The sequence below is a fragment of the Tyto alba genome, unplaced genomic scaffold (genome assembly GCF_018691265.1).
Source record: "Tyto alba isolate M040663 unplaced genomic scaffold, T.alba_DEE_v4.0 Super-Scaffold_26, whole genome shotgun sequence".
In the NCBI taxonomy this organism is placed as follows: Eukaryota; Metazoa; Chordata; class Aves; order Strigiformes; family Tytonidae; genus Tyto; species Tyto alba.
Genome location: NW_024881300.1, coordinates 19,589,741 through 19,661,303, shown reverse-complemented (window position 1 = coordinate 19,661,303; position 71,563 = coordinate 19,589,741). Strand labels below are relative to the sequence as shown.

At 39.1% G+C, this 71,563-nt stretch overlaps 2 protein-coding genes across 2 annotated transcripts in view; both read left to right on the top strand.

Moving 5' to 3' along the window:
• Positions 1-11,293: 11,293 nt before the first annotated feature.
• Positions 11,294-31,056, top strand: KCNG4 (potassium voltage-gated channel modifier subfamily G member 4). The gene is made up of 3 exons (XM_032990709.2): positions 11,294-11,645; positions 12,532-13,331; positions 29,735-31,056. The coding sequence occupies exons 2-3, from the start codon at positions 12,582-12,584 to the stop codon at positions 30,518-30,520; spliced, it is 1,536 nt and encodes a 511-aa protein (XP_032846600.1). The 5' UTR covers positions 11,294-11,645; positions 12,532-12,581; the 3' UTR covers positions 30,521-31,056.
• A 36,277-nt stretch (positions 31,057-67,333) lies between these two features.
• Positions 67,334-71,563, top strand: part of HSBP1 (heat shock factor binding protein 1) — a 5,939-nt gene continuing 1,709 nt past the window's right edge. Inside the window, exons 1-4 of the mRNA XM_032990649.2 lie at positions 67,334-67,450; positions 67,967-68,033; positions 68,222-68,341; positions 69,839-71,563. The exon at positions 69,839-71,563 is cut by the window's right edge and continues 1,709 nt beyond it. Coding sequence (XP_032846540.1) covers positions 67,406-67,450; positions 67,967-68,033; positions 68,222-68,340 — 231 coding nt within the window. The 5' untranslated portion in view covers positions 67,334-67,405 and the 3' untranslated portion in view covers position 68,341; positions 69,839-71,563. The remainder of the gene's footprint in view (positions 67,451-67,966; positions 68,034-68,221; positions 68,342-69,838) is intronic.

The following is a 71,563-nucleotide window of genomic DNA, read 5'->3' as shown; positions in this document are numbered from 1 at the left end:
GAAATCATACAGCCATAATATAGCAAAAACATCACAGAAAGTACATGGCAAAATAGGTGCACTACCGAGGTGGTTGTATTCTAATACCCTGAAATACTTCAAGGTTGGACTATAAATTATGAGAGAATATCAGTTTGCATGAAAGTAATACTTCTGTAACAGTAAGATAATGATGAACACTTCCAGAATGTGAATCCGGAATCTACTAGTCCTTCCCAAGCCCTACAGCCAGACAAAATATGTTGGAATACAAAGCTGTTTCTTAAAATTAAGATCTCATCCTAAAACCAGGAAAATATTATACCACTTCCGTTTTTTCCCCATCAGCTTTAGTTCTTTCCTTCTCATATTATTGGTAAAGAAGAACTTACAGTTCAAACTATGCCCTCTGTGCCCTTGGGTCCTTTTTAGCTCTTGTTCATCATCAAACTCTGCCTGAACTCCATGACTAATTCTGTTGACAATGCACAAAAAGAAAGATGATTTAGCTACTTTTCTGCTAGCAGGATTGCTTCCCCAAAGCTGGAGAAAAGCAGCATTGTCAGTACCAGCAGCAGTTCTGCCTCTGAGTTCAAGGAAGGAATCAGAGGTGCTGAGTAAAACAGCACCATTTTTTCCTTAGTCATTGTTCAGAGTAGATTGTCCTTTCAACTGATGCCCTCTGCTAATCTTGTGTTTAGATCACATCACCTCAAGTACTCTCCTTGGTTTTATCTGCATTTACAGATGAAAGAAGTAAGTATTTGCATTGATTTTACAGGCTTTTGCAGTAGCATCAGCAGTGCTCAGAGGATAATACACTATACTGTCACCTAATGAATAAAAAGATGCAATATATTGTCTGGTTCCATCAACATGGACTGATACACTGAGATGACTCAGAGAGAAAAACAGGCTGGTGAAAGGACAATTACTGCAGTAGTAGCACAAAATGGCAGCACCAACAAACCACAGCAGCAATCAGAGTGTGGAGGATTATGAAAACTCATTAGGTATATTATTAGGAACCAGGGAGTTGAAGAAGAGTATCAAGAATGATATCGGGGAAAGCTTACTGATACTGCTGCTGCCTGTATTATTTACAAGCTGATGACAATTTGGGTTATTTAATTCTAATAAAACTATTTTCCTATTTCTAATCCCTGCAGCAGATTAAATATTGCTAGAAGGATAATTGACATCCATACACAAAGCCTGGACTCATCCATTGAGTTTAGTTACCTATTTGAGATCATTAAGGTTGAAAGGCATTCCTTTTGGCCAGTTATATACCCATTAGAGAAGGACAAGCAACAGGACTCAGCCTTCCTGAGATCTCTATCACTCTCTAAGCAGTTTCTTGTTTTCTGCTATCCAGATAAATAGTCTGGAATTAATACATTTCAAATTGGTCTCCTTTGTTAAGTGAGATGGATCTACACCAGGTGCTGCCATTTACTTAAGGACTTCTACAACACTGTTAAAAAGGGAAGTTCTAAACAGCAACATCTTGGAGACAGAATTTGTCCTGGGCACAGTCTGTGAACAAAATATATGCACTTATGTAAAATTATCGGGGACTGCAGTCCATGTCTAAACCAAGGAATTTTTACTGAGAGTAAAACCACTTCAACTAAATACGATGATAATTTCTGCTTACCTCAAGAAAAGGGGTGCATGGAGCTGTGTTTACTGTGTTTTCCCACGTGAAATGGTTAAAATGAACTACAGGAATTCTGACTTTAATACACGAGGAAATATTACAGCCAGAATGAGCCTTTAAATTCTCTTTTCTCTCTTGCTTGCTCCCATACATTTATATGTAACACAACTGTCTGGTTATTTCCCAAGCAAGCAGTAAGAGACGAAGTGGTAATAAGTTATCTCACTCAAACGTCAGGTGTATTTTGAGCCACAGTAATATCCCAGCATCTCACACACCTTTCATGTCCTGCTGTTTAATTATCAAAGGAGCAATGAAAAGGAGCATGGGAATGAGGTGTAGATGAATATGAATTGCTGAAAGGGACTAGGAAGAAAGTGCTGCAGAAACAGAAGTATCTGTCATTTAAGCTTCACGTAAGAGGTTTTAAAGCACAAATGAGAGCAGTAAATGTGAAAATGTCCTGGACTGGTGTTTGTACTGCTTAATAGAGAGTAGGGGGTGTTTAAGTTCCCACACAGCTTACCTCTCCGCAGCATGGGGAGGTCCAATATTAGAGAAATACCCAACAGTATCCAACGTGCATCCAACTTCTACATGGCTACCTCATCTCGTCACAGCTTCAGGAGGCACCTCAGTGAGGGGCTGGGGAATACTGGCATTTTCCAATGCCTCCTGTCTGTCTGACCAGTCCTTCAGGACCAGTACTATTACAGTTTACAGCAGTGTATCTTGCCTGTACTTGACCCAAGGGTAAAAATCATTCTCAAACAATATTCTCTCCTTATGCCAAGGGCTTACATTCAGCCAGACCAGCTGCTGGATGCTAACACCTGGCAGGACAAAACTTCTGGGTAGAAAAGCAGCTTCACTGGAAAAGCTCCCCTCCCTTTGGGAGCCTAAGTGATCTTTTTATTTAAGACATTTTCTATTGTCTATCCCAAGCATTCAGACTGAAATTTTGTGTCTACCTGAATCATTCAAAGCAGTATTTCTTTCCACTTCACATTATACCTATTCAACAACTTTGGACGGTTGTCACTGATAATCTTTTAAATTCTTATTTTCTTTTTTTTTTTTTTTTTGCCTTTCTTTCATAAGACAAAACTTTCATGTCTTTAAATGACTTAGTCAACCCCACTCCTTTCAAATTCTGCAATTCTTTCTCAAACAATGAAATCCAAAGCCACAGGAACCGAAAACTTAACACTATTTCCATTTAATCCATGATCCGTAGCATCATCTTTTTAAATATCTCTACAACCATCTTTTGATTAGTTTGGTGGATGGACTATATGAATGAAGTAATTTTATGCTTTGCTTTATGCTACCACATTGTATTATAAAACCAAACAGCATTTCTGCTTTCCAGACACTTGCTTTTCATTGCATTCATCTATCTTCCTACTTTATGGCTGTTTTGTTTTAGATTAGTCCCCCATAGTGGACATATTAGTCTGGTTTTCCTCAGATTCAGCCTAATTTTATTAATGCCTACCTTTTTCTCTAATCTCTCCAGCTCTGTCTTTGTCTATTGATCCTGCCAGACATTTCACTTGATTTTATCGTTAATTAATGCATCTTTGTAGTGTTTACAACAAAAGCTAGGTTATAAATGTGAATCACATATCCATTTGTTGTCCAGCCACTCAGAATCACACTTTTGCCAAATCAGTATGCTGATAATTTTAAGACTGTAGTGAATGAATCACTTTCTGATTATTTTTCCCCTCCAGTCTTTCAGCATTTGCAGCTGATAAATCCTCCTGATTTTGTAGGATAGGAGGAGGTATGAAGTATAGATTGAGAACAGAGTGATCAGTTTGCAAAAGGTAATGGCCCAGAATGTCAGCTTTGGGCAGTGAAGCTCACAAGGGGCACTTGTACCTTCCTAATCCTTGTGCCACTGCATGCCAAGCCAGGTCTCTAGTGTACCTTAAAGCAATCCAAAAGTTCCTCTACATGAAGGGCTGATGAAGCAGTCAGAGATCAGGGGAAAGTGGAAAATACTTCCCTACTGACAGCAGAACAGGAGCTTGAGCAATCCTTTAGGTTTTGCAGTACTGAAGCTTTTCACTGCTGAAACCTTGCAGCCCTGTACGCTGAGAGGGGTCTGTCCCTCAGCTGCTAATGCGAACTTCCAAACCAACAGGGAAAGTTTGCAAGGAGGAAAGTGCAAACCAAGGGCTTACTTTTGAAAATTACTCTGCAGCTCTTAGTTCACTTTTGAAATATGAATCTGCAAAGAGTAGGTGTTGTCAGATGGACTGAAAGACGGGTCTGATGAGAGGGGTTGAGGAAAGAGTTTAGTTTCGCATGTGATGGTGGGATATTAAAAAATGTTCAGTGTTGGCCTAATAAAGTTGTCCCCAGAGCAGATGGTGGAACTCCCAGAACCAGCACAAGGAGGAAAAATTCTCTCCTTTTCTTTCGATGGGAAAACTGAATCAGCTATTCAGAGCCCAATGGATGAGGATCTTCCCACAGGTTTGCAGAGACTGCAATGCAAGTACATAGTCTCTTTCTACTAGTTTCATAAAAGTATGATCAGATCATAATATCTTTGTATTTTAACCTGAATGAGGTTAACATTTCATTGATTAAAATAGATACAGATCTCAGTGAGGAGCTAGCTAAGTTTTTAAGAGATCAAGGGTACTTTTTAACAACTGGGTGGTACTCTATGCACAACAATGTCTTTTATGTATATTGCTTTTTAACACGAGGTCTCAAGACTTGGGAAGAAATATAATTGGAATGATTCTTTTTTTTTAACATTTAATGCATCATAAATGGAGAACTGGACTTGTATGGTAATTCGCTTGAACAGTACGGTGTTAGAAAAAACAAGATGAAGTAATCAATCTCACCAGTAACAACTGTAAAAAAAATTCTCAGACCTTCCTTCACTAGTTTTAAATGATTTAAGAAATAAATCCTAACACAAGAGGGTAAAAAAAATCAACAACACTTAGTATTCAAATCCACCTCACCTGCTTAGCAATTCATATTTTAATTTGGCAGTTCGTCACAGTAGCTAATGTAATTTTAACACTGTTTTTATTTGAAAACTGAAAGCATTGCTGTATTTTATTCTTGAGCTACATAACTTGAGTTACAGTAACTAGTAACAGTCTTCTCCAGCATAGTTAGTTGAAGATTGACTTTTTAATACCTCCTTGCCTTCTCTCTGAATGGGAGCTTGATGTCTTAGTATCATAAGCAGTTCTCCTTACAAGACCACAGTAGTTATATTTATTTGATCTATGACTAGGAAATCAAGGTATAGAGATAAAGTGATATGCCTGGTATGACAAAGTAAGAATTTTACAATGGTAAGAGATAAAGAACTTTGTATTGTAACCACAATATTACCTTTTCTCTTTCAAAACTGCATCACCCAATGGCAGACAGTTTAGTGTGCACAGCAGCTACATCAGGTGTGTGTCCATGTATACAGACAGATACCCACTACCCTCTGATCTCCAAAACCAATGGTACTTACAGACATAAGTATCCCTCAAGTGAGCATTGTCCGCAGAATGTAACAGCATTCATGGTACTTGAAACGTCTGGTTAAGTGTTCAGTTTTTCTTCCTAACAAATTTGCAACACCTTTTTCTGCCTATTTCCCTCTTCAAATTCTGAAATGGGTGTTATTTTTCCCTAACACATGGTGGCACAGATACAATTTCTCTGTTACCTATCACTGTGCAGACACCCTTCAGATAGCTTCTCACTGAAGCAAAGCTTTCTCTTTCTTAATCATGTCTCTTGTTACCAACTGTAGAAATGCATGAAAATGGTAAAGAAAACCCAGCCTCAGCACTCAAATGGCAGTCAAATATCATGTTTAGAGGGTCTTCACAAATACTGGAAGTTATATCTGCATAGCTGTACCCAATACTACATATCAGGTATTTGTGGTATTTCAATGATCCTGAGGTGGATTACTGAAATGACTCTTTTAGTATCAGTCATGAAAATTGTGTGATTCATAAATGCTTTGCAATTTTGAAATGAAAAGCACTTAGTAAGAAAAATATTTATATAGCTTCCAATTTTTATCTCACAAAAGGTTTTACATTGTCAAGATGGTTTCAACTATGATAGAAACATCAAAATCACAGTTCAAATCTGCCTGTAAAGTTGGAGAAAAAATGGAAGTTTGTTCTCTTGAAGAAAACTTTCATTTATCAGCAACAGCCTCATGCATATCACCAGGGTCTCTGTTTTAATTCCCTTGGTTGCTAGGCTCTCAGTGAGGTCAAAAATGCAGACCACCTCTTAATGGACCGGTGTTCAGAGATGGTAGAAAATGTTCTTCCTCAAGTGCTCAGGGTGAGACTGAACACCAGAACTGCAATCAGGAGAATAATTCTCCAGATCAGGTTATGAAAGACTTGAGATTGTCTTCCTCTAAAGCACAACTCTCACATTACCCGGGCACATCTCACTTAATCAGTCTCTTGCTATGTGAAGAGATAATAGTGCTCAGCTCTGAGCTGTGGCATTGAGCTCTGTTTCCTCTGCCCATGTCACACAACATTTTAATCCCCTAAAACCTTTTAAACCTAAGTGATTCAGTCCTTATGCAAAATTCATTGGGATCAACATAGAAATGTTTATCCGTTTGAAATTAGTTTCCTTGGGCACTGCCCATTAACAGGTATAATTTTCTACAAAGTCCAGAGGAAATGAGCACAGAAAACTTTGGGAAACTTCTCTGAAGCTAATTCCTAAATTCAGTCTTCATGCCTGGAGAAGAGTAAAAGGACACAGCAATTTCTGCATTACATATCATGAATCTTATTTTACATTTACATAGCAAAGAAATGCTCTGAATAGTTAATATGCTTAATGGTATTTCACCTACTGAGAGGTGGCCCTATTTGGCTTTCATCAAAGTCGACAGAGAAAAAAGAAAAAACTTTTACAGAGACAGGGATGGAAATAAGGAATAAAACACTGGCAAAAATATGTGACTCAGTCTTCTAAGACAGTTTGTGGCATCTCAGGAGCATAGATCATGACTGGGGTTTCTAAGGGCTGGGATGAACCAGCAATATATTATAAAAGTGCTTAACAAATCAAGGGTACCCATTGCCTGATTCACCACATATTCCCGGGCAATTGCAGTATTATTCTACTGGAATCAATAATGCTGCAACTCGGTAAGACTTGAATAATGAAGAGGTGAATCTAGCCCTTTACTGTCAATTTAATTATCCGTACAAACTAGGCATTTGGCAAGAAGGGATATTTCTATTGCTCCATGAAGACAAATTATGAGGAAATAAACAGGAACATGAAGTGAATGTTGTTGGACTGAATAAAATGTTGGCACAAATCCTGAAAGTTTACTTTCTGGACTGAATAAAATGTTGGCATAAATCCTGAGAGTTTACCTTGCAATATATAAAGTAATAAATAAACTAAGAAAAAAAGGCTGTTATTCTTTATGCCCAATGAGTAATATAAGGATCTGAAAAGATGTTGAATTTCCATGGCTATCTAAATCCAATTACTTCCAGAAGTGTTAACCACCTGTGAACACAATGGAAGCATTTAAACTAATTTTTAAGTGTTAAAATGATCCTTTCTATCCCATGTCAATTATTTTGCAAATAAATGAAAAATTATTTTATTTATCGTAAGAGTTCAGATGACACAAACAAAGAACCTGGGAGAGGCCACGGCTATACGTTGGCTGAGGCTTAGAGAAGTAGCACTCACAGACAAAAGGCTGCATACTCAACTGATAAAAGAAATCTCATCCAATAATTTTGGTATGAAATTGCACCAACTGAAGATTCAGCACTGGGCTAATTTATAAGCCAATGAATGAAGACAATACAGGTTTTTAAAATTAATTTATTCCATTTTTACTTTTTCTCCTCTTTTTCAGTGCATTCGTATTTCCTTAAATAATTATTCTGATTTACACTTTTGTTTGTTCTCTGACTGCAAAAGCCTGAAATGTGTCTTCTGTCATAGACGCCAGGCAAAGTAATTACCTTTGTATTGTATATAAGCATTAAAAAACAGTCCAGTTGGGAAGGAAGGAAGATTGACAACAGTGCCTTTATTAAATTACAAGCCTGCTCCCTGCAGAATGATTGGAAGACCTTCAAGCACATACAATTTCAGAGTGTGCAGTCTACTCCTTTGTGAGATTTCCCATTATATACTGACATCACTAGTCTTGAATATATATACATGCACACACATATATAATCAGAGTTTTGTCTTCAGCTTTCTTTTTGCTGTTCTGACAGAGAAATACTGGCAGGTAAGTAGTGCATGATCAACCCAGAAATGCATGACCAAACTATTAGAGCCTAGGCCACCCTCCCCAGGGTTCTCAGCATAAGAATATCTCCACAGTGTCACACCAGGGTCTGTGCAGCCCCCATGTACATCATCTATCAAAAATCTAGGAAAAAAACAGAACAGGGAAAGCATATACATCGTGGTATTTCCACTAAAATATCTCCCTGCTGCAGAGAAATATGTGGGCTACTGACTTTTCGTGCCAGACATGGGATCTATCTGGTGGACCTTCCTTGCATAAATTTGCTCAGTCCTTTTCTGAATACTTTACACTTTTGGCCAACACAACATAATGTGCCAATAAATTCTACAGTTTTATTATGTGCTTGGTGAAAAAGTGCTTGCTGCTTCTGTGTATCTATATGCTGTATGTATCTGCTGCTTGATACAGGATTCTGGCATAATCACAGAGAACAAAACACAGGAGATTAAATCACAGGTAAGCAAGTTATTAAAGCCAGTGACATTCACTGACTTTCCATTTCTACAGCATTTAACTATCATCAATATCTAAATATTAGCCCTGCAAATTATTTCATTATCGAACTACCTAAGAAAAATCTGCTCACCCACCGTAAGAGATGTCTCTTACCAGATTCTCCCCTGCATGTCACAGGGACATGATGACAACTGCACCACCACACCCCCAAGGTTTCAGGCCAGCCTAGGAGATCTCTCCTATGTGTGTTTGAATTTGAATTCAGTAACAGTGACACCATCCATTACCACACAGCCTAGATTGAGGCTTTAACTTTGGTTTACATGGGGCTAGGCTTAGTTCAGCTGAGAGAGCTGTACAACAGTGTGCAATTGCTTTGTCCCTAAGGCCATCTTGGTAGGAACTGCCTCTCTCTTCTGCTCAGCTTTCTTCTCAGCAGTAGCACATTGCACTTGTTGTACAAATGGGATGTGAGAGGCAGGTCTAAAACTAATTACAGTAGAATGGCAAAACAACAAAAGGGGGGAAGCAACAGGGAGGAGACAGGAATGTAATTCATGTCAATGTGTAAATGAAGCAGATGGAAACTGCATTTAAGGCATAAAGGCCATGTACAAGAAGTTGATATAACCATATGGCTAAGGAGCAAGGAGACAGCAATTCCAGAAACTGCAAAGGAAATAGAGAACAAGAAAAGGGAACAAAGATCATGAACTTCATACTGAATAGGGCAAATCCAAAGGGAGTTTAACAGGAAGACTACAGCAGTAGTTGGAGGGGAAAAAAAAAAAAAAAAACAAAACAAAAAAACCAAAAAAAAAGGCGAAAAAAACAAGCGAGCAGAAGTTCAAATTGAGCCAGGAAATATGCCTTCCCCACCTAGGGAGAGATCTCAATTTGTGATGTCAGCATTATTAGTTTTAGATACTCTACTACTAAGGAGGATCTCATACAGACATGGTAGCAGAGTCCAGAAGGCAGAGACTGGCCAGAGTGGAAGGACAGCTCTGGGGACAAGTTACATGTTTAAAGATCTTCAGAGCTGGGTTCATGGCCTGTCTTCCTCAGACACCAAATAAATCAGTTCTCTTTTCTGTACCTTTGTATCCTGTTAATAAAGTTAAGATTAAAATATTTCTATCCTTTCTCTGTCTCATTTATGAAGACAGATGACTCTTAAGGACTGACTGATAGATACTTGTATGGTTTTAGCTGGCAATGAGGTCCTGGATCTAGCTACAGACACTGCTGCAGATCCCAATAAAGCAAATATCAGGGTGCTTAATATTGGAAGCAAAGTCTTAAACATTAGAATATATGCATTTCTTGATAAATAATACTCAAATCACTCAATTATGTACAATATTTACACATTGTTTTGGATTTATTCAACTTCTCATCAGCTAGTTTCAGAAATATAACCTTCAACAACACCACACAAGGGCTTCACAAGGTAAGAAGGAAATGCTAATTGGTTTTATCCTTTTGTAAAACAATCCATCCAAAGTTAATTAGAATAGGTTTGCTTTTTCTTTGCAAAAAAAATCCACAAGACAGATTGATAGGCAGAACAAACTGCATCTTGCACAAAGGTGGTAGGATTTAAGTGATTTTGAGCTATGCTCCCAGAACTCAGTTGCCTTCAGGCATCTATCTGGTCTTTCTCTGTGGATGGCATAATTAGGACTTGAGTGAAAACCCCAGTGGTGAAGCCTGATAAGAAGTTAATCTTCTGGGCACCATGTAGGCCAAGAGAGATGTGCCAAAAAGTCCAATTAGCAAAAGCTTCCCTCCCTAGGTTGTGCCACAGCATTACTCAGTGCTGATAAACAGCTGCAGCATCCGCTTCTGAGGAGCATCTGCACAAGTCCCACATCCCTTACGAGGGTAAGTAGCACGGTGCAAGCAAAGGGCACCACCTGCACCTTATACCCACTGTGCAAAAAGCAGAAAAGCAGCTCTGCGATTCAAGCTCATAACACTTCTCTCCGCGACCTTAATACTCACAGCGAGACATGTAAATCCTACAGATTCACACACCTTTCTAGTAATAGGATTGAGCTTCAGTGCTTTCAGCCACACTGGGTATACACATAAGCTAAGGCATCTCTTTCTGCATTTGGGAGTACCACAGAGGCTAATTGTCAACAGGATTTGATTATAAGTTTCTTGAACCCTCTGACTGAGGCCAAGCAAGCAGAATATGGGTCAAATCCATGTCATTTCAATTTTAGACCGAGGCAGCCCAAGACCTACTGGCAGTACAGAACCCAAAAGCATTATGGCAAGCTCACCCCCCCCACGCAGCCATGTATAAGAAAAATGAGAAAAGGATTGTGTTTGATTTCCCGTCATCTGTAAAGAAGAAAGGAAAAAGTTTTGGCTGTTGGAAAGTCACTGCAGATCTGGAAAAGAGAGTGCTCAGCACCTATTCTTTGCAAGCCAGAGACTTTTATTTCTATGGGAGGAAAGCACTCCCATAATAGCCAAAGGAATGCTGAGGACCAACAACCGTGTACCCAACAAACTTCCTTCTCCATCTAGGGATATTTAAAAGCAAATCCCAGTGTCAAGAGGGATGCAGGACATGGAAACTTCTCCTGAGGAATATGACTGGTGTCTCCAGAGCAAGCAACTGTGGTATGACTACAACGGAATGAGTTAATAGACATTGAAATTTTTTTATTAAGTAGGTTTGCCAGAATTTACTTATTAAACCTCATTAGTTGGAGACTGTCCTTGTACTCCATGTTCTTACCCAGTTTCTGCCTGCTGCCTGCTGAATAGACAGAGGGATGCTAGAGAGATTATTTCTAAGCCCTTCCCCCTTCCCTCTCCCCTCCTCTTCCAGGACCACACTGACAGTCCCAAGGGAAACAGAGGAGAGAGAGGGAGAGGGCAGGATCCACCAGCTCTCACTCAGCATATTTCACCAGGAACGCTCAGGAGAAGAGCTGCCACTTAGGACACCGTCTCTTTTGCAACAGATCTATTAATACAACATCTATTATATGAACACATATGAATATTTTCCCCTTCCAGGAAAGGAGAGAAAGAAGAAAGAGACTGCAATCTCCAGAGTGCTATAGTGATTTTTCATGTAATCAATACTGTAAAATATCCCCAGGTCCTTCTCCTGGACTGTAACTCAGAGGACAGCTGATCAGTTTGCGGCATGTGTACTTCACCTGCGGGGAAGCCAGGCACCGGGCAGCAGCCCGTGGCGCGGTGGTAAGTAACTTTGGGGAAGTTTCCTTGCAATTTTTGCAGTTCACTGGCTTAGGGTAATGAATGCCTTTGTATCTTTAGAGATTATGAACAAAACCAGGGGGTTGTTCCTGAAAGGGGGAACTGAAGGGTGGGCATCTTTCAGTTGTTTTCCCCTCCCCCCCTCCCCCCCCAAGATGATAAAATGCTTTGCTTTCTGTCCATGTAACAAAGTTTTCTCCAAGGTGGGCAAATGTTCTCTACATCTTCTTGGTAATTTGCAATGACATGAGACTGAGTTGATAAGAATAGTCATCATTTATACAGCACTTTACCTCTTAAGGCATTTTACAAACATCTACTAGCTAATCCTTGCAATACTCCTGAGAGGCAGGCAAAAAAGGCATGTATTGAAAGGCAGAGGAATTGCAATCTGAGTATTCAAGTTAAAGCAATTAGGAACTTTGCATCCAGCTGAGGGTGGGTAATTGACCACTCTAATAAACTATTAAGCAGCTTAGTTGAGTTAGAATGTATTTAAGGGTTTATAGAAATAAGAAAGCAAAGTGACAACCACTGGAAAATACAACAATCTAACAATGACCAAGGTATGCTCAGAGAAGAGACCGATCTGTTCGCATTTGGATTTGCAGGCATCCAATCCTTCCTGATAATTATGAATGAGGCTTTAGCTCTCCTCTGTGTCTGTGTGTTGCCAGACAACCAATGAGGCTGCAAAGCAAATCGCATTCACAAGCTGCAGATTTCAGGAAGAAGCATAGAGGTGACTTTTACTTACAAAACAGGCACTCATTAATTTTGTGATTCAGGTCAGTAGCCTGAAGCACCTTTCCTCTTACAATAACCTCTACTATGTTTTCTCCTCCTTCCTGTATCTTTTGGCTGACAGATAACCCTGCTCTGATGCCATTTCGGATGTCCCAGTGAGAACTCTTAGAGATGCCTATTCTCTCCAGAGGCAGTGACCAAGACTATAGTAATATTAGCTACGCTTCTTGTAATTCCTTGAGCCAATTACTTCCTGTCACCGTTGAAACCCCTTCTGTCAAAGGGGTCCATTACCAAAGAGCCAGGAGGATTTACCATCCTGATCAAGTCTCTACAGTCGACCTAAAGACAGAGATCATGATAAATGTTGGAGGCATCAAGTACCTGCTACCTTGGAGTACTTTAGATGAATTTCCCCTGACCAGACTGAGCAAACTTAAGTTTTGCAGCAGTTATGAAGAAATAATACAGCTGTGTGACGATTACGATGAAGACACCCACGAGTTCTTCTTTGACAGGAACCCCAGTGCTTTTGGGATGATTGTCAGCTTTCTAGCAGCGGGGAAGCTGATGCTCATAAGCGACATGTGTGCCTTGTCTTTTCAGGAGGAGCTGAGATACTGGGGGATTGAGGAATCCAACCTGGAGAACTGCTGCTTTCGAAAACTATTCCAAAAACTGCAGGAGTTGGCCGAGGTACGCAAAGAAGAAGAGCTTCGGAGGAGCAAAGAAGCTACATGTGTCTTGGATGAGAAAACCAAATTTGGACAGTTTATGAACAGACTCAGAGATATGGTAGAAAATCCCCAGTCGGGACTCCCAGGCAAAGTCTTTGCTTGTCTCTCCATTCTCTTTGTGGCCACCACAGCTATAAGCCTTTGTGTTAGCACAATGCCAGACTTAAGAGCTGAAGAAGACAGGGTAAGTCAGTCCTTTTTAACTGGTCTAACTACAGAATTAAAAGAAATTTGTTTGTCTTGCTAGGCATACATCATTAAGAAGATAAAAAAGACACAAAAAATCCATAGCGATGAGGTTCAAAACTGTCAGTGGTAACGAAATGGTCTATAACAGAAAATGAACAATGGCTTATATTAGTTCTATAATTTTCAAAGTGATATTCAATTAAGAATCATGTATATTTTACTAATTGTTAGCTAAAATACAGGAAAGAGCTTCTGGACAGAATAGATACTACAGGTCTCTGGTACAGCATTGTGTTTCCTTCTTAAGAGGCAGTTGCTAGTGTAAGTTATATTAACTTGTTAGCATTGAGACTCTCAAACTGACATTGTGGAGTTTTCAGCATGCTTCACTCTGAAGTTATGAGCAATCTCTCATTTGGACACATCAGCTAAAGAAATATTTTCCTTTGACATCTTTACTTTTAAAATGGCCAAGTATCTTCCCTTGTGATAATACAGTCAAATCTTTCAAGAGGATGAAATATTCCTTAATTTTATAATGTTACATTTCATTAGTTGCAAAAAAAGATTAAAGGACAAGAGACAAATGAAATATTTTCAAAGATACTGATACTTAAAAGCTGTGCCTCCAAAAATAGTAATTCTGTGCTAATAGAATTTTGTATATGCCCACATATATACATACCTATCGTAGGAATAATGCCAAATACTAGCTGAACTGCTAAATGCATTTAAAACCTTTTCAAGTAAGTCATCCACATTAATTCAGGGAAAATAAATCAAGCCTATATCATACACGCAGGATCTTCTCTATAACATTGTTGTGAATATTTCAGCATTTTAAAGATTTGTTATTCCGATAATAAACCAGAGGAAAGTGACAATCCAATGTTATTTCAGATAAAGTAATGCCCAAGTTCATCAAATAACCTTGACTAAACTCCTTAATGAATCCTGCACTTCATTTGCAAACTGCCCTTCCAAAAGTGTTGAGGAAATCCAGGGCAAATAAACTCCCTGCCCCAACCACTGCTATCCGATAAGACACTCCTCGGAGGATTGTATATTGATGAATAAAGTAATTTTTATGTTTACAGTACAGCATACACAATACAAAAATATGTATATATTTTATTGCTCAAGCAGTAAGTCAAAGCAGCATAGTCATGGTGAAGGCATGTCATGATATTTTATATCTTTGAATAAAACTAAGGACTGCACAGAAGGCTGAAATTTAAGATCATTCCCTGTTCCATTTAACCCTTTGAATATTAACTTACATTTGCATAAGAAGACTATTACCTTTCAGTAGTAGGGTCTGGTGCTCTTGCAGCCTTCCACAGCTATCACTTGGCAGGAAAACTGTAAAACTGTTCCAATGCTTCTTCCAATGAGGTGATTTAAATATAGAACATCCTTCTTACAGCTAGATGCAAAAACATTACAAAGTCTGCTCTAGCAAGTCCTTCCTACTAACTTTTTTAATGGAAGTAGCTCGATGCATTTTATCTTAATTTCCCAACCACTGCAGAAAAAGCTTTTATAAATACTTTTTATGTAAAAGAACAGGCACATAATGTTTCAGAGCTCAGCTATATAATATGTTATGTGCTTTAAAAATAATTAGCCGTATGTTAGAAAGGGAAGTATGTTGAGGGTTATAAGTATATGTGATAGCTGCAGTGTAGCTGCTGTTCCTGGATTTCCTATAAAACACAGATGACATTACTACTTAGAAATTTGCATATATATCACTACTTTAAAAACAAGCAAACTGGATTGAAACAAGCTCGAAGATGCAATGTTTAAAGTGTAGAGGAGAGGATGAAGGATGAACTTGAACAAAGGACCACATTTTTCCATATATTTGGAAACATTACATAATTTAAACTAACAGCACTAGTCTAGTGCATTTTGTCACTGTGTCCCAGAAGCACTGAACAGAGTATTAAAAGTCTTATTATTTGAATCATATAAAATTATGCCAGAGAAAACATAGGGGAACATACAAGACCAAATATGCCTTGTGGAAAAGCAGAGAATATGAACACTAAATAGTAGTTTTTCCACCCCTAGGGATGGAAATTTAGTTAATTTTCCATTTCTTAGCCTGTAACACCTAATATTTTCTTACTGGTATCTCAAAAGAGCACTTTAGCTATAACTGGACAAATAACTCGGAGAACTTAATTGACTAAAAATACTAGTTCTTGGTTACAGCTGAGTCACGCCCAGGCAAATTGCAACTCTACGTTGATTTGTCCCACAGAATTGTTAACTGGCTGACCTCTGAAAGTGATTCCAAGATGAGACCACATTTACCAGCAACCTGGGACAGCATGCAGAATCTGAAATGTTGGCTTTTGGGGCTGAACATAAAGATCACATGATATCTGTTTGCTCAGTGACAAAAAAACAGTCAAATTCCTTCAATAAAGTTTCTAAACAACCTCTATTGTGCACCTGAATTCTAAAATGCCCTATCCTGAGGTTTACTCATTTCTGAGTTAAATCTTGGCAAAGCCTCTATGGTAAATGTGCTTACAAGTACTGCAAGAATCCATTTTCTAATGTCACTAGCACTGAAAATTGAATTTATCCATTCTGAAATACAAAGAAAAAAGGTTTTACCTCTGCTGCATATGTACCACTCTAGGGTCCTTTTTCTCATCATCACAGCCACATTAAGAGAGTGAGAACTGGCTGAACTCCAGTGCAAGGAGAAGGATCAGAAAGGAGAAAAAAAAAAAAAAAAAAAAAAAAAAAAAGGGGGAAAATAATACAAGGTGACTTCCACTTCACTCAGAGGCTTGGCTGATTGCAGCCTGCAGGCACATGAAATCACTGCTCCTTCTAGCAGTTGCTAAACCAGGTCTGCCTAGAAGGGAGAATAGCTGCCTGGGCAGGCAGAAGAGCAAACAGGAGTCCTCATCATCCGAAGGAAAGTGAAAACTCCAGTCTCCGGGAGAGGGATGGCAAGGAGCCAAGTCAAGAGCATCCACATCAGGGAAGCCCGGTCACCCTGGCAACCAGAGGGGAGGGAAAGAGCCATCTCATGGGCAGCAGAAAAAGGAGGGGAAGGTTAGCTTAAACATAGGAATACACCTGAAAGCGCAATAAAGAATAAGTTATTATAATTGATACTCTGCACACACTCTAGAATATATCAAATGACATTTAGCAACCTTCTCATTAGAGATATGAAAGAAAAACACAGGTAGAGGGGCAAACAATTCTCTAAGTATATATCATATAAGCACCTGCCAAGAATCCCAACCCAGAGCAAACAGCCCTGGGCAAAGGAGGCCAAAAGTTCAGGAAAACCCTCAAGCAGTAAATCTATAGCTCTAGTGATCTCAAGTTTAAGTCTAACTGTGAAACAGATTTTCAGGAAGATTTATCATACATGATGCTAAGGAAAGAGGACTCATTAGTAACAAATGATATTATTTGGGCATACACCAACTGAAATCTCACATCCTCCAGTGGCAATACATCCTTATCTAGGATATTTGCATCTGTTCTTTATGGAGACCAAACTGTCTGCAGTAAGGAAGCAAATGTAGTATCACCAGCATTTAGTAATCAAGGCACATGCATATGTAGAGATAGGAAAAAAAGGTGTATTTAGAGGTGAGGAACTCTGTTTATCAGCGATCTGAACAGGTAGCCTGAGACAACTGCAAATCTGAATCAGGGACGATGCATATAGCCTAAGAAAGCTGAAGCTACAAAATCTACCAGTATTTCCCTCAAACAAGGGAGCTAGAGACAAGGCAAAAGTCCCATCAAAGTCCCCCAAATGTCCCAGTCCCACATAAGAGTTACAATAAGGATCCAAGAGGTGTAACTGAAATAGCCACTGCTCAGCACACCTAACCCAAAGGAAAAAAACATCATTACAGCAGAGAGCTACAGAATAAAACCACTGCAGAAGAGCTTGGACAGGGAGACTGATTTGAAGCTTTGACTGCTTTGAGATTTTCTTTAGGAAGGAGATATTTCCTTTAATGAGTCCCTAAAATTGGCATCCTCTAGAGAAATGACTCAGCAGAAAGGATACATCAAGGTCTTTTCTTCAGGAAGGCAAGCAAATTCAGGTCAGAGTGGAAAAAGTAGAAAAAGACCTTTCCATCTCCTGTCCCTCAGCATCGGTAAAAACCAAACCATTTTCTCCCAGTGTAGAAAACTCCCAGCAAATCATACTTACATGATGTTGTATGTAAGTGTGGTTTAAGAGAGAAGGAAATATCTGTTCTCCCTCTTTTCTCTGGTGATCAGTGAGTGGTCAGACCTTGTTACCACTAATTTTTGTATTTGCTCTCAAGTGACCTTGAGAACCTTGTAATTGTTTTATGTATTGTAACCTAATGAAACATACCTGACATAAACTGCAACCAGTATTCTCAGATCTAATGATTTTATCTGGAAATTTAAAATATTCTTTTTTTTTTTTTTTTTTTGAAGCTCCCATTCCTGGGGTTGTTTGAATATGTAAAAATCTAATTCCTCTTAAAAGAGTAAGCTTTTAGTCTCTGGTTGCACTGAGAATCCAAAAAATATGAACAGAGGAAAAGAACCATTTAAAAATTAATTTTTAATTCTACACCATTAGTCTGGAGGCCCTGACCTATGTTTTTCACTGTTTGATGTTGCTGATGTTGTCCATGTTAGAGTAAAACCAGCATGTTTGGCTTGTACTCTAGAGGAAACTGTCAAGAAACACATTTTCTTTAAAAGTGGAGTAATTTTACTTCATAGGGTAAAAAACAATTTATTGGTCTTACTGTGAAGAGAAAAAAAATCAGACAAGATATTTGTTTCATCAGGGTTGCCACTGCCACAGCTAAATGCCTGAATTATAAAAATTCACATTGACTTGCTTCTAGCCAGTTCAGTATGTGAAAATACGCTTGCAAGAGATATATCCTCAGTATTGAAGCTATTAAATCCATCACAAAAGCATTAGAATGTAAAGCTCCAACCCTGCCCATAACCTGCAGATAACATTAAATCTCTCCAGTGAACTTACTAAAGGAAAACCCAAGAACGTGGGAGTGACTGGAGGAGATAATAATCCGTATGGAGAGTGTCAATGAGAGGAGTGTAAACCTAGTCCTGCTGCTCATGTACTCTGCAAAGATAAGACTCTTCATCAAAGTGTAATTTGGCCAACTGTTAGAAGCAATTACCTTTGGTAAATTGACTACGACAGCCAGATTTTGACAGATACTGCTGACTACCATTTTTATGGCTTTTAAATAAGGGGGTCTAAATATTGATCATAAAATAATTTTATAGCTGATTAGCCAGGGCAAAATGATTCTTACTAAAAAATATCTTTTCCAATGACTAGTACAGAATACCACTAATGAAGTGGGACACTATTCAGAAGATACCAGAAAAGCAGGAATACTTCACAGTAACTTGGTGTTTAAATTTATCTTCTAACACAAGCATACATCACACAAAGCATGGCCCAGAATGACTTGCTCTCTTGCAAAGAGATTAATGAAATCCTGGCTTTCAGAAGCACTTCTAATGCTCATTCAAAAGTGTAACACTATAAAGGCGTATGTGTACATAACTATCTATAAATATATTGGTATATACGTATGACTCGATATTACTTGGAACAAAATAAAGCTGGATGTGCTTTGGTTTTATTGCATCTGCTCAGTACATTTTTCTGGGTTCTTATCAGGATGCTTATTGTGGACGCTCACTCTTCTAAATTATCTAGTTATCTAGTACAATTCTGAAGACTTCTAACCATTTTGGTCAGCAATTAAAGTATTGTAGCATTTGGAAGTAGGAAAATGTGCTTCACTGAAACATCAAAAACTCCCAGTCTACTAGGTGTACTTGGCACAGTAGGATCCAGCAAACTTATTTGCTTCATGAATTTAATTAGTTAAATTAATAACAGTTGAAGAAAGATATGAAATAAGAAGCCATGAAACAACAGAAATCGGAATATTCAAGCATGGGACTTTGATATATATAGAAGTTATTGCTTTATGGGATCTGCCTTTTTTTGAGGTTTGCATATCCATTCAGTAACATCAAAAGCTTCGACCTTGAAATTGCAACATTATGTTAAGACTCTGATTTCCTAGTTCCACATTATAAGTAACTGCTTTACAAGTATCCACAAACAGAATTGCATATTTCAGCCTCAAATCTCATACAACACTGATTAAGTTCCTATTACTTAAGCCCTGCTGTACATAACCAAAGAGGGGGTAGATGCTGCTGAACATCTGTGTCTCAGCTTACCCTCATTGCCACAGAAAACAATTTTCTTTAGAAAGCTTGGACGCTCTGGTGAGTAAATGGATTCTGCATCGTTTTCAGAAGCTGGCTCTGACAGTACAAGGTCCAGTGTTCAGAAAGCACAATTAGACATTATTAGTTTGCCTTATGTTCATCCAGTTTTGGCTGTATCCCAACAGCACTAAGTCTCCCGGCTTTGCACGCTACCCCGGGGAATCACCCAGCTGCTCTGCAACGGGCAGCCGGTCAGCTGCTACTCCGAGTGCCAGCACATGGGCTCCTCGCTGGGAATCATGCTTTCTTCTCCCTCTTACTGCTTTCAAGTTTGAAATATTTATGATAGGAAAAAATCCACTTCACTTTCCTCACTTGACTCATCTCAAGGGGTTCGGCACAGATGATTACTCACTGAATGCCTTCTTTGGGAAGATGGGTATTTCCTCTGACGGAGGCACTCTATCTTTGAAAAACGCTAATTGAAATCAATGCATCCTCCAAGTTCGTAGCCATAATGCAACAATTATTAAAAATAAACAAACACTCAAATTTGTATGTGCTTTAGAAATTCCTCTTTGAATATGATGGAAATCTTTGAGGACTCTTCAGTCTACTGCTGCAGACAAAATTCACAAAATCTGGTATTTTAATTTCGAGCAAACCTAATTGCTAATTTCATTGCAGCATCAGGACTATGAACTGCATATGTTGTACTTATTCCCATAGTGTCAGGAGCTCCTATTAGCACTAGTATTCTCCCTTATAACAGATTCAACCATATCTGAGACCCTGCTGTATGTCTTGTACTACACAGGTACAAGAACAAGTAGTTTCTGTTCCAAAGAACTTACAGTACAGTAAGGAAAGAAGCAGAGAAGAAACGGTAATGGGACAAATGATATGGCCAGCAGCAAAACTGGAAATTGAAGGTCATCCCCCTAAGTCCCAGATAAATACTTCGTCATTTTGACTATATTGCTCTTCACAGTTACAAAATTAAGTCTGTTAAATTTCCTACTAGAAAAACAAGAAAAAGATAATACTTCTACAACTTTCTCTTAACACAAACACTCTGGGGTCACCAACTGGTTTAATTCAAATTCAAATTCTTCAGACTGATTTTCATGGTGTTTGCAGAATAAGTACCCAAGCTTAAAAGTTAATTGAAATATTTTATTTTAGTTATACTTCTGCCCCAGAGGACATAATTATGTGTTGGATAGAGAGATAATTATTTCCTTCTATGTTCTTTCAAATGTCCACATTAACATAATCCCAATATTAGTTTAGCTTCCTCAGATGTACTAGTTGTAATTGTTTTTGTAAATCCAGGCTTTGGTCCCATAAAGCAAAGGGAGTGGGAAATCATTCTCTGATCAGAATATGCAGCACTCCTTTAACAAGCTCATCTTTCTGTAAGTCAGGTTAGTCTCTTTCTCAGCAGTCTGTAAACCTTTTGATTTTATTGCATCAGTCTGTAACCATAAATCCAAGTACCAAAGTGATCCATAACATAGGGATTTCTAGTTCTCCCTAACCATTGTTTGATTCAGCAGAGGATGGTTCAATTATTCAAATAATAGCAGCAATGCGGTCGCAGTGATTCAGCAGTACCTGCAGCACTGCAGCTGGATCCACCAGCTCCAGGTACACAGGGAACACAGACTGGCACAACACTTCCTAACTGTCATCGTTTTATAGCCAAAAGGGATTTCTCCCCTGCATCTCTTCTTTTCCTGGTGTGGACTGGGCCAAGAAGAGCCAGGAGCTGGTGAGGCATCTTGGTTCCCTACACTGAGGTCCTGGTCTGCCTCTGCTCCTGCCTAACCACTCTCCAGACTTACAGCCTCACCCTGTAAACCCACCACCTTGGATTTGCAGGCAGGCAAGAGCAAGAATCAAAGCTTGTTTTTTCACTATTACATTAGCTCATATTTTTTTCCCACAAAGGGCCCAGGGAGAAGCTGTAGACCAGGGTACGTTGTCCATGTATAACACTGAGAAGTGCTAAAGGCTGGAAAACTGCACCCTGACCAGGAAATGTCAACCTTGGGCTTAGAGAGGGAAATTCCTGCAAGTTTTGCTTCTAAATCCTCCACATAGAGAACAAAATGGTTTTTTTTCTCTGACTAGGCCAAAAGGCCAGACAGCAAGAGCAGCAGCCTTGCTGAGATAAGCCTCTCAACTAAGTGTTGGATAGCACAAGCAGGCAGAAGGCAGGTCAACAGCCACAATACAGTCTGATCCCATCTGCTACCGCTTCAGTGGACACTGGCCTCTGTCCACAAAACAGTGTGTGGATCAGATGGCAGGATCTGAGCAGCAACTGCCTGTACGTGAATGTGTCAAAATCTGGAGCTGCCAAGGTAGGTTTAGCAGATGTGAACTGTGACTTAGCGTCAGCCCTGGAGCCAGGCACGTTTCTGCTGTGAAAGATGATGTTTTGGCAGCCTATCCTTTGACTGCAGAGTGCTAAGCTGGTCCAGGTCCTACATTTAAGGAAACTCTCCTCTAGAACTCCAATAGGAGCCTGAATCAAGAAGAGTCAAGCATACTGCTTTAGGAGTTTCTTCCCTGCTTTGTTTTGAGGCTGTTTACTATGGGTGGCTGAACACCAGAACAGCCTTTACTCAGAAGCAATCACTACTGCATCTAGGGTGGATGGAGCTGGGAGAAGGTTTCACATCCTTTCTGCCCATCGCTCATTTGCCTTATGATGAGCCAACTGGTTTCCATAAACATACCCTGGGAATAACAGTGTTTGCACACAGTGGTTCAATCATGACTTCTAGCTGGGTTCAAGGACTTTTATCAACTTGGCTTCATAAGTAATATTAGTTGCCTTTCTCACAAGGATAACGTATAAGCAACATATATACACACTGCTGAGGTATATGGCAATTTCCACTCTAAAGCTCTGAAAGTATTAATTTCTGTAGGGATGATGTGATTCTGAAATAATTAATATACTGTTCTAGCAGCGCTTGTTAGCAAAACAAAAAGCGTGGGTGCAACTTTCACCATTTAAATAGGAAATAGATTATTTGACACAAGAAACACTTAAAATCACTAATGTTGTCATGAACAGTGTTACCTGGCAAGCACAGACAGGAGATCAGGAGAAATGCAGCAGGTTTGCCTGTCTTACATCTCAGATTTCACCCTATTTATAGACGGTGTGAAATCCCAAATTACACACCACAGAAAAGAGGTTCAGATTGCTGCCAATGAACTTCCACTTAGAGTCAGTCACACCAAGGGCAGAAAGTTGGTACCTACCCAATTGTTATCCCAGTACAACTGCAGCACTGCACTTCCAGTATAATTGGAATAACAGTATTTCTTTCCCCATTTTTCCTCAGATTAAGAGAAACTTTGCATGCCCCCCTCTGCTGTTTTCAGATAGCTTCAGTTACGTTTTTTACACTCTAGAAATTGCTTAAAAATTATTTGTTTGTGTTTTTTTGTTTAAGAATCAGTAACAAAATATGAAGAGTCTGTGGCCACGATACAGAGTAGGTGGGGATATAACAACCCTTTTCAGAAAAGTGCCCAAGTTTGCTAGCCCACTCCTACCTTCTCATCAAAACTGTGCCACTGATCTCCACGGTGCTCTGCAGAGTTAGAGAGAACAGATCTGTGCCAGCAGATGCTAGTGAGGGGACCAGAGATAAAACCTGACACCCTTTCTATCAGTGTGCAACACAGCCTTCAGCTGCTAATGGGCCAGACAGAGGCTTGGATGCTCAGAACCCTCAAACAGTTGTATAAGAGGAACATACCAAAGCGTGCAATTTGCAAAATATAAATTATCACTGTTTTGTGCTTGCTTCAGCATTTATGGAAAAACACATTACAGTGGATTAAAGGGTAAATATTCACTGCAAAAGGTATTGGGGTAAACCCTTGTCAGTAGGAAATTAATTGGCAGATCAGGTAATGATTCAGAACAAGTTTTCCAGAGCATATTTTAATTACAAAGTATCTTTAAGTGCAACCAAATGGGACACAAATGGTCAGCACAGAGCTGACCCCAAAGGCATAAGGACAGTTCCTTGGTGTTCTCATCCAGTTATCTATAAATAATTTTTTTCCTTGTCTAGAAAATATAAAGTGAGTTGCATCTGAAAACCAAGATGGATAAACAAGATATATATTCCGCAGGGGAAATTCTGATTCAGTCTTCCTGGTCATTGCTACAATTATTGATGCACATGAAGATACTATTTTCACTAGATGAGATTTATATCTCTTGTAAGATAAGTTAGTGCAGCATAACTCTGAGATCTGATTTTGTTTATTATCCTAGATGTCATTACACTTTAATGTTTCCTGGTAAACTAAGGCACTTGGTCAGGAAATTTATCTTATTTATCTTGTGAGTGGCACATATCTCAAGTTCTTGAATTCAGTTAGTGAATAAATTTATTTTCTGTAAACTCACTTGTGCAACTGAGGTCTGAGATTTAGCCACCACACATTACCCTGGCCAGTTCTGGCCTCAGAGGTGCTGAATTCCTGAATGTCAGATCCTTTTGAGAAAAGGTACTCCAAGAGAGCTGCAGTGACACTTAGCAGAGTCACCCAATTTCTCACTATTAGAAATATTACATTGTAGGCATTGTCCCTCCATAGACCCAGCTTGCTTAAATCTTTTTAAAGAGGGCACAATAAAAAAAGCAAAATGTATTGAACTCTTGGTCATAAACCAGATATAAATTTGACTATACAACCTACAGCTCACCCTCACCTTAAAACTGCAGTCTCAATCCCTTCCACCACAAAAAGGAAAAGGGTCAGAGAAAGGCAACAAGGATGGCATGACTTCACGCAAGGACTAAGTCAGGTGGAATTCCTCAGAATGGGAACGAGCTACAACAGTGGCTGCTACAGAGGTTTACAAACTCAGAAATGGCAGGAAACAAATAAATGTCAACCAAGTAGCCAGCGTCCCTTCCAGTGACAGAGCTTGGGGGCATCAGGTAAAACTAAAGGGGACTTTGTTCAAAGCAAGAGGCGAGTCTCCATGCAATAGGCAGCAGATAAAAGAATGGCCAACTTTATAGGAGAGCAAGTCAGTTTACTTACACAAACACCACCTCCAGCTCGGGAAGCTCTGGAGTGGAAAATAGAAGCTGGGAGATTTGCCTTGGGCATCTGTTTTCTCAGGCTGTTGGAACAGGGTACTGGGATAACTGGACTCAGTACTGCCTTTCTTATATTTTATTATGAGCCTATTTTTTCATATCTAAATGGAAGTTAATAGAAGTATCCTAAAATGAGCAATGTTACTATAACACTGTAACCATTCGACCGCATAAGAAAACCCAGAAAATGAGCCATTGCCTTATACAGCAGAAGGCAATAATGAAAAGGAAGCATGAATTGCTTATTATCTCTGGTAGTACAGAAATTTGAAACAGCCACTTTGCTTCTTTGAGGTGGTTTATAAATTTAAGAAATCACTCGATAGGCATCAAGCTCAGTATATATCTTTTTACATACAAAATATTGTTTCCTTCACTGTTGAGCCAAATGTTCTTTTCATACACAAGATCAATAACAGACACTCATTTTATTATATTTACATCATACACCGTAGAATTTCAGCTAGAGACAAGTTCCATCAATCCTGATAAATTCTCGCGTTGTTCAAAAGTAAACGTGCAGGATGAATAAAGTATAAAGAATTAGATACTCACTCACCACTGGCTTTGTGGTAACTGTGCTCCCATCAGAGTCGATGATAGGTTGAGTACTGATTGATGCTACAGTAGTGTAAGACATGTCAGAGGGTTTTGCTGAAACAGCCCACCCAAAATCTGTTGTGGTCAGTTATAAATAAAACCTCATCTCCCCCGCATGTTCACAGTCAACACCATACTGGCTTTGAGCTTTTAGAGGTTCCACTACACCATGGTACTTTGGGTGCAAAAATGCAGACAGGAGAAGGAAATCAGTAACAAATTTAAGTCAAAGGTCTGAAAATAAAAGCTCAGAATTCTGTTCTTGTTAATGGTGAGGTCAAGAGACAGAGTTGTTTGCTGTGTTTTGTGTTGGCAGACACTGATCACTAGAATTTTCTAGATGTGTTTGCTTTATTCAGAAAGAGGAAGTCATCGTGGCACAGAAATTCCTTTTTTTGGCCATTTATGCAAAAAAATCCTTTCACAGATCAGCTTATTTGGGACATAATTTGACAGTTCACTGAAAGTAACCAACATCTAATGGAAATTTGGTGACAACAGCAAATTTGATACCTACCGCTGACAGAAGTATCTGTATTTTGGTAAGAACATCGGATTTGAAGTCGTTATGTTATGCTGCTTGCTCTTTGATTAACAATTGTAAATGGATTTTAAAACACTGAGGTCTAAAAATCATCAAAAATACCAGGAGAAACGGAAATTGGCTTTGGTGCTTATATTTTCCTTTTCCTTCTTATTCCAATATTCGCAGGATGAACGATATCAAAGCAGAGACTGACATTAGAGAGGGGTATTCTATATAAACTATATCACATACATTACATAATATATACAAATATTCCTAATATATAAAACATTCAGATACAAACTCACTGGATGAAATCTATCTCCCAATGGGAAATCAATGAGCATGTTCACATTAAATACCACAGATCCAGGGTCTTCCGCTGTCTTTCCAGACACTGGTGACAGAGAAATAAAGACAGGCAGAGAAAGAGGCTTGGAAGTTTCTGGCAGATGTTGTATACGGACTGACTAAATCATGGTATGTCTACACCATGTAATGGATTGAAATGGCTCTGCTGTGAGATGGTAGCCCGGCTGCAACATTTCTAGGGCTCGAGTTAGTCACCTCCATACAAAACTACTGTGCTGCATGGACAGATCAGTTCCAGCTAAGGGAAACACGGCTGGTTTTGCTGCATGCCTTCACATAGTTTTGTCTCTTCCAAAAAAAATGAAGCACAGAATTCTCTGCATTCATCACAGTGTCAGAGACTGCGACATTGTCTTTCTTGTTTGTTGCAGCAGAAAAAGGGACTGTGGTTTGAATCATATGCAAACACTTCTGAAATGTATTTTGCAAAGTACATAAAAAAGACAAAGTGTACTAACAGGGGAGAACTCACCGTCCTTTACATCCACAACAACACACAAAGGAAAAGTAAAATGCACAGTAACGTTCCTGAAGAGTTTGATTTGAAAGATGCTGTTCTGAAAAACGAAATACGCATTTAGGAAGCTGGCTGCACGAATTGCTTTCTCTAAACATATATAACTTTCCATGGGGAATACTGAGGCAACGAAGGATGGTAAGAAGAAAAAAAAAAAAATCTCAAAATCTCACAACTAGTCCTTATAATGCTACACCTTGAAATTTCACGCTCAATTCAAAAAACACCCTAGATCTTAAACAAAATTTATTTTCTTGTATTTTCCAAGGAAGGAATAGTGAAAGCTACGTGCAATCTGAGTGCAATATCACCTGTAAATGTATAAAGATAAATAAATAACAGATGTACTGGAAATTCAGCCCGGTTAACAAAAAATAAAATAAATCTTGATGGGAACAATGAATAATTCACAGGCCACATCACTCGAGCGACCACAGGCAGGTCTGTGCAGAGTCCGGGCTGCATTGTACAAATAATTTACAACTGAACACTCCATAACACAACTGCTGATTGCAAGCAATCTCATCAAGCCAAGTCAGCAGCTCTGCAAACATCAGTGCACTCTAAGCACTGCCATGGCAATGACTTCAAATGGAGCTATAACCTGATCCTGGGCGCGTAACTCTAGCAGGGCCAAGTCTTCACTACCTTTTGTGATATTTAAGAGATAACTTAATATTTTGACAGTCTACTGTGCAGAAAGAGGGAAAAATCCCCAAATGGTGATACAGAGCTAAACTGTTCAGAGCATTATACAGGGTAAAACATATATGTAAGGGAGATGTTACTGTTTTACCTGGGGAACCTCTGATAGACAATGACGCAAATGCTGCCTGAACAAAAAAAGACTTGTTACTCCCAAGAACAACAGTCATTCTATCACAAGGGACACTGAAATAAACAACATCACGTTGAAATGAAGAAGGTAATTTTAAATGGGTAGTAAATTTAGTGTTTTCCATTGTGTTTTTAATCAATGTTGCTCACAAAACCTGGCTGAGAATGGGTAAGATGGTATGAGAAACTGTTTGCCTAAATTGCTTAATTTCAGAGACAGGCTAGCAGGAAGGAAGCACACAGCAGCCTTAACTTCATTCTACAGAGGTTACAAAAAAGCCTTTCACGAACCAAGGCTCTGCAGTTATTCCTGAATAACACATGGCCACTATTCCCCCAAAAGGAGGTTCTTTCTTTGCACAGATCCTCCTTTATCATCCCTGATTCTGATTGATCTTCCAGCAGTTGTGCAAGTCCCTCCTCAGCAGGAATACAAGATCAACTCTTTAACCTTGTTAAGCCTTCTGCCACCAAAATAGTAACTGGAAAGAGCTATTTGCTGAATGTTATTTTTCAAGTAGCTTAGAAATCTAAAATTAAATTACTGCCTTTTACATATAGGTTTTCTGGAACATTCCAAGACAACCCATATTCTGAGTCCACCCTGCAATTTTGAAAAGTTGCAATACTAGTCAATCTCTTTCTCTGGTTCTCAGTTATAGTTGAGGTTTCTCATCTTCACCAAACATTCAAACCCCCGAACGCTTCATACACCAGTGTTTCAGTAACGTGCTTAAAGAAAAGCACACAAGGCTGCTTCAAAGTCAGCCAAAGTCCATGAAAAACTCCAGTTCACTTGAATGGGTTTTTGATTAGAATGGTAATCCAAATATTTGCACTGATGCAAGCACTTAATGTATATAGCATCATGCCACTGTGAAGATATCATACAAGCACCTGGTGGGTAGAATTCTTCAATAAACTTATTCACAATGTTTAAAAGCAAAAAAACAGCATTAGTCCAATCACAAAACCAGTTTTCTTAACATATTAACTCTCTGCATAGGTACAGGAATGTATTTATCCATAGGATAGACAGGGTGTGTAAGAAAGCAGTGACTCCACTATCTAAAAACAATGTGTTCCTTTCAGGGGGAGGTGGCCAGCTGCTAGGCAGTGTACACTGCTTTCATTGCTATTTCTTAACTTCTGTAAGGCAAAAAATGGTGGCAGGACCTGTTTTGTTTTCTGCCAGTTGGAATACAGCAAGCAGACACTTGTGCACATGAAGGAGGCAGTATGTACAGCTCAGTGCCCGTAACTGATGTGTCCATCTGTTAGCGCACTATTTGGATGGATGTAAACCAGTGGCTGTCCATTATTAAAGGACAAAGCTCAATGTAGTCTCCTGCTTACCCAAATAATTACAAATTAATTTACATTTGCCTCTTTGTTTCACTGGAATAGGCCAAAAGTAGTTTCATTTTTTAAGCTCAGCTCAGGCAAATAAAAAATGTGAATCCAAGGTAATGCAACTAAAGCAATTCCTTTGATAACAAAACTGAAAAAATGTTTGTAGCACATGGCCTAAATAGTGGGAGAGGATTCTTCAAGGCAAATATCCATCCAGTAGGTGAAATTTATTTTCCTCTAGATTAAAACATTTGCATGTACAAAAAGAAACAAGATTTTTATATGGCATAACCGAGTCAATGAATATATCTGAACCACTTCTGATTGCACGAGAATACACAGCATTTGTGAAAGCACCATGCACTGAACTGCTCCAGAAGCTTACAGAGACATTCAAACATTAATCTTCCTTCTGAAGAAAGTGATTTTTGTACAGGCTTATTATCCAGCCAAATTTAAATTAATTTATGTTTGAGAGCAAAAAGTGGGACTTGGGACTTACAGGCTGCATGCCAACACTTTACACAGAGACTAGTTTCATTCATTCAGACTGGAAGATGCAACATAAAAATAAGCAGGCAGATATATCTCACATGCTTCTTATTGTCTACACACCATCAAAAGGTGGCTGCCATATGACTACCTGTGAGCTGTGATTTGTTTATTTCTGATACCAGTGACTCAAGCTGATACATACTGCTCCTTCCTTAGTGTTTTTGGATGCTGGTTCACAGACTGTTCTTTTATTTAATTCTCTTTTTGTTTTGTGTCAGGGCGAGTGCTCCCAGAAATGCTATTACATCTTCGTCATAGAGACCATCTGTGTGGCTTGGTTTTCCCTGGAGTTCTGCCTCCGATTCATTCAGGCAAGGAGCAAGTGTCAGTTCTTCAAAGGACCGCTAAATATAATTGACTTCTTGGCTATTTCACCCTATTACGTTTCCCTCATCTTCTCAGAGGATGACTCAAATGAGGACGATGACAGGCCAAGCAGCAACACGTATTTGGAGAAGGTTGGTTTGGTGCTACGGGTTTTACGTGCCTTGAGGATCTTGTATGTCATGCGCCTTGCCCGACACTCCTTGGGCTTGCAGACTTTGGGCCTCACAGTTCGGAGATGCACACGGGAATTTGGCCTGCTTTTACTCTTCTTATGTGTGGCTGTCACTCTCTTTTCTCCTTTGGTCTATCTTGCCGAGAATGAATCTGGGAAGGTGCTTGAATTTACAAGCATACCTGCATCTTACTGGTGGGCTATCATTTCAATGACCACTGTGGGGTATGGAGACATGGTACCACGGAGTGTCCCAGGCCAGATGGTGGCTCTCAGCAGCATCCTCAGCGGGATTCTCATCATGTCTTTTCCTGCAACATCAATATTCCACACTTTCTCCCATTCCTACTCAGAGCTGAGAAAGGAACATGAACGACTGCAGTCTCGGCTAAACAGAGTAAAAAATGGCAATAACTCTGATGAAAGCGACACCTTCAATGAGACAGACAGTTTGATCCTGGAGGATCAAATGTCACCAATCAAATACATTTACACAGGGAACTAAGCCTGGTTGCAAAGCATTCCCAAGAACAGGAGTAGAAATATACACAAATGTACATCAACATAATACACAAAGCAAAGCAACAACATCGGTTACAATGCTATTCTTCTCTGCCAGCATAGGTATAATATGCAGTCAAGCCAACACATCATTATGGAGCTGGAGGTTTTGAGAATGTCAAAAGTCAGAGTTTATTCAATAATAAATATTAATTCTTCTCTATGACTAATAAGAATAAACTTTATCTCTGACAGTCATGTATCTTGCTGAATACCTAATATTGAAAGAGTAACAAAAGACTCAGCTTCTGTTGGCACAAATACAGTCGTTGTTTTACTTGCCTTTGAGTTTCCAATGTTCTTGCAATTAACATCTTAAGCCAAACATTAGAAAGCTTTCTTTCAGGGCTATGCACCAGTGTTGTTTATACAATGCTCATCCACCAGGCATACAGAAGAAGCCTCAATACAAATCTGAATTCTGTATCTAAAACCACTAATAAGCTCAAAATAAAAGCACTGTATGTGAAAGCTTTCAAAGTTTGCCTGTAGCCAGACGATCAATCTATAAATGACAAATTGCACTGCTACTGTATAAAATACATAGTGTTTGCAGGAGAATTTGCTTGAACTACAGTTGCAGTCTGCAAACTGTAAACATTTCATACTAGACAGCAAAAGTTTTCAAACTTCTTTTCATATAATTATTTAAAATAATAATGAGGAATAAAAAACCCCAGGCTTGACCACACTAAAAAGAGTTGGTGTTATCTTTTTCACTGAATGGTGATGGCTTCTCTGGAAGAAACATAAAAAATAGAGTTATTGAAAATGAGAAGATAGCTCCAAAGTATCCAAAGGGATAAATAGTAAAGAATGAGGCAAATGACTGCCAGAGAGGCAGTGGGAGTGATTTCCTAATGCAAATGGAATATGTCCATTTTGGGATAGCCAAGTATAGCCAGCAGAAAGAGATAGGACTACACAGAGGTCAACAACACTACTTCATGGGATAGTCTAGATGACCTTCTACAATTTGACCTTTTAGATGCTGTGAATGCAGTTAGTGAAAACCGATACCAAGACACGAAGGCCGGGTCTGCGCAAACACCCGTGTATTCAGGGCCTGTGCCAGCTCACAGGCCCCCAGTTTGCAAGTGGTACCTGTAGGACTTTGACATGCTGAATACTGGGCATAGATTTAAGTACTGAGATGAATCAAGACCTAAATTATTTTGTAATCAGATTTTCAGATTTCATTATTCAATTTTTAAAATCTTACCAGGGTCCCCAAGACCCTGTGATGGGGCAAAGCTCAGAGAAATGACCATTCAGTTCCAGTTTTCAGCAGGCACCACTGTTGCCCAGTACGGTGCAGTCTGAAACCCAAGGGGTACTTCCAGGCGTTGTGACCCATCTCCCACGTGGACACACACACACAGTCACCTGCAGTTACACAACTTCAGGCAGGCATTTGGGAATTGTGGCTTTTAGATACTATCCTCAATGCGTTGCACAGCTTAAGTACAGAAAAGCACAGTTGCTGGCACAATTTGGATCACGTGACTCAAATTAATCTCTTGGGTTTATCTTGCTATTGACCCTGTGATGTAAACCAGAGTAACTGTAATGGATTATAGATGGGATGTCCCAACACAACTGGAACAAGTCGACACTAGATGACAAGCATTTGTATTTGCCACATAGAGGGTGGCATTCCTGCTGGCTTATGCATAGGTACATCTGATTTTTATTATTTCATTTTTTCCACAATTAGCATTTATTTTTTGCCAGCAATTCTCTAACAGTAGGACTACTTAGATAGTAAACCAGACAAAATCCAACCTCGACTCAGACCCCTCCAGGGTCTTCCTATGCATGGTGATGCCACCTGCATTTCTCTGGGAGAGTCTGTATTTCTTCACAGTTATTCCAGTTTCTTACAAAACAATTGTACACTGCCACAATACCCAGCACAGTCTACTTCTGCCTCTCTGGTCTGTCAAAGCCAAACACAGTTCTTGCTCCCTGTTGACTGATGCCTGCTAGAGCATGCATCCTGATGCAGATTAGCCATGTTTCAAAAGACATTTCTCCCCACCCAACACACACTTTGGAAATATAAACAATTAGGTAGTGCAACTGATTTGCTTTTTCTAATTAACAGTTTTCTTGCTAGTTCAGGAGTTAGTTCAACACGGTTCCACAGAACATTAGCCCAGTCCCCTTGTTCTAATCGTGTAGATAGCTAGAAAAATATTGGGGCTTTTACTATCCAAGTACTTATAACAGCTTAATCTCCAACAGGTTCTGTGATGTAGGTGAGGTTGTGGACATAACATACGTCCAAATTCACAGCAATCCAAACCTTGACTCAGTCAAGCATCTAAGTTGGATTGTGTTTTGGAAGAATTTACACAAAGAGTCTTCTGAAACATGGAGATAAACCAAACAAAAGCATCACCAATGTTTAACAGTGAAGTAAGTGCTTCTACTTCCAGCAGAATCAGGACCATAACATATATTTCTGTTTCCAACTTAATCTCTTCTTATAGCCGGCTCTCGGCTGCACCAGCTTTCATAGAAAATGTCCTTCGTGATTCATTTGTTACTAGGGAGGGAAAAAAATATGCTGGAAGGAACATTTAGTTCCTGTGTAACTCAACTGAGTAACAAACTCAGAACAAGCAGTTACAATTAGCAGATATTGTTGTTGCCAAGATCGTATCATTTCATAACCAGACTTAATTAAAAGAGCAGTTTAGGTGCCTGGCATCTAGCTTCTCTCAGTACAAAGCCTTTTCCCTAAATCTAAATCCTAAAAGCAGCAGAGAAACAGCACCCATTATCCAGGGAAAGTCACGTTGCTCAGCTTTCACCAATGCATTACATCCCTTTTTAAGCTTCTAACTGCTACTCTGACATAGTAACAACTCCTACTGTATAATGAAGGGAGCCACAAAACTCCCCACCATTCTGCTTTGTTTGGGGAAGATAATAGATACCTTGCTCTGCAAACCAGCTACGGACAGACAGTGTGGCAGAGACCCTTCCAACTGCTGGTCTGACTTGGAACCAAAACACAGTGAATGGGTTTTGATCATGGACTAAATGCAAATTTTCTACAATGTTGAAGTTGCACTGAGGGCTAAGACCTTTGCTTTGACATAACTCTTGTTGCTTCAGGGATTCTGCAGATTGTTTTTAATTCTCACTGCAGTCCTTCTACCTCAGCTATTGTCCAGCTGTTTCTCCTCTTTGACTTTCATCATTTCCTCTGGTAGAGAAGCATTACATGAGATGGACATATTTCAGTAATGAACTCCCATTAGTTTCATAGACTCAGCATTTTATTATTTCCACCTACTGTTAGATCTCCCGAAATTTGCTTTTCATCTGTCTTTGTCAACCTGAAGTTTGCATCCAGTCACTAATATTCATAACATAACAAAAAGTTACCAGGTTTATTATTTAAGTCACATAAATTCATTGGCAGGAATAGTACATTATTTTAGGGGTAAATTACAAAAGAATTCAAAGTGTACTGCAGATCCATAAATTGTAGCAGAACTAGTCAAAACTTGTATCAGTCAATATTTTTATTTCAAACATACCCAGAGAGTATTCTGCAGTTATTTTGCACAATTAAGCATATCTGTTGACAGAAATTACACTCAGCATGCCCCCTCTGATTTTTATTCATAATTAAAGACTTTTTCCCCCCCTTTTTTTGTTCAGAAAATTGTTTTAATACATTGCAGTAATCCATAAATAATGATGAAAACCTAGAGGGTCAAGGAAATTGAAAGCACAGCATATTCCCTGAAGGACCATTAGAAAGTTTTTACTTCTACAATAAATAAATAATTAGCCACATGTTAAAACTGATAAAAGGCTAATAATACTCATGTTTCATAAATGGAATATGGTTTATGCATGGTAAAATGCTACATATTCTAGCACCCTTTACTGAAAGTATTAGATTTGTTCCTGTGAACTCTTTTGCTTCTGTAGCAATGGCTTATCTGAGCTAAATGGGGCTTTCACTACTTCTGAGTCCTAACCATGGCACACCACCTGGCAAAGTCTTAAGAAACAGGATAAGGTTGTGAATATATCAGGTACACAATATGCACAGTGGATTCTCTACTGGCCTCTGACGTGGGGCATTAAACTGAATTTTTCCAGCAGACAAAGCACAGACTGAGCTGAATACTCCACTTTCCTTAAAGGACACCAACATTCAGCTCAGACAAAGCCTGCAGAACTCCTCAACTAGTTTGGGAAAACTGATTGTTGCATATGGGATGCAGATCTTGTTAGGAACGTGAAGTTCTTGATACGCAATATCAGGATGAAACCCAGTACTCTAGGTTACTCTAATTGTGTTTTCTGGATGACTAAAAATATGTTAACAAGGAAAAGATGAAGAAGAGAATTAACTAAAGTGTTTCCCTTCCCCCTGTGCTCCTGTCTTTACCATTTTAAGCTAGTTCTCAAAAAAACTTGTTTTCCCCAAAGCTTAGTGTTCCACTAGTTCCCTTATGCCCGTATCTGATCACCATGAAAAGTTCACACAGAGGTGAAAAGAATCCATCTCAAAGCAACTTTACTATAAGAGAGATCTGCATTCAGAATAGTACCAAGGAAACAACTAATGTAAAAATTGTAGGCTTGGATCATCACCACCGAGTTTTTAAGGAGCACTTTTGACAGAATATTACAGTAGATTCAGCAAGAGGGATAAAAATCCATCTTGGATTTCATTATTTCCATACTTGATACCTGCCATAACTACACCAGTTGTAAAAATCAAGCATATGTCTAAAAGTGCTGTAGAACCACCTTTGGGCGTTTCTCTTCTGAAAGTTAGTCTGTTATATCACCAGTAATAAGATTCATAACTAAGTAATAAAACTTAATCACCCTGAAACAACACTTAAAATTTTAAATCTTAAATGAAAAGGTCTACTGCTTGATATCTGAAAATTCTGTTTAAAAAAAATCCTTTAGGACTTAATGTATTACCATAGAATTCCATACATGCATATAATAAAGTCATAATATCTTCCAAAACTTCATGATTGCCAGTTCTAGCATTCAGCCAAATATTAGTCAGTTAGACACTAACTACAAATCAACAGGGTTTTGTCTCAGCTTGTTCAAAATAATTTCCTTTCATTAGCTTTCAAGAAACTGCGACTGTTCTCGGTAAGAACAAATGGAGTGATACAGAATTTTTCTTCCACCTAAAGTAAAAGCAGATGAGGTACAATTTATCTTGACCTTGCAGGGCAATGAAGCCCTCACAATGCCTCTGTGAGAATCCAATGAGGTCTCACTTTCAGACAAACAGCATGATCATTTGCTGATGTTCCACCATTTGCCTTTAACTCCACATGCAGGCCCCCATCGCTTCCCACACAGACAGGACACAGATCAAGTACCTTCCTAGTTCCAGGGCTTCTTTTGTTTTCGCCTGCCCCTTCTGTAAGCCCACATCAGGAATTACTCCTTTGCTATACAAAAAGCCCTCTCATTAAAGAATTTTCTTATTAAAATTTCATAAACTTAAAGGTACCACGTGACAAATGCTAAAGATAATTGCATTGCACTTAAACAGAGAATACTAATAAAACAAAGTGATATTATATCCTTCAAATAGGTCTTATACCACCCTTTAAGTGTCTTACACTGTCCTTTAAGAAAATATCCATTAAAACTTTGAGATATCACTTGCAAATCTTTGAAATACCTTCACCGGAACAACAAAGCAGGTAACAACCATAAAACATTATGAGGATCTACTTCTCTAAATTATCTAAGTTTTCATTAGTCTGATGTTTTACCTAGCTATTCTGAAACTTTCCTAATTGCCTAGTTCCACACCAAATTAGTTAGAGCTGTTCTAATTTTGAGAGACTTCTATATGAGAATTTCACAAAAATCATCTCAGCTCAAAGACAACAAGCTCCAGGAAATTTCAAAGCTTCAGAGAGACAAAAAGATCTATGAGCTACTTGTGATTAAAAAAAATATTACACAGTCCAGCAAAGACAGATGAATAGACTCATATGGCACAATTACTATGTTTTTTTACAGGATATTTTTAGGAAAGAGAGACTGAAACCACATAGGTTGAAGCCAGCTCTACTTGTAATTCAAAGTCTGAGACACAAGTTCATACCTTGAATGGCACTTGCAGGATTTAGTACAGTCATTTCCAGAGTTGATAAAGATAATGTTATCAGCTCATTAAGGTGTAAGCCCACATGCTAAAACAAATTAATCTAATTTCATAATGATACAAAGATACCTAAGGAAAATTGAAGGTCAAATAGATTTATGTCATAAGTGATTCAGAGACTGTGAAATGCTCTAACAGAATTTAAAACTGCATTTTGTCTACAGAATTTCAAGAGCAAGAATATTGGAGGGAACAGCACACAGAACAAAAGATAAATCAATTTCAAATTATCTCCCAAAAGAGCAAAATATGTCATCAGCATAGGTTTGCTGGTCTTTAATCTCTGTCTGTTGAAATAACAGCAAATTAGAGGCCCATTTCTGCAGATTGTTGGATAACTCCTGCGAGCTGCTGAGTGCCTGTGGCTTTGTGAAAGTCTAGAGAATTTGAATCACTCAGTACACTGAAAACTAGGAAGTGCAACTGAACAGTAACTTAACTAAAGGTAGTTAAATTTTATAGTTGACTATATTTTACTTCATTGAAATAACACAGATTCTGACTGGTTTCAGAAAAGATCATTATGTTTCACACTGCCTGCTTCTGTATCTTAGCTTGGGATAACCAAAGAAAAAAAGAAAAGCAGCCTAGTACCACTCTTAAAACCCATAGACTTATTCCAACTTACCACAGCAGAGAATAAGGCTGTAAGCACTTCTACATTGCTGCAGTATGTTCACTGTCATTCTCTCCCTTCATCAAGTGATTCTGCAATGTAAAGAGAGTCAATCAGAAAGCTGAAGAAAAAGATCAAACTTCCTTTTACCACCAACCATGATCAACACCTCAGGCTTCACAAGTTTTGTTGGACTGTGATCCCTGCAACCTGCTGACAACTGCAAACCCAGTCACAAACACAAGCCTTTTATTTTCATTCTTATCTGTACTCCTACCACTGTGTGCTGTAGTTTTATGTATAACTTGATCTTCCTAAAAACCCTGACCATGCACTCTGAAATGGCTACACTGAACTCTCCTCAACACTCACATTTCCAAAAGGAAGGGAGTTTCATAAGGCCTTCAAAAATTTCCAGCGTGGCTGAATCTGGGTGGGAAACTGAAAGAAAAGGGATGCAATTCTTGATTCATCCCCTTTCCAACAGAGAGAAGAGGGTTCACCAAAGGGTTTCTAATGGCAAAGAATATCCCAACCTGTAAACCACTGTTAGACACTTGTGTTCCTGTGCGTGGGAGAGAATACACTCCAATTATAACTACAAGGGGGTGCTGAACCTGCTCCTTAAGGGCATGCTCATTTGAGAGAGAAGCTGGCACAGTCATAGCTGTTTGCTTGCCCAACTTTGGCTAAAAAGCAGCAGTGAGGACTGACAATATTTATGTGATTCTTTCCTTTGATGCAGAGAGTAAGGACAACTAGCCAAAAAGTCTTGGAGCACCCTAAGCACAGTAAGACAGCAATAGCACTCGTTTCTCCTAACTGCTTTTCTGCTGAATAATCAAGCTTATATTAATTTTGGAAGTTTACCTACCACATCTTGGGAGAGGAAAGTCAAGTGGCTTCTAAGCTGAAGACTGTGTTTAACCCTGCCAAAATTTATGCATGGGAATTGTCCCAAGTAGCTGTATTTGCATGACTGGGTCTCATGAGATAGCAGGGACATAGGTCTAGGGGAACAAGTACCAATGGAGATTTTTCCTCTGGAAGCCTGTGCACTTGCCTGTAAGTAATGACTCCAATTTCCATAGCTCACTGGTTGACACAGATCTAGTTTCCTCTGTCTTTCTTTCCATTCATGCCTTTTGTGCTGCACGAACACAATCCATTTTTTATTCATAAGCTTTAGGAGGATCAGTAAATACATCGTGCCACAGCAGACAGTTTTTAAGCTAACATCTCCCCCAGCTGTGACTTGCAGTTGCACATCTGAGGAGTTAAATGTATCTCCATAACATTGCATTGGCCTCCCTCCCAATACAGTCACTTGCTGTATTTTTTCTGGCTGAAGAAAATTATTGAGGAAGTGTCATATCAACATATGCACCAAGTGTCCAGATGAGTGTAATAAATCTGCAAGAACACCACTTTGGTGTCAAGCCAATATTAAGACATCAGTGTTCAGAATTTTCTCCCACTCTTCCAGTTCATCAAGGAAGTGAAGCACACAGACAGATGATGTGCTCACTCTTCAGGGGGCTGCGTTCCAGCCAGATCTGAGCCTCAGATTAAGAGACAAACAAGACCCCCACAGACAACTCACTGTCCTGGTCCCCTTCTTATTTAACATCATCTCTATTTTGTTACTGCCTTCTGAGACAAACACTTTGTATTATCACAAAGCAGCTTTAAGATACACTTCTAACGCTGTTATACAAATTACAACTCTAAGTTGAAAAAAGGAAAATGCTCCAGTGATTTGGCTCTTTTTGTCTCTGGTATCTCTCTCCAACATGTGAACTACCAAACCAGATTTCACCTAACCTGACACTGGTGGCTCAGCGATGCCTCCAGCCTACGAAACCCCACAGCAGATGACGAGCCCCCCACCTCTCAACGTTGCTCTCCAAGACAAAACACCAGTCCATTAACAGTGATCACTTGAATCATACAAAGACAATTCACCATGATTAAGTTTTTCTCTTCCCCCCTCAAAAAACTGTCTGATCCTTATGACCCCACCTCAAAAACACTTCGTAAAGGCCCTGCAGTGAATCCTGGTCTGCCCTTGACGCTCTCCCAAGGGTCTCACACCTTCTGTCTGACAGCCATCTAGTGGCACCTGCACTACTTAGCAAGGTAAAGGAGCAGCTAACTCAGTGCTCAGACAGATGGGTCCTCTCCTGTCAGGGCTAGATGGTGTTCTGGGAGGATGGAATATACACTTTATACTTATGTCACTTTATTTATTTGCCATTATCTTATAAAAATTACTATGTATTTCTATACATTAAACACATCACCACAATGGTGTTCATGGCTGACAACTTTTCATGGTTGACAAATGCACTCTCCAACACATCCTGCCTCTGAAGTGATAACTGATAACAGGGCTAGTACTGCTTCTTCCTTCAAACAAATGTTGGTGCAAGACCTCCCTCCTTCTCTAGAGGGAAGCTAAGCATGGGGTATGCCTGCTTTCTTCCTGCACTGCTGCCCAATAGATGATTGCTCCAGGACATATATAAGTGGTTCAACCACAGACACTGAAGATACCACTCTAGCCCCTCTAAAAGTCTTGCCAAAAGGTTTTCATTAGGAAATTCACATATCAGTGATACTTACAGCTACCTGTAGCTGCTGTATACTCCTCCTTGGCACCCCTCTTATCCCTCCCCTGCTTTCAAGCATGCATATTCTGTAACTCCATTAAAAGTTGTCTGGTTCCATCTGCAGACTAAGCTCCTTACTACAGTAATTTCCAGAAAACCCAAAGGACTTTCTTCCCACTGTATCAAATACAACTTGAGCTTTTCTAGTTTCTTCCTCAGTTACCAACTGCATCCTTATGTATTCTAAATGCTCAGATTTACACTATCTGCCCAGAATCACCTAGAGATCTTTGTCACGCTTTTGTCTTCACATAACCCCTTCTGTAATCTCCTTTTGCTTGAGCCTTGGTCTGCATTGTCCCCAGCAGAAGCAATGAGAACTAGAACAAATCAACAAGATACTCTTCATGACAAAGTAGCAGAAACCCATGTAATGCTGAGCGCATTTCTAAGCTCAGTAGACCATTGCACTCATTCCTAACTCTAGACATCAATCACTAGCTTTGATACTTCACAGGTGCCGCACTGCCTTGAAGTTCTGAGAACTGTGAAATTAACAGTAAAATATCTTGGGTATCTTAGCATGAAGATTGAAAATTATCTTTAGGTTTTATTCAGGTCTACCCAGAGGGCAGGAATGTATTCTAACGTTAAGGGAAAAAAAAAAAAAAAAAATTAAGAGTCAGCACGAGTATTCAGTCAGGTATAATTACTCCATATATTACAAGCAACCCAAAGGAAACCACTTCCAGTGTTTGCCTGCAGATATACACATAGCTGTTAATTCACACTAGATAGATTGCCACAGTTCAGGGGAACACCTCATTACCAAAAGCATGATTTGACCCCAGAACACAGTAGCTACTCAAACTACTGTCCAAGTTCCATCAGGAAAATTACTCAGCCTAGGGTTCCTACTAGAAAGAAATGCTACAAATAGGATTTGAAGGAATGTGAGTTCTGGTCAGCTACAAAGATAAAGATATTGGCACATCTCAGCCTACTGGACTTGAGGCTTGCTTTTCCTCTCCCTACAATACATGCAAACCCTAACCTCATTAAACCCCTCAGCTTACCTCAGTAGAGATGCCTTGTTCAGAACTTGTATGCAATGTTTTCCTCCAGCACTCAGAAGGGATACGTGAAACCCCTGCAACCAATAAATAATGCAGGATAAACTAGTTTTAACTTTAAAGATTTATAGAGAAAAAAACCCTTATTTCCTCCAACCTAAATTCTCTACAGAGACTACTTTTTCCTTCTATCTAGCAGCATGCTAACCACCCAAACCCAGGTGTCTGAACTTCCCATGCTGTTTCTAGCAATATATAATGATCCCACAGCTGGCCCTCATCCCCCAGCCTGATTAATTGACACGGAGATGATTCTTCACTTGCTGTGGCTCTGTGTCTCTTTGTAAAGTCCTGCAAGCAACCAAAAGGAAGAGAAAGGGAAAAGCTTTAACTGGCACTCATCCAAGCATATATCTTTACATGGAAAATAATATCCTGAATGAGGAAAAATTACACAATAAGTTTCCCATAACATAGTGCAGCAAAAGAATGCTGTGTTATGAGAAATTCACTTTCAACTTTTTGCCCCTATTAAAAAAGGCAGTGGGTTTTGTCATGGACTTTATACCAGCTCATTTCACAGTTCAGAGGCATCAGCCACAGAGAGGTCTCAGGACCAGCTCTCCTTCACAATGGATTCACACTGAAAGAAGTAAATAGGCTTGGCTACTGATGTGTACCTTTCCAGAATGGAAGCTCCAACTAATAGCTCAAAAGTTACCTGGGAGATCCTGGTGAAATGAATTATTTCTCTATTTGATGTATCAGAACAAGTGGACCAAATTACAGAAGTATTAAAAAACAGGCTAGTATTTTATCATTTACAAAAGCAAATACAACGTGTGCAAGCATACAGAAAAGCAAACAAATGACTCCCTATCCGTCTGAAACTTGAAAAGGTGGGTGGGAAGGAAACATAACAAAATGAATTGTTTTTTAGATCTCAGCCTCCTCTCTGCAAATAAATCTCTCTTGAAATTAAATGCATGGAAACCAGATTTAAGAATATAACCACAAAACCTAAAGAGAATTCAAATTAGTAATGTAAGAGCAATAGGAAAACAGGGATTATTGAAAATTAACTCACATATTTATATAGGCAAAAGATTAAACACCATGTTTAAAAGATTTAAATTCCTTCATCATGCTTTCATATTACATTAAATTTATTTAACCTATAACTGTCATTTTTTTGACAGTGGCTTGTTTTTACACTGAATAGTGTGATATCCAATGCTATTTGAAATACAGTATAAAATTCTTGAACTCAATGGTTATTAATGTACCATGTTGCATTGACAAGCACCTACAAATGTGGTTCCATTTAACTGAAGGTCCAAACCCATCATTTTGATCATCCAGTATGGTCTATACTTTTCCTTCACATTAAGCCACTGAAATGACTGAATCAAAGTCTGACATAGGGTAATTCATTGCTAATTGTCTGTAGGTCCAGTAACATTGTATACTGTGTGTATTACCTGTAGAGAGAATCAAGATGTCTGCTCAAAAGACTTCACAGTCAACACAAAAGGTAGGGGAGGAGAGTGAATTATTATCAACATTTTCCATGTGTTTTAGTAGTTCCACATTTTTATGTAATGTTCTTATTTCAGCCATCTATTTTTAAAATGTCTCAGAAGGATGTTCTAGTAAGAGTCAGTAGGAAGATATGAAGGAGGCAAATTAGAAAAATGAAATATAGTAGGCAAGGTTAAAAAGGCAAGTCCATGCACAGGGAACTGGGTTGGAACATGTACAATGTAGGAGATCTGTCTCACTACCATAAAAGCACATTTTGAAATGTGGCTTTAATTGTAGTCCTAAAGCTTGTCATCATCAGGTCTCAGTGAGTTTCATTGTTTTACTGACTTGTCTGTGAAGTACTGTCAAGCCTGCATTTTGTGTGGCATGCACCCAACAATAAAAATGTGACCATTTCCCCTCCCACATGACAGCAGTAAATATACATTAAGGTTAACAGTAGAAGCAGTGTGTTCATTAATACTACTTAACAAGTCGATTTTCTCTGCTTCAAGAACAGTGCAAAATCACTAATTACATTACTGACTATTATTGACGTGAAGAGTCAAATCCTGGGAGAGCACCACACAAAAGTTTCACAAATTCCAGCTGAAAACCAAAACTGACACCTGATTTAAAGTCACAAAGCTGAATCCTGACCCAACTCTCTTCCTCTCTGTCCCTCTCATGTTAATGCACTGAAAAAGCCCCTTGGCTGTTTAAGTATCACACACTAAGCATGAAGCAGCACAGCAGGTCCATGAAGAGTAGCTTAGTAGCTTGAAGTGTACATCTCAGTCAGATTAGACTTTTTGCAGTTGGCCTGGTAGTTTTTAAACATAAAGTTATCTTTTTGCCAGCTTGTATGATTGCTGATGTGGAACCTGGAGTCTTAGGATCATTTTTTTATGCAGAAAATTAGCAGAAAGTGGCAGATTAGGAATACTATCTTTTGAAGTAGCATAACACTGCTGAAATGTGTTTAGGAGAAATTGTAGATATGACATGTTTATCTGAAACTATCCTATTCAAAAAAAATGTTTTCTTCATATCAACAAAACAGATTTTTTTCTATTTATAGAATTTTTTTTTGCTTTTTACCAACAGCTGTTTTTCTCCCCAAGAAAATTAAAATTGTTGATTTATGTGACGCTAGATCAGATCTTTAGACATAAATACCACCTGTAACTAACAGGTTTTCTTTTCTTGTTTACTGATGAAGTGGAAGGGCAGACCTTTGGTATGTTCTAAGAGAATATAAAATGAAACTCAGTAAGAACTGACCATCTATGATGAGAGTTCACTGGAAAAAAAAAAAAATGAGGAAAAAACCCCAGACCTGCTTTTTTTTTCTGTAACACCATAAATTTTAACATAAGCTTTTAGCTGGCAGCAGAAAAACTTGAACTGTTTCTTAGGCTGAATTATCACTACATGTTTCACAAGGATTAACTAGTATGTTGTTGTTAGAGTAGTCAGTGATTCAGCAGGCCAGAAGATTGGAAGATTAAACAAAAGCTAATCTCTGGAACAGTAGGACAAAATCCTTTGTTTCTTTTCAGGAAAAAGAATTCACAGCTTGCAGGTTCTCTAAAGCTGGTTTCCCCCTTGCTGTCTTGGTAATACAAAGTTTTTCTCAACAGCAATACCTTCCCATCCACCTCTCCCAGAGGAATGCAGCTTCCAACAACTGTGTATTACAGAACATTAGGGATCAGGAAGCACCAGTGGTGTTCAAATTTTGTCAGTTTAACATCATCAACAACAACAACAACAACAATAATAATAATAATAATAATAATAAATAATAATAACTGAAATGAATTTTACTATAAATCAGGTAACTCTTGTTGCACTGGTGGTCAGAGTTTGACACAACTGGGAAAGGCTGATGTGTCAGGTTGCTGCAAAGTTTGAAGAGTTATTCAGCAAACCACCGATAAAATGCTGTGAAAAAGTATTTATTTGCATTTTAAAGAAAGTTGTTGGCAGATTCAACATTTACTTTGACCTGAATGCTCAGTATAGAGCATATTTCAAGTTCTCATAAGTGACTTAGCTGTAGGATCCATCTTCTAGAGAACGATGAGATCAGTTTGACACATCATGCTCTACCAAAAATCCCTTACTAGAAAGGATTGTTACTTTCACATAACTGCAAGCTCTGCCAACCTTTAATTATTTTTCAAAAGAAAATAACAATCAGAGTTTTGGATGCAAAACCTGAAATCAAATTCTGGGTTATAAGCAATGTCTCTTTATTCTTTTCTTGTGTTTCCATGATGGTCTGTAAGTCTATTCCAAAGCAGATGCACGTTCAAGTCTTAGCTTTTAGCACTGTTTCTAAACGTAGAAACAACGTACTATTGAAATATTGGTGGATACGGTTATATCCAGTTCTTGAGTAGGCAGCAATGTCCTATTCTTTGAAAGAACAATGAAATAGATAAATTTTCATTTAGCATGATATTTAAATAATGTTAATTTTTTTGTATAAGAAAGATGGTGAAGTTAGAGCCAACCTCCTAATACAATTTTACATCAGGTTTGCCTTTTATATTTCAGTTTTACATTTTCAGCAGCACCTCTCACCAAGTTCTCTATTGCGAATATCAGTGGCATTCAGGACTGATAAACAGGTAAAAGATAACAAAGGTAGATCCAGTTCTTGGTAACATAAGACACAATCAGAGAGCAAGTGATATCCCTCCTACACAATACTTAAGATTTTAAAGGTGGCTTAGGTTCTGGATGTTTTAAAGAGATTTTTAGTATTTAAGGGACCTTTGACAGATATCAACAAAAAAATCCAGAAGTTTAGCACTCAACTCATGAAGAAAATTATGAAAATGGTCTAAAATAGCCCTTGAAATGTCCAAATATCTTCAGCAGCTCTAGAAAATACTTAGTTTTGTGCTGTATGACAGAGAATCGCCACATATTAGGTAGATCTCTTGTATACTCCTATTAAATATTCTCCTGCATTGGGAGAAACTTCCCATCCCAGTGCAGAAGATCGGTCAGGAATGGCAGTAGCACAAATACCGCAGCTCCTGGGAGGATTTATCCAGGGGAGGGTGAAGCTTTAAAACATTTGCAATTCATACCCGAGTGATCTCTTACTTTCCTCCAGGCTTGCTCTGTAGTCATGTTCTGCTGAGAGTCCCAATTAAACAGATGCAGGTGCTAAAATTAGCTATCTTAACAGTGATGCATCGGTTCATGCCTCTCCTTAGGATCAAAGGCACCTCAGTGAGAGTGACTCTGACAGTGGGAAAGGTCACCTAGGAAGTTCCTGCTCACCTGCTCAGGGTCAGATCTCTCCCCTGGCAAGGTCTGGACCCAGCAGTTGGTAGCGGGCACTTTTTGCCTTCAAGGAATTTCTGACATGGATGTAGTGATTAGCTAAGAAATTGTCAGCAGCAGGACTGGGGTCTTAGTTCTGCACAGTACATACCCTTCTGTTGGGCTATGTAGGAAAATGTAAGAACCAACTTTGATTTCCTGAGTTAATTTTAATATTTATTGTCAGTCTTGCAGCACACAACTGTCTATCTTTTGAGACTGAAATAGATAGCATAGATTAGCAAACCACCGATAGTGGTAATCTGCTGGAGAAAAAAGACTGTTCATCAGAAATTAAAGTACACAAAACATTCATCTCAACAGATTAGGCAAATTACAACAATCTTAAAAGCCCTTGTTCCCTTTATCTCTGTTTTGCTTTGCTCTCCATCTCCTACGTATCTCACTTATGGTACCTCACTTAATGTTGCTTTGTACCTCTTCTCAAGAAACATGAACCAAATCAGTGTTCAGTGAACCCATGGGAGGCCTCTTACTGATTTCTAGTTTCAGTGAGATACATGTGCTAACCATCATTGCATAAACAAGTGAGAGTGTGAGCCAGTTTAAAGTCAGGATAGTCCAGGCTAAGGGCTAATACGGAATTTTTATTAATCAGATCATATATTCATTTACTAGCTTGTTCTGGTCCCACAAGTACCTCTATCCAGTCCCTTAAAATTAGAGTAACCATTCCTCAGTAATGAATAAAGTTCCTATAGTTTCAGATCTCACAGTAAAAAATTAACTGTTATCAGTGTTACAATGTTTAGCATCTGCTGCAAGTCACTCATGGCTAGTTATCAGCTCTTCTGTGGCTCCCTAATGATTTTCTTAGAGAGGGAAAGGCAAGGTGAACTACATTCAGTCCACAGTAAGATGATTTAGCTCATGCTGTCAGGCAGATCTGGCAAATGTTTCTCTCAAGTGACATTTTTGATGGACATTTCTGCAGTGACACTTGCCAGAGCAACATCTATAAAAAAGTAAGGGATGAGGAGATCTATACGCACGTTCTATGCAGGCCAGCTGAAAAAAGCTGTTAGGAAGAATTTAGCAGACATTACTACTTGCAAACAGACATTTTGGAGGATTAATAGCTCCTGTAGCCTAAATAAAATGGCAGAGCTGGGTTTTTTTCTCACTGGAAAATAACTTTCCTAACAGACCTAAAATAAGAAGGCAGCAGTTCTGTTCAATTTTACATGCATCATTCTAATTTCAGTGAATGTCCCACTTTGAAATCAGAGGTATGAACAGCATCATTTTCAGGGTGTTTTGGCCAAAATGCACCTACATATATTTGCTAGGTAGTGTCTAGAGTCCTTCCACACACAACACATCTCAAAGACCAGAGTCAGAAATTTTTATTCACATTCACAGGTATGTATTCCCAAAAATACTGTAATTGCAGTGATTTGTGGAAAATCCAAGGAAACATCCATCATATTCTCAGCTGATGCAGACCAGAATAACCCCGCTGGAATAAACAAAACCAACTTCTAACAGATTCAGCTAACAATTTCTTAAATAAACTATATGAGATTGCCTCTGTGCAGTTCATTTCTAAGGGACAAGAAAGATGACACAACTATGTCTCATTTTTAACAGGCTACAAAATTAACCCAAAGCACCTACTGAAATTATTAAACAGTGATGACTTACATCTCAGCAGCTGACCTCATTCTGTGATTCAGGAATGGTTACCTGCCTGCTCAGTTACTTAAATTTTCATTGAATAATCATTTTGGTTGACACCGATTCCATCATATTCTAGGCTCACTATTCACTTGAATAAAGAAGCTGAAAAATTGACTATTAATGTAAAGACTTATGGAGGGATGTAACAAAATGTTTTGTTAACTAAACACACAAGACTTTTATGGTCACAATTCTTAGTTTTCCTGAGACAGTTGAAAAATAAAAGAATATAGAATCTGAAGAATTTTATGATCTTTTAACTGAACATAAATTAGACATGAAAATTAATTTTCTACATACTGATGTACAGTTACCTGAAAATCAGGCTTGAAAACTGGGATAATTCTTTCAGAGACATACTAATTGTTCTTTCTCAAATCAGCTTGTTTCCCCATACAGTTCCTTGGTGGGCAGGTTTTTCCGCTAAAAACTTTGCCTATTTGTAATCTACTTGTGTATGTCCATATACTTAAATGCCATAAGAAGTTTTTCTGTTTACATCCAAAGTTGTAGTGACTGGTTGGGATCTTAAAATACACAGTAGGGCAGCTATCCACCAGGAACGCCTAGCATAGCCTGGAGAAGATGAAGATATCATGGGCAAAACCCAGTAATACATCCCTCCCCCCAAACCCAAATGCAATCTTACACAGCTGGTAGCTTTTGGAGTAGATCTGACCAGAGAGAGAAATCCCACCAATACCCCATATCCACACGGTAAAAAATGGTAATGTTGGTGGATGCTTTGTCCAGTGCTCCCATTTAGCAAGGTAACTGGAGTCCCAAATTATCATAATTTCCACTATTACCTTGTATCCTTGGTATTAGAAAGGCTGAACTACTGTTTATGACTGTTACTCAGGGTGAGGTATATTAACAAGGCTCAGAGTGAAAGGGCATTAGCAATCAAGAAACCTGACTTTTATTCTTTACATTTGTCAGAGGTCCTAACAACACAGTTATTCTGTACTCAGCCTACTAAATGGGCATAGAAAGAATTACAGTTCCCTAGGTGTGAATGATTGAGTACTCTCCTTGATTTCTAATTTTGCCTGAGTAAATATTTCAGGTTCTGGTCTTGAGGTTGTAAAATAAATCATAATATAATTATACCTTGCTAGTAATTCAGAGGAAAAAACTGCATGAATTTATTATTTCTGATAAGCAGTTGTAGAAGCCTGAGGTTTACCAGCAAGACAAACAAATTAACTTCTATCCATGCATTTCATTCCAGATTAAAATGGCTAAATCCAGAATTTAAAACCGACCTACTTCATTCCGGAAGATGAGCAGACTAGTGCTTATAGACACAAGGACAAGTACTTTTACGTTTGGAAGGCAGATAGTTTCAAGCTATCAAATACATCAAGCCAAATAGCGTTCACTGAACTGTTGTATCTACTGTCAATGGATATAAAGTGCTTTATTTTACATAATGAAAGTGCAATTTGTAAAGCCAGTGTTTGGAACTCAAGACAGTGAATTTATGTTGTAAGCTACCTGATTTTTGGCTGTCAAGCTAAAAGCCTGTATGGAGAGGATGGAAGTCAAGGGCTGAGATTCACTCAAATTCCAGAGCAAGATTGCTGTGCCAGACCAGACATAAAATGTGTGACAGAAGAGAACACTTAATGGTAAGTGATAAATCTGTATGTTTGTAGTTGGGAGTGTAATTTCCTCGTATCCTCATCACTGTCTAAATCCAGAGGTGCCTACCCTTTCCTTTCCTTTTCTTAGGCACATAGGTGCTAACTCTCCTCCAGTGCATAAATAGGAGTTGGCCTCCACATGCAGAAGCAGAAAAGTGCAATTTGAAAAGGCTGAATGAGATCAAACACTTTTGATTTACCCAAGCAAAAGAATGAAGACTTGATCTTGAATTCATCCTCAGATGCAAGAGGCAGACACTTCTCTTGGACACTTTCCTACCCACCCTGTTGCCAGAAAAACTGGGCCTTATTCAACAGCCATGAACAGATAATAATCTAGCTATTTGAGTTAATGTACACTCACTCATCCAGAACAGGACTCAGCTTGGCAGTAATCATGACCCAGACCCATAACAGCACTTAATGTCACCAGTCATCTAAATTTACTGTCATAAATGGAATATTTCAGTGGATCTCTAATCATCTCTATTACGAGAGTATAAAAGGTAGAGACCTGAAAAAACTAAATCACACATCTCATTGCTATTTGAATGATAATAGCTCCGCTGCCTGTTTGCCTGGCAGGCAGGATGAGCTGCACAGAGTAGAAAGTGGCAAGCTCTCACTGTTTTTCTTTACTCTAACCCATTTTTATCAAGCAACACTTGATCTGGGAGACATTCATGTTACATCTGGCGTATTATCAAAAAGCAAAGGGAACTGCTGCTTGAAGAAGCTGGAGTCCATGTTTGCTCTGGACAGCAGGTAGTCTCTCAATATGGATTACTTTCTGCCTTCCAGTCTTTTAAATTTTTTTCTTTTGAGAAGTTCTGAGTTATCTACCAATATCTTTTTTTAGCAATGGAAACTCATTTTAACCACTCTGGTTCCTAATCTCATTGCAGTTGTAACATTCAAGAATGAAAGGGTTTCAAATTACATTAAACTCATCAGGAGACACTCTGGGAAATGCTATATTTTAAACATCAGATAGCAACCTGAGCCATAAATTCAGAACAATTGACTGTACTAACTAGATAAGGAAAAGAGAGTTAATTTCAAATTACCTGATTTAAAAAGACACTCAGCTGTAGTCTTCCCTAAGCATCAGACTAATTCTTCGAGGACTCAGCTCAGTTAAAACATGTTATCTACCTAGTGTGATTTCTGTTGTACTATATTTCTCGCTCATTTTGAATATATGTGATTGTTAGACCAGCTTTGTGAAATTTTTATTACCTACCATCAATGCTTCAAGAGAGGAAGGTATGCTAAAAATTAAGTGTATGGAACTCACATCCTTCACTAACACAAGAGATCGAATATCACAGTTGATGCAAAGCAGGGGCACACTGGCATGATCACAGTGGAGAGAAAGTGAACTCTTGTCTTTGTGCTACAGTGAGTCTCATTTCCAGCTGCACTTAGAACTTATCAGAAGACACCACCTGGTGCAGGCAAGATCAAGAAGATCATGATGATCATGACAAAAGATCTTGCTCTGCACTGGCACTGGCTCAGTTGAAATGTCCTGGAAGGAAGACAACAGTTTAGAGAAAGCATGATCTCTCAAAAAAATAGGATCCAAAAATGCACTCAAAGCTCTACAGCTCAAGTCGAGTATCTGTTATACGAGTATCTAAATTCAGATGTAAAAGAATGTGTTTGGCCAAATCCAGATATCAGTTAGGTTGCATCCAGTTTGAAAATGTATATACTTAAAAACAGCCTTTCACAAAAGTAAAGGAGAAAGAAGAAAATCCCCAATAATACTAATTTTTAACACAGTGAATTTCAAAGAACTAGACAGTTATATACAAGGATACTGAAATCTACTCACAGTGGGTTGAAAATAGAACCCAAGGACGTTGATGGAGCAGAGCTTCACAACAAGCCCTTGCTCAAGGCTGTTTCCCTCTGTCTAATTCACTGTAGTGCACTCTGAAAAATTCCTACTCATCCAAGGCTTTTAAAACTCAAATAATCTCTGAAACTGGTAATTGGCCTCCATATTCAAATGCTTTCCCAAATACCAATTCAATTCTCTCCTGTTTGCTTCAAAACTTCCTGTTCTGACATTGACTGCCAGTTTCAGAGCATCAACAATGATGTAATCGTCATCATCTAAACCATAAATGGAATTGCTCAGGTGGTAATCAGATTGCTACAGTCATTCTGGATTAGAAGATTGCTATGGTTCACTATGGATATCTATTAAATTAATTAATTAAAAGTTCAATGCAATGTATCTACACAGATTTAAAGCTAAGTGGCTATTGAGGTGTAAATAGGTTTAACCTGAGGTTAACATTAAATGAAAACTAAAGGTAAATGACATGGCATTTGAACGGACAGTAATGCCAAGAAAGAAAAGTTTACTTCATGAAAGAGGAATTTTAGAACAAAATCTTGTATTAAAAAGCTATTGACTATTCGAGGATATTAAAAAAAGATTTCATACAAGCCACTGCTAGGTAATGTAATTTTGTAGAAAAGCCACAGTGAATTGAAAGAGTTCATATAGTGGTCAATGGAAGATTAAAATAATGAAATTTTGACCCCGCAAGATATTTTAAAGCATATGATTGGGATAAGGCAATCCCATTATCTGGTTCATCATCTGATATTATTGAGGAAAGCGGCTAAAAACATTTCAGAAAGTGGATTAGATGCTGTGAATAAGGACCTCTATGGCTGTGAAAAATGGCCAGGATGTGAAAAGCCATCCCTTAGTCTTTGCAGCAAGTCAGACTGCTGAAAATAACGTAGTTGGAGTGACACTGAAACTCTTACATGCATGAAAGGATGGGAAATAGATGAAGATCCCTAATGATTTCCTTAATGATTTCCTGAGAACTTGACATTCCATAAAAGCACTGGAACTCATGACGATGATGATATCTCTTTAGCAATGACCATGAATAAAGCATGTAGAATAAATAATAAATGCTAGATCCTATAAACAACCAGACATTCAGAAGTCTAGTTTTCCCTTATGGGAACTATTAACAGAATAAAAAGTTCAAAATGGCATTACACAAACAGAATTTTGTAAACATGCCTGCTACAGGGACAAATCCTATTGACTGTGAAGGATTCCCAAGGCAAGACACAAATACATTCCTCCCCAGACCAGTATTCAGGAACACTCTGGTGACCAAAAGGCTTCACACTAGATGAATCCGAGGCCCGTGATTCTCAGCACAAATTTTGCTATTGAATGAAGGACTCCTTCTACAGAATATCCCATTGAAGAGAAAAATTTTGGCCAAAACTGATGACTTTATTGCCACTGAAAGCAGTTTTCTAATAACAAGAAAGAGGTTTTATGACAACAAGTTTCTAATTCACAACCCAGGCTACTCAAGTGTTAGAGGAAAATGACTTCTCCACTAATTCCTTCTCTACACTCAATGTTTATGAGAGAAAACAGAACCACGATTCAAATACTGGGAAAAAGGAATTTCATGACAACCACCAGAACTATCTATGCTTTCTTGAAACAGGAAGATTGGGACATCATCTCATCCTTCTTGTTTTTGTGGATTTGTTATTAAAGCACCAATGTTAACTCTACCACACTAGTCACTTCTATTTAGCTCTGTATTTCAGATAAGACTTATCACCTCATTTACACATCTGTGGCTAGCACTGACAAAGTATCTTCCTTTTCAATGCACATGCAAAGTCTGCAGCAAGCAGCATTGATCATTCTATTATCACTCTGTTATGCTTAATTTCCTCTTCATCTTTCAAGTCAAACTCCATCTCAGACTACATCGATAGTGGTAGCAACACACTGATTGATCACCCTTGCCTTTGGCAGGCATGCATGCTGCAGGTACTTCATAAAATTGCTTTTGTGTTAGCCCAGCACAACCAAGGTCTCCTAAACCATTCAAAAAATCAAATTAACAAGTGCACTGCAATCTTTAAGCACCCTGATATGACTTTGTAACAAGCAATTAACTGATGCAGCCAGACAGTTTGACAAAGCACTAGAAACGGCTGCCAAGAGGAGGACTCTGCTGCAAGCGTAAACCAGCTTCAACATCCACCTGGGCAGGTCCTTGCCTCAGTTCTGCCCCAGACTGGAGCAGGAAGGGCTCAGGTGATCTTACCCGTCCCCCGTCAGCCAAGGAGGCAGCGTGACTGCAGTGCGGAAAAGCAGGGATAGTCATTCAGTATTCTCCACTCTGAATAAATGAAGGCAGAGCAGAAAACCAAATGCAAGAAACTTTGTGAAATGAAACAACTCCTTCATCCTTCTACAGCAAAGAGCCTTTGGGAAGGAATGTCCCTAGAGTTCCTCCTGACAGTAGCAGTAATTTCATGATGAAATCAATAGTTGCCATTGGCTTTGATTTAAAGGATGAAAGAAGCGGTTTTCCTTTTCCTTCTCCTTTACAGATTCAGACAAACCTCAGCACTTGCCTCATCTGTAGCCTAGCCAAAGGGTCCCATTGTCCTATGGCCCCAGAAGTTAAATTACTGAACACAGTGGATATTGGGATTATAAGAAATGCCAATTAAAATTTTAAAAAATCTCATCAGTCCATTTTTTCTGATACATGAGGATCCTTTGAACCTTTGGCACTTGCAAACATACCCAGGATGTTATGAGTAACTTGATTTCATAGTTTATCAACATAGTATCTTGCAAACTAACAGCAGTCCATAGATATGCAACTCTGTAAGCAGAACAGAAGCTGAACAGCAGGTCAACAACACGATCTGGTGACCCTCTCTTATCTTGCTTTTTGAAGCTTTTGACCCCTTACATTTAGCTGTGCTGGATAAGGCCCAGAGCAGTGAAAGTCTGCTTCCCACCAAAGGACTGGTATTACCTGTAGATGCTGCTTTCAAACCTGTGTTGTAATCTGCAAGCCAGTAGAAAATAAAGGAAACAACTCTATTCCAAGATCAACCAACTCAAACAAGAATATTCCACAAGTTTCTTGCCACCAGAGCAGAACACTCACTTGCAGACTGTAATGAAGAAATAAGTTGGCTTTAATTGCCATAAATTTTTAACATTTTTAGAACATTGTAACCAATTTTTTTAAAACATTGGCACCTAATAATTGTGGTATTTCTCAGATTAGTACATGTAAAAATGCAAGGCCCCAATCACTTACAGTACTTTATTGCTCATTTACCACCTCTTGCATCTCTTCGATGCCTGCATTTTCTTTATCTGGCCTATCTACATATTACACACACAAGTTACATAAGCATTTGAGAAAATTAATTAACAAGAGATCTTTAGCTCCATTTTTTTCTGCCAAGGTCAAATTAGTAATTTACAGTAATAATTACAGGTGCTCTGAGTCTACTACTGTTTGTGTTCCTTACACACTACTGGTGCAGATCTGAACAGAAGTGATAACTCAAACAGACAGCATACATTATTAACTGTTAATGCACTAGTTTAATTTCAAATGTATTTGATTATGGACAGTAACCACTAGCTTTAGATGGAGTTTTATTCATGGCTTGCTGAATAATGAAATCACAATGTGCACAAGTAACATGTTGACAAGTATTGATTCACAAGTATTTATCACATTGTTTCTAGGATTGTTTTCCAATTCCAATTTATTTTCAAAAAGTATGTCCTCTCCGTTTCCGTCTCTCTCTTACTTATATGACTGTGCATTACTGACCCCGCTCAAGTTATGTATTTTGACATCTGAAAATAGGAAACTTATAGTATATTACTTTAACTCTTCCCCTGGCAGTCATGCATGCACACACCATTTTTGAAACAATATAGCACCTGAAGTTTTTCAGCCCATGTAGCCTTACAGCAGGGAAATGAAAGATGACCTCTTCATGTCCCTTTCAGGTTATGCTTCTAATGGATTTCTATAGCTTAAGATACAGTAAAAACGTTTCTAGGATAATGTAACCAAAATTATAAGAGTTGAATTTTACTGCCGTGCAATCAAGGTGCTGTTAAAGTTTAAATCCATTTCTTCTTAAACTTGCTGGTTGTTTCATCCAAATGGGCCATGACTGTGCGATCCATTCAATAACCTTCTGTTTGGTGTTGGCTTCACATTTTTGCACAGAGCCAGACAAATTATATTAATGCAATAAGGGATTATAGCCATAGTCCTGCATACACCATTATAGCTCGATATTGTACATTGTTATGCATTTTACTGCATAAATAAGCACTCACTGTTGAATATCAAAGGAAATGTATGGAAATGTATCGCATCCAAGAACTGAAAATAATCATGTACTATCAATACAGTCTAAAAATAGGCTGCATTTTAAGACCCAAGAACAGATATGTTCTCTTACACACAGACAAGTGCAACTCTCATTTACCACATGCTCTGAACGTCTTTATACAGTTTATAATGACATAAAGAAAGAACTAGTTCTTTTCAATATTAGCCACCCATATTACAGATATAAGTGGAAAAGAGAACAAGATGTTAAAACCTGGTCTTCATCATATCTGGCAAGGAAATAGCCCTGCAACACATTCCTAGCACTGTGTCACAGATATAACACCACACTGAATCCAGCGCGAAGAACACAGCTTCGCATAGGAAATGCTTACTTAGAAACAGAAGAAATGTGGATCAGTGGATGTTTTTTCACAGCCATGCGTTAGCTGCTTTCCATGCACTGAGAGTCTTATTTATCTCAGCAGAAACATAAGTCCAATGCGAGGACCAATCTGCTGTTAAATTCACATGAGGAGATCTTGTTGCATTATGATGAATAGAGACAGAACAGCATTGACATACTCTGAAACTGAGATACAAATTAATGAGGTGTGGTAGCAGAAAAGACTAACAGGATCTTTAAATGTATGTGTGTGGGACTAATAAGTAGGAGTAAGAAAGTTATTTTAGAGCACAGCCAAGACAGACTGGAGGACTGTGCAGTCTGGTAGCCACGTTTGAAAAGGATATTGAAAAATCATGAAAAGATGGATGAGCTGTGTCTGGTACCTGGGGTTCTGTCTGTCTGTTGCGTGGCAACAAGGGGTGCACGCTGTCAGCCCAGCTCCTGCTCTCAAAGGAGCGCCTTTAAAGGGAATAGATCTGCTAGCTGCAATCTTTCCTACAAACACTCCTCCATTGTCTGACCTAGTCTATGGATAGTCACAGTCAGGCTCGGGAAAATGCTGAAAAGTTTTCATACCTCCTGCAGGTACTGCAAGGGGCTCCAAAAAGATTCAATGCTGGTATGAGATATCGCCTACAACTAAAGCAATTTTTTTTTCTTTGAAGCACTTCATATTGCCAGTTGTGTTGTGCTTGAAGAAGTACTTATTTTTCACTAGTGGTATTTCTAGTTTGTCTGTGATAACAGATTTTCTGTATTTTTTCTACTGAAGACATATCAAGCTTTTCCTGAGGAAGAGAAGGGACTAAAACAATGTATTTTTTCCCCAGTTTTATAAGAAAAAAAAAATCCCATCTCCTTTGTGCTATCAGTTTTTGCTGTATGGTAGAACAAATGATACACATGTGGCTTCCATGCCACATTCACAACTCGAGGAAATCTAAATCTCAAGGTTTATGTTTTACAATGCCATTTTGCTATTTTTTAAACACACCATCTTCTGTTCCTGTGGCAGGGGCAACAGTATACCCTCCATCCCATTCCTTACCACCACTCTAGGGATGAAAAAATAAATCAGTCTCCCATACAGGGGCAACTGTTATGGTTAGAGTCTAGTGTCAGCAGCTTGGAGACTCAAAAATCCAAAGTCAGACTCTAGAACCTATGATTGCCCCCAAACAAGACATGTTTAACTAAAAAAAAATGATGCTTATGTCCACAAATATTTCGTGTCTTTCTGCCCCACTATCTGTTGAAAAGGATCCATGTGAGCCCCAAATCGCACCAGGCTTACTGGAGAGACCCCTTTTTTTTCAGTGGTTTCTGGTATGGATTCTTCTGAGCACTTCTCCCAGCCTTTTCCTTTTCCTTTTCTGATTCCTACTCATTCTCACTCCAACCTGATCTCAGCTGGCCTAGGGGTAGGGAGTGCACTAACATCAAATGATGAGGATCTTGCCTTCACTTTATTAATGCCTCTCTTGGGAGTAATAAGGATGGACTGGGAGAAGATGATCACATTATCAAAAGCTCTATTCCTCAAAGCGACAAGTCTTGAGAGTTTGTTTACATCAGATGTAGTGACTGAATTTCACTTGACATGTCACAAGCATCCAGTCTGTTGGCCACAGAATAAAGTGAATAATTTAGCAGGGAACTACTCTATGCCAATCAAACAGGTTGTGAAACAGTTCTGCACAAAATCTGGGGAACCATCTAACTAGATCTGAAGCACAAAATAGTATTTATTGCTTATGCATTGTGCTGAATTGGTAACATGGCCCATAATTAGGAAAAGGATGATGAACATGGAGGAATTCTTTTTCATTGTCCATTGTCAAAAACACTTTTAGCACACAGACAACTACAGGGAACTGCAGGCATTACCTTTAGGGTTGCTAACATTTAAAGAAGTGTATACTAAAGCAGATATATTCATATTGCAAATAGGGGAATATCAGTTTACTTACAACAGGTGAGACTGCAGATTTTTGGTGATGGGAGCACTGGTACACAATTTGGGCAGGAAATGAAGAAGGCATTCTAATGAGTAATTTGGGAAGGTAAATGTAGACTCATATTTGCCTGGATGTCGCAGTTAGAAAACCTTCCCGTTCCTATCATGATACTGAACAAACAAATGCTGGTTTTATTCATTCCTCAGTGGGTGGATTTTGCAAAAGAGCTCAGCATTGACCTAGCTGTGATTGTGCCAGAATCAACGGGAATTTAACACCAGATTCAGCCAGAGTAGGAGCTGGCTACCACTGCCCCAAGATGTCCAGGGTTACAGATTTACACATTCTGCAAAGCCTTTACAATTACTGCATTATTCAGAGTGGCTGCACAACCATATAATTGCCCCCTTTTTCTGGTCTGGCTTCCCTGCTCACTTCCACACTTGTTCATCTGTTTTCTAGGTGGCACCTCTGTCCATTTACAAACGATGCCTTTCTCCTGGCTTTATAGAGTTGGAATTGGAAGGAAACATTTTAAATTTCAATGAAGAAGGATTCTGACTGCCCTTAATTTTAGTATAGGATATGTAGTTGTAAATTTGTGATTGATTTGCCAAATTTCTTTTAACTCAATAACAGAGGGAAAAAAACATCTTAGTGGAGCAGACACTGAGAATAATTACCTATTCTCCTCCACACAGGAAGTATTTATAATTAAATATATCCAGCTTTGTCTATTTGCAGCAGCAGAAATGACAATGAATTCTTTAAGAAATATTCAAGGAAATGTCATTGTTTAAATTTTCAGCTAATTCTGGATAGATTGTTAACATTCAAAAGGTAAGACATACTTAAACTTAACTGCTCATCCAGAAGAAGGCACGAAATAAAATAAAGGAACATTCCATTATTGTGCATAAAAAATTAAAACTGGGAAATAAATCATTATGTTGTCTTTGTGGAAAGAAATGAAGACTTCAGCAAACAAGTTGTACTTGGAGATATATTAAACAGAGACAACAGCTGTAATTCAAATAAAAATGTATAAACATTAGAGCTGAGAAGCCCTTTTAATAGAATGACAAATACAATGAATGGAGTTAGAAGACACGAGAATAACAGTGTTGATGTCTCTCAGAAAACTCTAACAATTAACAATGGTAACAATTTTTCAGGAAAAAGAAGGTGAAATAATCTTACCATGTCGTTATAGTCATTGTTCAGATATAGTTTAGAGCATTCAAGCCTCAACAATCATTGGGTGGAAATTTCCCCCTCACCCCACTGGAGTCTGTAACCTTCAAAGCACTTCTCTTCCCATACCCCCACACAGGATTTTTACACAAGAGTAAACCAACGTAATTTGTGTCCTTTACTGAAGTTGCTATTATTACCTTGTATTACATTTATTTTTGCTCTTCAAATTTTCCAGCTGAGATTAAATATTATCACTTCATTTGTAGCCCAAATATCTCTGCAAGCACTTTTAGTATTTAACCAGAAACTGGTCAACATTTAATTAGTGTCTGGCACACTCTATAACCTACAGTGTCTTCCCCAAGGAAATGACTGTAGCCTTGCAGGCTGTGTTTTTGCCACCTTCTGGGTGACACTGACCTAGCCCTGCAGAACAAGCATGGTTCAATCCTGCAATGTCCCGAGGTGCTCAGCACCTGCAATTCCACGTGACAGCTGTGGATAATCAGTAACATGCAGGATCAGACTCTTAGTATACATTCTTTTTTTGGCGAAGAAGTAGACAGGGCTAATTAACAGCATAAAGCTGTAGAGACACAGGCTTATCTGTCTATGAGTTAAACCATAAAATAACTTCATTGTACTATAACCTTGTGAACCTTCAAGTAATTCCCTGACTTGACTGATTAGACTTGAAATGCAAAGACAGCAAATCCAGCATTCAGCTGTTCTATCTGTTATAATTTTGGTTTAAAGCTGCAAGTAAACTAGCTGGCTGTCCAAGTGCAATTCCAGTTTCTCTAGCTCAGAAAAACTACTGCAAAACTAAATATTTTATTTAGTACTTATTGTCTACCCTTTGCTTAATTTGGGAGCATAAATGGTAAGAGTCCATGCTCAAACTCAAGCTCAAAATGGTCTGGCTACATCTTCAGAAACAACTATTTTTCACTGAAGTGGGTCAGGTGTTAGTTTGACCTCCACCCTTGAGCTCTGTGTTGGGTTTGTGTGTGGCGGGTTTTTCGGTAGCGGGGGAGGTGGCTACAGAGGTGGCCCCTGTGACAAGCTTCTTGAAGCTCCCCCAGCTCCAAGTCAGAGCTGTCTTCAGCCAAGGCCGAGCCAATTAGTGATGGTGGTCGCACCTCCATGATAACATATTAAAGAAAGGGAACCTGGGAGGAAGAGGAGGAGTTGTGAGTGAAATACTGATGCAAACACTGAGGTCAGTTGAAGAAGGAAAGAGAAGACTGGTAGAGCAGATGCCCACATGCAGCCCACAGAGGACCCCACGCCAGAGCAGGTGATTGTTCCCAAAGAAGGCCGGGACTCGGAGGGCAGCCCACGCTGGAACAGTCTGTTGACCGGAGGACTGCAGCCTGTGGGAAGGACCCACGCTGGAGCAGTTCATGAAGAACTGAAGCCAGTGGAAAGGACTCGCTTCAGAGAAAGTTTATGAAGGACTGTCTCCTGTGAGAGGCACCCCACAGTGGAGCAGGGGAAGAGCGTAAGGAGTCTTTCCCTTGAGGAGGAAGGAATGGCAGAGACAATGTTTGATGAACTGGACGCAACCTCCATCCCCTCCCTGCCCTGTGCTGCTGGGGGGGAGAAGGTAAAGAATTTGGGAGCAAAGCTGAGCCCACAAAGAAGGGAGTGCTGGGGGGGAAGATTTTTTTAAGATGAGACTATATTTCTCACTGTTCTATTCTGTTTGACTGATAAATTAAGTGGTGGTGGTGTTCAAATTTAATTGATGTTCTTTCTCTTCCTGTCAAGTCTGGTTTTTGGCCATGACCATAACTGGTGAGTCAACCCTCCCTGTTCTTGTCTCCACCCTTGAGACTTTGTTTTATTTTCTCCTCCCCATCCCTGAGGAAGAAGGAGGGAGCAAGGGGCTTCGTGGTGCACAGTTGCCCTCTGGGCTTAAACCAGGACAAGCGCCCAGCTGCAATACGGTAATATCAGCCCAATGTTTGCAGATAAAGCACTGAAATGTCTCTTAATGCATAAGTATCTCTCTTTGTGGTTAAAAGCCAATTCTTTTCACTGCAGTACAACTTTCTAAACAGTTTGATCTGTCTCTGCTCTAAAGGTGTATGACCAGGAAATTCCAGAACTCAAGACAAAGATTACTTCCAATGATCCTGGACACGTTTCATATCTCACTGGGGCCTCACAACTCCCAGGTTAGGATGGCAATAGCCACTCAAATACCTCTGAAAGCAGCACATCAGTGATGTTAACAGAGGTAGTGATATGTACTAAAAATCATCAAGAACCCCTACCTGCATCACAATCAGACCTGACAGGGTACAAAACATTTCACTGGCATCCCTACCTGGAGAAGAAACTGAATGTCCCTTAAAAACTTCTCTCTTTCTGCAGTGCAAATCTCCTTTTGCCACAGAGAATTTCAGCCAACATTACTACTAATTACTTGACTGAAAAATCCAATCACTTACATTTAATTAGCACAACAAAATTATTCCTCGTATCTGTGGCATGCTCATTCTTTCACGAACCTTAATGAGATGCCCTCTGGAACGCTTATAATTGAAGGAGAAAATGGACTTCAGGTTTCTAAAAATGAAGGTCTTCAGGCACTATAGGTCATAAATGTCAATGTATGAGAGAAGAACATACTTCATATTGTTGCATGGTCCACACTGCACATAGCTACAATGAAAGATTCATGTCTCTACATTAACATTTTACCTGTAAGGTACTGGGCATCCACAGAGCTCATTCCCTTCCTCTGAGGCTGGACTCTGTGATTCTTCACAGAAAAAAAATCAACCGGTATTTGGTGCTAAGGGGCAACAAATCAGGGATGGACCTGAAATTGGCAGTGAAAGAGAGGGGCATCAAGGACACTGTTATCTCTAGGACTGTCCAATGGAGACAATGACAGCAATACTTTGTGTTAGCAGAGTATAGCCCTTTCTTTTCTCCTCATCCTGCCTTAGCTGCAGCAGCATGAAGGCAAGGAGCAGCTCAGACAATTTCACACTAATGTAGATTTTCTCTTTTCAACAGGAATTTCTCCTGGTCCTCTGGCACTCAACTGAAATAATTCCACAGCCCGATTTTTCTGTCCTGTGCAGATGCCTATCAGAAATAATGGGATTCTGGATTCAGTGGTCCTCATGAAAATTTTATCAAGACAGAATTGGAATTGGAATGTGCAGTTTTAAAGTCAAGACTCTTTCTGAGGTCTACCCTTCCTTACCCCTCCCATCTTGCAGTCTTTTCTCATGCTGAATTTAAAATGGCTCCCCATGTAAAATACTAAAATTCAATAGCTTTGTAAAGTTATTACACTTTTTTGCTCTTGTACAATCATACATTTCTCTTGGTGAATTTAATTACTGCATTTAATGGACTGGTACCAAACAAACTGTACACATGCTGATCATATCGATAACGTACATCTTTTTATACATGTGTTGATCATGGATTCTTTGACCAACATCTCCAAAGACTGAATCTACTGGAGGACAGATGACTGTGTGAAGCAAAATATATCTTACTAGCTTCATTTAAGGCTCACCTGTCAACAATGAGAGTATGTATATTTAGTTGACTTTTCTACAAGTAAAATGTCTGGGTTAGTATATATGACTTGTCCTTTTCCTTACAGAACTATTGGTTCCACTAAAAATAACAAACTATAATCTTATAATCTCTTCACTGTCCTCTTATAGGTTGTTCCTTCAGCCCAGTTCCTCTTGTCCTGGTCCTAGAGATACCAGTAAGCAACACCATGTATTACCATGAATTACAAAGCAATTATTATTAGGCCACTGATATTGCCATGCATTGTCACATTTTGGCATTGTTTCTGATTGCTTTCTGCTGCTGAAAGCTTCGTAAATCTAAAGGAAGAACAGCGTAACCTCCTTCTCCTTCCAGCACCTCAGCAGAAGTTTTGGAAACAGCTTTTGGCCTTGTGATCATTGACCATCAGTAGGCTTTTCCCTTTGGGAAAATAGAGATTACAAAAGCTTTTCTCTCGGTCACAGAGGGTTTAGTTAGTAGCCACATGAAGGAAGCAACATTCTGAAGTGTCTGTGTACAAGAATGAAGTGAGAGAGGAGTGAGACAGTGGAAATGTATGAAATGTATGAAATATGATAATATCCCTCATATCTCCATCTCTTACCTTCCTCTCATCCGACTTCCTAAAATGGAATCTGTCTACTCCTAACGAATCCCTGCTTGTCTTTCCCCTCCTTCATGTGGCCCAAAAGATCTGAAGTGCCGAGGGAAATACTTGATCAGTTCTGATGGCAGGTAACAGCAAGCTAATCAAAGACTGAAAATGCAAAATATAGGATACATTACCAGAGGGGAATAAATACTGCAAAAATGATTTCATTTTGTAACAGGAGTTAACTTCATGTGAGAACTATTCATACAAAAGCTATTTGGTTTAGTTGCTGAAGAATAATCTAAAAAATTGGAAAAGCACAGTGAATCGTTTCTGTTTTAACACAAATCACTTTCACATTTATTCTGAACCTGGTTTTGCTGTTTCCATAATTTGTGCTTTATCCAGTTAAATATTCACAAGTCATGATACTGAACATTTACTTTTCCCTTGACAGTTGTTTTCTAAGCACAGTTCTTTGTTTAATATGTTCTGACCTCATGTATATTTGACAGTCTCTGAGGAGTGTTATTCCTCTAGATGTAATAAATGAGTTCTATTTGTTGTATTTTTATATTTTCTCAATAATTTCTGCCATGAGCAACTCCGGTTGCAAGTGAAATATTAAAATTTCATTCTCGAGATTTCACTGTAAGTCTTTGGCTTGAATAAAAAAATTGTATCTGTGATTTTATGTGCTGAGTATCTTCAGATCCATAAATCCAGCACACTCAAATGAGGGAGCAGGCAAGAACAGTTGCAACAGTTTGAGTGCAAAATTATTGTATAAATAATACTCAGAACTATCACAATTATCTGAAAGTCATCGGGGAGCTCAAATAAGATCTAATAGTCAAAGCAATTAAAGTATGGTTGCTGTCTATTGCCTCACAAAATACACAGACACAGTAACATCATCTTTTCTAACCTGTTACCACTGAGCTAATGCACCAGAATTCTACCCGGTCCTCTGGAAGAGCTGTTATTTTAAAAAGCTGTAAATATAGGATCACAACTCTTTCCGGTCATTACAGAATCAACAACAGTGGTTTCAGTAAAAACAGGACCTTTTGCAAAAAATAAACTGTCTTTGCAAAAACTGCCTTTGGGAAATTTTATCCTACCTTTTTAAACTTACATTTAATTAGATGTCTCCCAACCCCTGTGTTGTGATTACTGGAAAGACCTAACAACACATATACAATTAATTCTGCAGCATTAACTACTTAAGGTGATTTTGACATTAACTGGCACAAAAAATAAGCTGTTAAATTAATAGCCTTTTTTCAACTTGTTGAGCTGTAATCTTACATCACCAGAGGAAACAGGAACCGAATCAGACCAAAAGACATCAGAAATCTGTCATGTTCCCACAAAGCTGAAGTTCATTTTGAGTTCTCTGCAAAACTGAAAATGTGGCTGCTTCTCTACAAAGCCTGACCATGACTTACTGCTATATAAGGCCCAATCATTCTGCACTGGAATCACATACCCCTGCAATTTAAAGGCGTTTCACTGTCTGCTTTTAAATTTATCTTTGTAAATTTCCCTTGTTTTTAAGGAAAACCAGAGGCTCTTCATAAATTTTAAAGGTCCTCCTTCTTTGTATACTTTAAATTAAGACTTTGTCAGTAAAAAGCTAGCAAGAGAATTCAGCCTTCTACAGCTCCATACATTTTAGTAATCTCTGAACATTACTGTGAAAGGATCATTAATCCTTCCAGTCCTCCTCGCATAGCATTTTCTTTCAGTCCAGTCTCAAAAAGGAGACAGAACCCTGCAAATTTTCAGTCAGTCATTGTTTAACTATGCCATGCTAGGAAGAAAATGAATAATGAAAATGTTTTATACTGATATGAAAAAAAAATTCCTAAAGTTATGAGAACAAGTGTGCAGCCATTTGGTACCTATTAAAAACCTTAACGGCCTGAGGAATCATTTTGTTAATCAGATCTGACTCCCTGAAGAACAAGGACTGTTATAGCAGTTTAGTGGACACACATTTTAAGTCAAAGCCATCTAGGGCTTGTCCATACCCTAAAACGGAACATGGGGTTGGGATGTTTGTGCTAAGAAGAGGCACCAGCTGAATCTACAAAGCATCTTGTCTAAACTTGCCAAAACAACATTGTCACAGAGTGGTCAAGTCAAATCAGTAACGTCTCATTCTCAAAGTCAAGCTGCAACAAAACCATCTACAAGAAAAAAGCTGGAGAATTGGGCCAACCCATGATTTTTTCTTGTTAAATAATGCAGAACCAATAGAGGCACGTGCATTGTCATCTGCTGAAACTCCTGGAGGACTACTGCAGGGAGAGGGCTTTGGACCATATTTTTTCTCCTGGTAGGCATCTAGCTACAGGCTGCATAGCCTTGACACTCTGGTTGGGTGGCCAGAAGAGACAGAAATGGCCTCCAATAACTTGACATGTCAAGCAGCTTCCTGAGAGCCCCCCCCCCTTTTCTGCACTACCCAAACCAGCAAATTCTACGAAGATAACGGGACACGACCGTTTAGTTTACCAGAACACATAATAGAGTAAAGATCCCCCTCAGCTCGGAGCGAGAAGGCACAAGCATGCATGTCAGACCTCTCCTGCTCTGCGTGTGTCTCTCCCCGTTGTGTTTGCATCTGCTGGACTCGTTGCAGAAAGCAGCAACTGCCTGACCGAGCAACACACGGTGCAGACGGGAGAGCCCACGCCAGTGAGCACCACGTCACCTTGCTCGGTCACGCGTTCGGAAGCGTGCTGGGGAAGGCACGGTCCCTGGAGAGACACTGCCATGCCACGGCCTCAGACTCACCCCAGCGCTCGGGGGAGCCGAGATCCGCCCTTTGGTGCGCACCAAGAGACCAGATATGACGACCTTTCCAAAACGATAGTTTACGTGCTTCAAATAGCAGGCGTAAAAACAACCACCTTTTGTAAACACGTCAAGCAGATAAATGGGAGTTCATTTCTTAGTATTTTTCAGAACGAGAAGCCAGAGCTACATTTAAACAGACAACAACATTTCCCCAAACTGGCACTAAGTAGTTTTTTTCTTACTACTGCAGTGCTCCAGAAAGCACATTAATAATGCAAATGCCCTGCATCTCACATTTATTACTAGTTATGGGATAAGGCAGTGTGTCAGCACATTGTATTGGCTTTCGGGGGAAACCAGACACGTGAGAATCATCTGCTGTTAATGGGAAACGTTTTTCATTTACAAATTCACATTCAGTGTTCTTGTTGTTCTTGTTAACTTCAGTTTACACTTTTTCCCAGTACACCATAACCAAGCTGCATAAACATCCACTCAGTTCACAAACGAAAACTACTAATGAGTCGTTCTTGTCTAAAAAACCTATAGCTTTACACTTAGGAAATGCTTATCCTGTGTCCATCCCCATTGTGAAAATCCAGTCTATAAAGCTTTACAGTATTTTAAAGACTATGTCAATAATCTGTGGCTGACATGAACTTAATCTATTGCATGCAACTTTGTTATTTGTACATTTCTTTCACGAAGACAATATGCCACAATAATATATTCCTTTTAATCATCCATCCATTTACATAACATTCCCAATTTAATCCGTAATGCTGCCTTTCCTACAGCGAGCTGCTTTCTGAAGCCAGATTACCTGCAAATGTTTGCTGGCCGGGCTTAACTGCTCATTCCTTTTTAAATTAAACGATAAAAAGAGGGAAGGCCTCTTCCCACAGAGCGGTTTCTCATGCTAGAAAAATACATCAGTAATCTCCCCGGCTAGCAAAGTTAATTTTTTAAGAGCATGAGCAAAAATATTAAATCGCTGTGCAACGGAAGCTTTTATGTTAAGCGTAAGATTACATTTAAGGTTAATGCTCTGAGGGTGTGTGTGTGTGTGTGGGGGGGGGGGGGGGGTAAGATGTTTTAACAGCTTCCCCTCACACACCGCTGTGCCAGTGCCCCGTTTATCCGAGACTTCGCCCCCTACGCCGAGTTAGCGGATGCAGGGGCGGCTGCCAAGGTGTTTCTTTTCACATCCCCGCTGCCAGTGGGGCAGCGCTGGCAACGGTGGGGCAGCTTTCCGTGGAGTTTTCCCGCCCACGACCCGGCGCCGCGCCGGCCCCTCAGGCGAGGCGGACTACGCTTCCCAGGATGCCGCGGGGCCCGCCTCCTCACGCGAGAGGCGGCGGCGGAAGTGGCGAGGCGTGGCCCGGAAGCGCCGCCGCCCCGCCGCCGGGAGCCGAGCGACCATGGCCGAGACGGACCCCAAGACAGTGCAGGATCTCACTGCCGTGGTGAGCAGCGGCTGCGCTCGGGGGGCTTACGCCTCGGCCCGCTGCCCTGTCAGAAATCGCGGGCAGAGGCTTCCCCGCAGGGGCCCGGCGGCGGGCGGGCCGCGGTTCCAGCTGTGTCGCCGCGGAAGGAGTTGGCGGCGGCGGGAGGGGTGCGGGGAAGAGCGGGGCTGTGGGGAGGAGGAAGGCTGTGGGGAGGAAGGCTGCCACTCACACCGAAAAAGGTGTCGTCGTGTGAGTAACGTGGGGACGCTGGAAGTGGCTGTTGTGGGTTCAGTCCTGGTTGCAGAATGCCGGCGTTTGATAGAGCTTAAAAGTGTTTACTGCGAGCCTTGGCTCTCCTGTGTGTACATATATATATATATATGATACTTAAAACACGGAATTCTACTGCAGAGTTTGTGTGCAGGTGAGCTCACCAATAAATGAAAACGTGTTTACCTCACTACCTGAAATTAAATACCATAACGACCTCTCTAATGCAAACAAAACAGACTTCTCTTTTTTCCTTTCTATTAGGTGCAGACATTGCTTCAGCAAATGCAGGACAAATTTCAAACCATGTCTGACCAAATAATTGGAAGAAATATCCTTTAAAATTAAAGTCAGATGGGTGCTATATCCTACAGTATAAGTATTTTAAAGTATATTTATCAGTGGGATTTGTAAGACAAAGGGACCAGAAGAGTTTGGGCAAAGCTGTAATAAAAATCAAATAAGCAAAAAAACCTGACCACCTCTAGATTGCAATCATAGACCTTAACTCCACTGAACTTGATGACATGAGCTGTCGCATAGATGACCTGGAGAAGAACATAGCAGACCTCATGACACAGGCAGGAGTGGAAGAATTGGAAGGCGAGAACAAGACCCCTGCTACTAACAAGAGTTAAAGTGAGACAGTTGCTTGCTTGCCTTGAAACAAACCCTTGGGTCACTTGAAATTGCTGACTTTAAAGTAGATGGAAGTTTTCATTTGGTTTGTGAGGTAGTCTGAAAATCATGCGAAGAGTAATTATATATATATATATGTAGAATTGTATATTATGTTATAATACAATAAGTCTTAAGAGGCTCTCCTCAGCAAACTCCTACCAGCCTCTTCACCGAGGACATTTTCCTGATCACTGTTGGGAGAGAGGTATTTTGTTCATGTCTAGTTAGTGTTGAGGAAGTGCAATAGCTGTGTTCCTCCTCTGGTTCTCTGAGAACTGAAATGACTGGTTTTGCAGCATGGGAAGGAAGAGAGTTGGGGAAAAAATACCAGTAACAAACAGAGCTGTTGTTCTTGGTTTTGTTTTGGTTTGGGTTTTTTTGGGGGGGTTTGTTTTTATCATCCTATTCGAGTGTTCTGTAAAGGACTATTAATCTCATGTACATTGCCAACATCAGCTCCAGTTTCCATAGCTGGCAAGCTAGTGGTGCTCCTCTTCCATCTTCCTCTGCATCCTGTAGATTTCTGCTCCCACGAAGCTCCTAAAAGCTGTTGACTTGCTGCAGTGCACAGGGGCCAATGAGTGAATTGCTGTCAATCAGCTGTAATTCCTCCAGTGTAAGTTAGGAGCTTGCTGGGAGTACCTGACTCACAGGTACCACTGCAAAGCAGCAGGTCCTGACTTGGACAGTGTAAGACAACACTAGGATGCGAGGCAAGGCGTATCCTAGGGCAACGCTTCCTGGAAAAAGAAATTTCTTATTGAAAGATAAATGTGATGATACCATATATTCTTCTTACATACTTTATTAGTTGATAGCGTGTCCCTATATGACACAAAAACATTGGAGAAGTAGATGTTTCATCTACTTGCCAAGCAGCCTTTCAAAATCCAGTACAAAAGCATGTAAATAAATTCGAGTGATCAGGTAGCAGCACACACGGCATTTACAACAACTGCTGAAGGCGTTTCAGAAGATGGGGCACTGCGAGAGTGCCAAAACTGTTACAGCAGAAACAAGGTGTGTGGGTGGTGCTTTGTTATAATACATGAGTACTAAGATTTCATTTCAGTTTGGATAGAGCTTGCTTTTTGTAATGCATGGAAGGCAACTGGTTAATGAATTACTAGATGTATCATGTTAGGTTAACCCGTTTTTTTTTTTTTAAGGTGGCTAAGACAGACGTGTCTCAGCCTCCCTTAGACTTGGCATTCTGAGGTCTTGTCTAGAATATTATGCAGCCTGTACAATAGGCGTGTGTGTTTGAAACATGTATATGTCTTCTTAAGGCACCTATTTTTTGTGATACTTTGACAGAAATACATATTATTACAGGCTTCATTGCCTGCAGTGCCAGTTTCCATAGCCTGAACCCTACAAATGAAAATTTCTGATAAGCATGATTCTCTTAATTCTTCTCAGTAATTTTTTTTTTTAATTATTTTTCCCCAACAGGTTGCCAATAACTTAAGATGAACTCTGGAAGATTTCTTTTTTTTTTTTTTTTTTTCTACAAATCCTTGGAATTACAGAACAGCTTTTTGCAACTACTGTGTGTAAAAGCATTTTTATATTGTTACAGAGCTTGCATTCCTAATGTATATTGTATAGTTAGGGATAGGTTAGTTTATATTTTGATTTGTGTACTGTAATTTCACTTTTTGAATTCTTGTTATGAGGATCAATTAGTTGTGTTATTAAAACACAGATCTTATGGATATCAACTACTGGGTATATTTTTTTGTGAAGTCACTTTTTTCTCGATCTTACACTTTTTCTAGACGTTTCATTTTTGATAGCTAAACATCTAGTGACTTGTATCAAATGGAAATCTTAACTTGTCCTACGTAACTTTGTGGAGTGAAGCACAAGATTGAAACTTAGCATTAATTTTAGCTCTAAGTGCCAGTCACTTAATTAGTTGAGGACTATGTGTTGTGTTCTCATAAATGTAAGAAGGTGATTTTTGGAAAGACACTGAACATAAAAATTGTATTTCCTACTCCTGGTATTACCTTACCTGTATGATCTTAGAACATAAACCAGAAATATAGATTTAACAGTAGAGATATCTGTATGCAGTTGAGCAACCACTGCCATTCAAATCTGTTATATTTAGACAAGGAACTATTAACTATGAAAAATCTCACTGTGGGATTTAAGTTTTTTAATACTGTAAAACTACTTTGACTGTGTCATTTAGCATCACCTTTAAACAATAATTAAAATAGTGATACTGGATGGAATAGGGATGGGATTGCAGGAGTGTCTGTATGTGGTCTTGCAGTTCATCACTGGCTCATACAAAACAGTTTGCTAACAAAACAATGATACGCCGAGTAAAAAAAGGAGAGAATCCAGTTACAATTGCAAAGCCCTGTTTCTCTTTGAATAACAATTAGCTGGAACTGTTTCAAATATTTGGTTTAGAAAGGTGTTTGCTTTTATAATGATATCCACCTTTATGGGCCTGGAGTTTAATGGATTACATTAGAGTATTTTGGCACTGAAAAGTGTATTTAGCAGAGTCTGTACCATGTCACTTGTGAAGAAAAATGACCAATGTCGGATGTTGCAGAAAATCATTGCAATGCTCCTCCAGCTGGAGATATGAATTTAAGAAAGCACTAGTGGCAGTCAGCCGTTATTTGTGGACCGCACTTAAGACTGCTCTTTGAACGCCACTGCATTAGCGTCTGTGTATTATAAAGGCAATGTGACAGGTCATTTTTCAAAACCGAGGGGAAATTGTAATGAAAGCTCCTAATAATAGGGGAATTTCGTGGACATAGGAAGTGTCTCAATATACCTTGTAATACCAGCCTTAGGTTCTTTGTAACGTTATTTAAAAACCTAATAAACTATTATGTGGCAAGAAATAGTTAGGTCATATATATTAAAGCAAAATCTAGCATAAGTATATCCTTATATGTGAAATTGTATTTAGTTATAAGTTATAGAACCGCTTTAGCACAGCCGCTGCTTATAGAATATAGTCTAGAATATAGGTGTGTTCTGTACATTAAAAGGGTGAGCGTGATTTGTGCCCTGTCAAATCTGGATTTTACTGGGTGATTACAACATAGACCGAATTCATAGGAAGGTATATTAAAGTGGAGGATCATTTTGTATGAAGTTTATACAATTATAAATTCTCACCTGGCCTCCTGTGGGAGAAAT

Coding starts and splice junctions, on each gene's coding strand:
- KCNG4 (XM_032990709.2), top strand. CDS start 12,582: ATGCCTATTCTCTCCAGAGGCAGTGACCAAGACTATAGTAATATTAGC. Junction 13,332..29,734: donor TAAGAGCTGAAGAAGACAGG/GTAAGTCAGTCC, acceptor GTTTTGTGTCAG/GGCGAGTGCTCCCAGAAATG.